The sequence below is a fragment of the Lolium rigidum genome, chromosome 5 (genome assembly GCF_022539505.1).
Source record: "Lolium rigidum isolate FL_2022 chromosome 5, APGP_CSIRO_Lrig_0.1, whole genome shotgun sequence".
NCBI classification, from domain to species: domain Eukaryota; kingdom Viridiplantae; phylum Streptophyta; class Magnoliopsida; order Poales; family Poaceae; genus Lolium; species Lolium rigidum.
Genome location: NC_061512.1, coordinates 174662195 through 174734283, shown reverse-complemented (window position 1 = coordinate 174734283; position 72089 = coordinate 174662195). Strand labels below are relative to the sequence as shown.

Below are 72089 nucleotides of genomic sequence, written 5' to 3'. Positions count from 1 at the left end.
CCTCTTCCTCCTAAAGAAGGGAACGAGGAGAAGGAAGAGAAGAAGAAGAAGAAGAAGAAGAAGAAGAAGAAGAAGGGAACGAAGAAGAAGAAGAAGAAGAAGAAGAAGAAGAAGGAAAATAAAAAGAAAGAGGTAACGGCGTATCCCCGCGTGAATGAGATAACGCTAGGTAACCGTAAGTATGTTGCTCCTAATAATTATTGTGATAATGAATCTGAATACGATGATCTTCCTATGCCCTCTACATACATTAGTGATCATGATTTGAATGAGCACACTACTTTTGATATTTCAAATCTCTGGGAAACTAATTCTGAAAATGATGATGATAATAATTGCCATAGTGTCAGTGCTATTCATGCTTCCTCCCATAATGATATAGAAAGCTCTAAGCTTGGGGAAGAGGTGTTTGAAAATCCTTTTGCTACTGGTCATTATGTTCTTGATACATCTCCTTCTAATAACAATGATGGTATGGTCATAGATAAACCGACTGTGAAAGATAACTATTCTATTTCTTATGATGACATTGTGCCTCCGATCTTTGATGATTATTATAAAGAATGCTATGATATAGGTTATAACTACCCTTATGAAACTTGTCATAGTCATGATTGGATTACCAAAAACAATTCTTTTAATATACAACTTGTTTACCATGTTCAAATTCTTGATAATAATCTTGCTCCAATTACTATTAATGAGAATAACTCTTCTTATGCCAAAATTAATGATACTTCTATGCATATGAACCATGATAAGAATGTTTTAAGTGATGGGTATATTGTGGATTTCATCAATGATGCTACTGAAAGTTATTATGAGAGAGGGAAATATGGTTATATGCATCTTAATAATATTAAGTTTCCCCTCTTTATGTTGAGAATCTTGAAGTTACTCGTGTTTAATCCTCTTATGCTTGTCACTTTGTTCTTCATGAATTCATTTGTGTACAAGATTCCTCTGCATAGGAAGCATGTTAGGCTTAAATGTGTTTTGAATTTGCCTCTTGAAACTCTCTTTTGCTTCAAATACTATTTCTTGCGAGTGCATCATCAAAACTGCTGAGCCCATCTCACTAGTGGAAAACGGGGCAATAGGCCCGGTCCATTTGGGCCTTTAGACCCGGTTCCCGAACCGGGACCAACTAGGCGGGACTAAAGGGGGTACCCTTTAGTCCCGGTTCAAAGATAAACCGGGCCTAAAGGCCTCGACACGTGGTGCGGCCAGGGAGCTCGCGGTGGAAGGGCTTTGGTCCCGGTTCGTGGTACGAACCGGGCCTATGTTTCTCGCCGCGGCAGAGAATTGCTATTTCTCCGCCGCGGCACAGATTTAGGCTGTACCAGCGTTGCTCGCCGCGGCGAGAGAACAGGCGTTTCTCCGCCGCGGCAGAGTTTCAGCAATGCATATATATATCATTCAAGAAACCACAAAAAATCGTCATGAATATATATAGACATCGTCAACAGTACACGACATAGTCAACACGAGTACACGTAATGCATGCATATTTACAATACAACATCTCCCGAACGAATATCCTCCGCCGTCACGATCTTCCGATAGTGCTCTCCACCCGGGGTAAGGACCTCGGTAATAAAGAATCCCGCGATTTCCTCTTGAATTGCTTTTATTTGATCCGCTGTTATGAGAGTGTCCCGTAGGCGTGTCATCTATATTTAAAAAAGGAGATCAATATATGAATGGAACTCAATACAATAGATGGTACTAATTAAGATTAATTGTGAAAATTTGTTATCGTACACGAGTGTGGTGTATTTGGGCATCCCCACCCTTGGGACAGGACATGTCACGCATGAAGGTGCGTACGTAGTATCCACATAAGTTATTCCCTTGTTCCCGCCTCATACACTTTACGAAAAAATAGTTCGATCAAACTAATAATCAAGCATCGTATTGAAAGTAAATATCATATATAAAGTTTCACGGACATAGCTATATATATAGTACTACTTACAGGGTAATCTCTAAATGTAAGCTCCGGTTTCCATTCACCCTGAACAGTATTGATGAACCGTTTCCAAGCCCTGCCCGGCAAAAAATAATGAGTAAATGAGTAATTGATTAGTTGATGATATCTTCGAATTAGAGCAGATGAAGATGCCAATACGAAATTGATTGAAACTACCTCCGGAGGATGGCAGCCATGTCCGCCCATTCCGCATATTCTTTACGTTTCGAGTCCATGACGTTTACGACTCCAAGGTGAAGATCAATGATTAGGAGAATAAAGTGGAAACCGCACAAGCATATCTCGGTGATTACGAGAATAAAGTGGAAGGTGCACAAGCATAATGTATGTTATATATAACACTCACTTGAAGTTGTAGGGAAAGAATATATCCTCTTTGTCCGCTTGCTTCTCTAAAAACATTACGATGTTGTCCTCTCGTGTCCTTGGGGTACCGTCGAACCGTAACTTCATGAACTGTGTTTGGGTCTATGAACCCCAGCGGTAGGAGCTTGCCTCTTTTGTATTCCAGCTTCTTCATTCTGCATAATTAAATGTATAGCGTACACAAAGAATATAATGAGGATAATTGTTAGTGCAAATAAATCAGCTACAAACTTAATTACACAAATAAATCACTTACATGCAGTAGCAACTGATGACAGCTTTGTCGAGGGCGTCTTGATTGAATAACTAAAACCGTTCTTCTAACTCAAGGTTTATCTCGTCTTCCCCCCGGAAGTAATGCTCATCTCTAAGATACACCGTGATGTAGCTTTCACATCTTCGACAGGCTTTCAGGTACCAGTCATGCAACCTTCGCATCTGAGTCCCTAGACGCGCGAGCTCGCCAGGTTTGACGAGATCAGATCCGTATCTATACTTGTTTACCACTTGAGCCGTTGGATAGTAATCTTCGTACTCAACTGATGCTCCCTGAGCTCTAGCCGCCCGTTCGATCATCGATGCCGTCTCCGGATCATGATATGGCTCCACGATGAAGTGGGGTGCGGCCCGAATGTCCCGCTGTCCAAGCCGGGCGACTTTTTTTTGCTTCTTTGCTCGCTCTAGAGGACTCGTCCAAGAGAGCGGTCATAATCAGCTCTCAGCTCAGGTCTCTTCATTCTCGTCTCGGCAAAGTGCTTCACCGTCCGCGGTGGAATAAACATCTTCTTCGGCGCAAGAAACGCCTTTTGCTCTTCAGTCTGCTCATGTGGTAACAACTCTGGAGTCTGTGCCCTCATTGGAGTTGATGATCTCTTCAGAGCTGTAGGAGGTGCCGCGGACCGCTTCCTCTTTTGCTTAGGTGGAAGCGGCGGAGTCTCCTGACGAGGAGGAGGAGACGGCGGAGTATTTTCACGCGGAGGAGACTGGTCATGGCCGATAGGGGAATCATCATCGCGCAGAGGAGAATCATCACGCGGAGGAGACTGAACAGGTGGCGGAGGAGGCGGAGGTGGCCTGCTTGTTGGCTTCTCACCTGGAAACACAATGTTCTCCTTCCGCCATTGCACGGTGGTTCTACGGGCTTCTCCCAGCTTCTTTGATTTCCCCATCTTCACCTGCAGGGTGCTCAAGCACCAACCCCTCATACTCTCTCAACACTTCATCCACCATCACAACAACAAAGTCGTCTTGGACCGGACGGCAATGGTAAGACCTTGTAGGTAAGAGGATGCCGACCGCCGCCTTGAAGGATAGGTTGAAAACTTTAACATGTAGCTCACAAGGACGGCTCTCAGTGAGATCATCCACGGGGGGTAGCGAGGAGGCTCGACCACCTGGTCATCATCATCATCATTATCCACCTGCTGAGAGGAAGCCACGCTGCTTTTCCGGTGTGGTTGAGATTGCAGCGGGGCGAGGGCGTTGAGCAGTGCAGGATCTACAGCCTGCCCCCAAGCCATCTGAGATGTAAGTACTTGGGTTACCATGGTTAATTGGGCTTGCATGGTGCTCATACCCTCCTCTAAGTTAGCCGGCGGTCCGTTTCCCTTGCCTTCCTCCTCTCATGGCTTTTATCGTGAAATCTCTTCCTTTCCGCAGAAAGCCATATTTCCACTGAACGGAGCCTCGCTGTGCCTCGTGTTCGTCCGCCGTGTTCTTTGTTCCCAAGGGCGCGTGTCAGCTCATCGTTCTCTCTTTCGGGCTGGAACAACCCCGCCTCCACGTCCCTATGTGCTTTTTCCAGGGCATCAATGGGAACCTTCGGATGAGCTTTCTTATAGATGCACTTCCCCGTTTCCGGATCCAACGTTCCCCCAATCCCGTAGAACCACTCCTTGCACCGTTCGATCCAACCGTGTGTCCCTAATCTGATCCCTTTATCGGTCGGTTCCGCCTCGCCTGCCTCGCCACTTAGGACGGTTAGCCCTGTATCCACCTGGACCCAGAATTTGGTGATATAGCTTCAACGCAGCATTTGCCTTATTTATTTCCGACCTTCTCAAAAATTCTTCTGACTCCGTGCTGTACTTCACGAATTCGTCCCAGTGATTTTTTACCTTCTCACTGTCCGGAGTCTTCTTTAACTTGATAAGACGGCGCAATCTTTTCTTGTGGCTCTTGAATAGTTCGTCCATCTTCTTCTTGCCAAACTCGTGGAGGGCCTGCTCCATCTTGGCCTTTTCAGCGTCACCCCCCTCTTCGGGTACTATGTTGAAATGTGACATGAGCTTGTTCATAATGCTGTTTTTGGCTACATCATCGATATAAAGACCTTGAGCTTCTTCCTCTCGTAGACAGCACTAGTCCCTTCGGCTTGTGCCATTCTCGAACGGTGATCGGGACGTGGTCCCTAACAAGCACTCCGCATTGAGCTATAAATGACTTTGCACCTTTCTCTGGAGCAATCGGTTTACCATCCTTCTCGATGTGGGTGATGTCGTGCCTAACACCGTCATCCAACTTTTTGGCCGGGCCTCGCTTCCTCGACTTTACAGAAGAAGTGCTCGATCCGGAGGGCTAAAAAAGAAATAGTTCATAGTCAGTACAATTTCATTAGTTAATGCATCTAGTCGATCAACAGCGGCTTAATTAATTTATATACCTCGGTGATAACTACAGTTCGGGAGCCATTATGATGATCTTGTTCCTCACCGGTGCCACTAGGATCTTCTTCCTCAATATCCTCCGCTCCCTCACCGGAGTCATTCAAATAAGTTGTGGTGACATCGTCACCGCCATCATCTGGAATAACATCGTCGTCGCGATCATCCAGAGTACCGTTTGCTATGAGTTCCTCCATGAAATTTTCTTGAATTTCATCTCTGTCCATGCTTTCTACAACGACCCGCAAGCTATACATAGGAACCATCATATGATCAAATTAAGGATAATGCAGAAAACTGAAAATGGAGTTACATATGTGTAGTTCTTAACTAAGGATCGATAATATAGTGCTGAAAGCAGATACTGCAGTTACATGCATACATAGATCGGGTTCATGTTTATTTAACCCTAATACATATCAATCACTACTACAACCACTCAACCGCGCAGACCGGGTCCTAGAGGGCGCCGACCGGGTCCTGAGCCGCGCTGGGTGTGCCCCCAAAGCCACGGAACAACAACGGGAGCATAGCTAACATGAGATCCCCGCATAACGCTCCATCCGGTCCTATACATGTTGTCTAACGCGTACATGTAACGGCGAACGTGCTGGTCCTCCGCTTCAATGCGCTGAGCTACCTCCTCCGGCGGGGCCGGCTCCCTCTAAAACGACCGTGGCCCATAAGACCTCCACCAAAGAATATCCGGGTCGACAACGGGACCCGGATTCCGCACCAAGGTGCGCGACCCGGAAGCTAAGACCTCCCAGTGCCACCCCGGCGGAGCCCAGTCCCGGACCTCCCCCATCTGCTCCATCTCCTCTAGAAGAGTCAGACCACGGCGCGGCGGCTGTCGCGGCATCGTAGCTACAAAAACAAATCATATATATATGTACCAACGTTAACATAAATTAAAAAATAACTTCACTATATGTTAGTCGGCGCCGGCACTACCATTTGGGGGCGCCGGCACTACATACTCTATTCTGGGGGCGCCGGCAGGGGCGCCGGCACTACCGCGTAAGGGGGCACCGGCACAACATCTTCTATCTGGGGGCGCCGGCAAGAGCGTCAGCCCACCACGTAAGGGGGCGCCGGCACAACATCCTCTATTTGGGGGGCGCCGGCACTACCGCGTAAGGGGGCGCCGGCGTACATCCTCTATTTGGGGGGCGCCGGCACTACCGCGTAGGGGGCGCCGGCGTACATCTCTATTTGGGGGCGCCGGCACTACCGCGTAAGGGGGCACCGCGCGGCGTACATCTCTATTTGGGGGCGCCGGCGTACATCTCTATTTGGGGGCGCCGGCGTTTTTGCGCGCTAACTATTTTACACTAACACACTAACTATTGTTTTAACTAAAGTTCTAACTATTTTTCACTAACACACTAACTAAATATTTTACTAACTAATTTTACTAATTAATTTTGGGGGGCGCCGGCAAGAGCGCCGGCACTACCGCGTAAGGGGGCGCCGGCGTACATCCTCTATTTGGGGGCGCGACAAGAGCGCCGGCACTACCGCGTAAGGGGGCGCCGACACTATTTTACACTAACACACTAACTAATTTTCTAACTATTGTTTTAACTAAAGTTCTAAATTTTCACTAACACACTAACTAAATATTTTACTAATTAATTTTCTAACTATTGTTTTAACTATTTTTTCTAACTTAACAAACTAATCTAATTTTTCTAACTTAACAAACTAATCTAATTTTTCTAACTTAACAAACTATATAATCTAAAAAAAAGACTAAAAAAGAAAACAAAAAAAAGGAGAAGGGGGCCGGCCGTGGGGCGGCGGCTCTTACCGGCCGAGGAGGAGGCGGCCGACGCGCGGGCGAGCGGCGACGGCGACGATGGTGGAGGAGGAGGCGCAGGCGCGGCGGTGGAGGAGGAGGCGCGCGCGGGCGCGCGACAGAGAGACGGCGGCCGGCGCGGGCGCGGGCGCGTGGAGGAGGAGGCGGAGGGCGGCGGCGCACGGCGATGCGGAGACGGCGGGCGCGGGAGCGGTGGCGACGGCGACGGCGGGCGCGGTGGCGCGCGGGAGGGCGGCGGCGATGGCGCGCGGTGGCGGCGGCGATGGCGCGCGGCGGTTCGGCAGCCTGGCGGCGTCCTAATGCTTCGTCTCCGCGGGATTGATCTCCGCGGAGACGAAGTGTTGGCTTTTATAGTGCCCCCCCCTTTGGCCCCCCTTTGGACCCGGTTTGTAATACAAACCGGGACCAAAGGCCACTTTTGCTGCGTTTTCGCTGCGCGCGCAAAAGGCCTTTAGTCCCGGTTTGTAATACAAACCGGGTCCAAAGGCCACTTTTTTTTAAAAATTTCATTCCCGCCTTATTTCAAATGAAAAAAAGCCACCGCACTGCCACACGTGTCCACCGCCGCCACCGCCGTGTAGTGGCCACCGCCGCCACCGCCACCGCCCGGCCACCACCTTCACCGCCATGTACGGGCCACCGCCGTGTACCGCCCACCACCGCCACCACCATGTACTGGCCACCACCGCCACCGCCACACGTGTCCCTTCCCCGTGCCACGTGTCGCCGCCGCTTCCACGTGCCTCGCCCCGCCGTCACCGCCATGTACGGGCCACCGCCGTGTACTGCCCACCACCGCCACCGCCATGTACTGGCCACCACCGCCACCGCCACACGTGTCCCTTCCCCGTGCCACGTGTCGCCGCCGCTTCCACGTGCCTCGCCCCGCCGTCACCGCCATGTACGGGCCACCGCCGTGTACTGCCCACCACCGCCACCGCCATGTACTGGCCACCACCACCACCACCACACGTGTCCCTTCCCCGTGCCACGTGTCGCCGCCGCTTCCACGTGCCTCGCCCCGCCGTCACCGCCATGTACGGGCCACCGCCGTGTACTGCCCACCACCGCCACCGCCGTGTACTGGCCACCGTCGGCACCGCCGTGTACTGCCCACCACCGCCACCGTGCCATGTGTCGCCGCCGCTTCCACGTGCCTCGCCCCGCCGCCACCGCCGTGCGACGTGTAGATCCCGCTTCCACGTGCCACGCCCCGCCGCTTCCCCGCGCCACCCGTCGCCGCCGCTTCCACGTGCCACGCCCCGCCGCTTCCCCGCGCCACCTGTCGCCAAACTTGCCGCGTCGCTGTGCTATGAAGCGCCGCGTGCGCGCGGAACCACACGTCGCCGTCGCCTCCGTTCATTTGTCGCCGGGATGCCGCCGCGCCGCCGCGGCTCGTCCGGCTTCCGTGGCGTCCGAGCGCGGCCGAACGGTAGGTTCTACGCCGAGATGCGTGCCGGTGGCTTCCGGCTCACCCTCGGCACGTACAACACCCCGGAGCTGGCGGCGCGCGTTACGACGCGGCCGCATGGCGATTTCGGCGGCCACGGTGCGACATGAACTTCCCAGACGTCGAATCGCTAGAGGAGGCGGAGTTCCTCGCGCCGACGCCGTGCCTCGTCGATGACGAGGACCGTCGCCGCCACCGCCAGGTGCAGCGCCGGATCGCAATCGCCGAGCACGACGAGGAGTTGATGCGCCAGTGGAGGGCGCAGTTCCCAACGACGTCGACAACACCGCCGCGTTCTTCGCTGACCTCCGGGCACAACGCAGGTCCAACATGCGCCATCGTCGGGCCGTCGCCGTGTTCGAGCTCGATAACCCGAATACAACTTGGGCCGACAACGACCCTCGGTGGGACGACATTTGGACCGAGACAACCTTCGACGACAAGTAGATCGACTAGACTAGTTGTTTATCTATTTTATTGTATTTTCAATAAAGTCGTTGTGGCGTACGCCGATGATGAGAAAAGTTTCCCGCCGGATTACATGTGGAATTAAAGTACGTAACTCAACTGAAAATTAATTAAGATACATGGCCGGATAGTACTCGTGCCTAGCCCTATAGTACTCGTGCCTAGCTCAACTGAAAATTAATTAAGATACATGGCCAGATTCGACTCGTTCGAGTCATTCAGCCATACTCGTGCCTAGCCCTATAGTACTCGCCACCGTAGTCGTCGTAGTCGCCGTCATCATCGTCGCCGGCATCGGGGTCGCGGTAGTCAAACCTCGGCGGGAGAGCACGCGTGGGCTGGGACCGAGGGTAGCGCAGGCGGGGGCCACGGTGGGCCATGACGCCCGGGAGAGTTCGGTCGCGCCACCACAGCCCGACGGCCGGCCTCGTTGAAGTTCGAAGGAGGCGGGCCGCCCTCCTCGTGCTCGGCGAGCGCCCTCTCACGCCGATTGATGAAGAAGCTCTCCCAAGTCGGGCTGTAGTCGGGATGCCACCGGGGATTCCTCCGCCGCTCCGGCGTGAGCTCGAAGTAGTAGTGGTTCGTGATGGCCATCTCGCGCGCCACACCTAGAGGGACAGGAGGGACCGGTACCCCTCCGACGCTCGGCAACCAGCCGGTAGGGACGCGGTAGCCCGGCGGGCGGGGGTAGTTCGACGCGCAAAGCGCCTCCGCCTCCCGGAGGGTTAGAGATACGATGGAAGCCATGTGACCTGGTGATGAGGTTTGCGGATATGAGTCTAGATGTGATATGTAAATGGAGGCCAAGCCAACATATATATAGTGAAAAAATGGCGGGAGGACGGAGGCGGGAAGCAAGTGGAAAGCGCGGGAAGAAAAATAGGCGGGAACGCAGTGGGCGCCAAATACCGTCGGTGGGATAAGGACGTGTGGGTAACCTTTAGTCCCGGCTGGTGGGTACAACCGGGACTAAAGATCCTTTTTTGTGTCATCTAACAAAACCGTCGGTGGGATAAGGACGTGTGGGTAACCTTTAGTCCCGGCTGGTGGGTACAACCGGGACTAAAGATGTCGGCAGGATAAGAACGCATGGGTGGACGCACTGCTCGATGAGATAAAGCATGTAGCGCACGACGCCCTGTCGAAGGAACAAGACAAAGTAGAAGAGGTGCCGTGCCTATAAAAGGAGCATCGATACGCCTTGCCAAGCCCCTGAAATCTCCCGTGGCGCATCTCCACTTTTAATATCTTACATACAGTTACATGATTACACAAAAATAAATGGGAAATTGATTGCCATGTTGAGATACTCATTTGTGCCATGAACATTCTTCAATTAACTTGATGATGGAGCATCTTCATCATTTAATTAATCTTCTTCGGCCGTAACCATGGAGCATCTTCATCATTTAACTTGATGCTTGGATCAATGTTCACTCTGAAGGGTGGAATTTCATCAAACTGATTATAATCTTCTGACATGTCTGTCTTGTCCTCCACTCCCACGATGTTTCTTTTTCCAGAAAGAACTATGTGGCGCTTTGGCTCATCGTCGTTTGATGTATTTGTTTCCTTATGTTTCCTTTTTCTTGGTTTGGTAGACATATCCTTCACATAGAAAACCTGGGCCACATCCTTGGCTAGGACGAATGGTTCGTCTCTATACCCAAGATTGTTGAGATCCACTCGTTGTCATTCCATACAACTTGTCTACCTGAACCCCGCCTCCTATTTTGTTGACCCATTTGCACCTAAACAAAGGGACCTTAAAAGAAGGTCCATAGTCAAGTTCCCATATATCCTCTATGTAACCATAATATGTGTCATTTGGGCCTTCATTCATTATTGCATCAAACCGGACACCACTGTTTTGGTTGGTGCTCTTTTTATCTTGGGCGATCGTGTAAAATGTATTCCCATTTATCTCGTACCCTTGGAAAGTCACTACAGTCGAAGATGGTGTCTGGGCCAACAAGTACAACTGATCTTCAATATGTTTGTTATTCAGGAGATGTTTTTGCAACCAACCGCCGAAAGTCGACATGTGTTCACGTCTAATCCAATCGTTCGACCGCCCCGGGTTCCGGGAGCGTAGAAAGTTCTTGTGGTCACCGATATACGGAGCCACCAAGGTGGAACTTTGTAGGACCGTGTAGTGTGCTTGAGTCAAAGAAATCCCGTCCCTACATATCATTGATTTCCTTCCTAGCGTGCCTTTTCCACTTAGTCTCCCTTCATGCCGCGATTCAGGAACACCAATCGGCTTAAGGTCGGGAATAAAGTCAACACAGAATTCAATGACCTCCTCTCGTTCCATAGCCCTTGGAGATGCTTCCTTCCGGCCTAGCACGGTTATGAACATATTTCTTCAAGACTCCCATGAACCTCTCGAAGGGGAACATATTGTGTAGAAACACAGGACCGAGAATGGAAATCTCATCGACCAGTGTGAACGAGGAGATGTGTCATAATATTGAAGAAGGATGGTGGGAACACCAGCTCAAAACTAACGAGACATTGGACCACATCATTCCGCAACCTCGGTAGAATTTCTGGATTTATTACCTTCGGAGAAATTGCATTGAGGAATGCACATAGCTTCACAATGGGCAGTCGAACATTTTCCGGTAGAAGCCCCCTCAATGCAATCGGAAGCAACTGTGTCATTATCACGTGACAGTCATGAGACTTCAAGTTCTGGAATGTTTTCTTCTCCATATTTATTATTCCCTTTATATTGGAGGAGAAGCCAGACGGGACCTTGATACTCGCTAAGACATTCAAAAAATATTTCCTTCTCTGCTTTTGTAAGAGCGTAGCTGGATAAATGACGTCCTTTAACTCTCTCATGCAGCTTTTTGGGGTCTTTCCAACGTTGCCGGTCCTCCCGTGCTTCGGTGTATCTTTTGTCTTCCCGTACACACCCGTAAAGCCTAGCGAGTTCACGCAAAGATTCTTCGTCACGTGCATCACATCGATTGAAGAGCGGACCTCTAAGACTTCCCAATAGGGTAGATCCCAAAATATAGATTTCTTCTTCCACATGGGCGCGTGTCCGGCATCGTCATTCGGAACGGACCGTCCGCCGGGACCCTTTCCAAATATTACATCTAGATCCTTGACCATACCAAATATATCAACACCATCACGATGGGGAGGCTTCCTCCGGTGATCAGCCTCACCGTTGTAATGCTTGCCTTTCTTTCTTACGGGATGGGTAAGCCTAAGAAATCGACGATGCCCCGTGTACACGACCTCCCGACCTTTTTCCAAATAATCACCTTCGAGCTCATGTAAACAGTGTGTGCATGCATTGTATCCCTTGTTTGACTGTCCTGAAATGTTACCAAGAGCAGGCCAGTCATTGATGGTTACGAAAAGCATCGCTCTTAGGTCAAATTCCTCATGCTTGTGCTCGTCCCACACACGTACACCTGCTAGGGACCACAGCTGTAGAAGTTCTTCGACTAATGGCTTCGGTACACATCAATGTCGTTCCCGGGTTGCTTCGGGCCTTGTATGAGCACTCGGCATCATAATGAACTTCCGCTTCATGCACAACCAAGGAGGAAGGTTATATATACAAAGAGTCACAGAGCCGGGTGCTATGGCTGCAGCTCTGCTCTCCAAAAGGATTCATGCCATCCGTACCGAGACCAAACCGTAAGTTCCTTGCATCCTGTGCAAAGTTTGGGAACTCTCTATCGATTTTTCTCCATTGGGAGCCATCAGCCAGGGTGCCTCAACATCACGTCTTTCTTACGGTCTTCTTTGTGCCATCGCAACAACCTAGCATGCTCTTTATTTCCGAACAAGCGTTTCAGCCGTGGTATTATAGGAGCATACCACATAACCTTGGCAGGAACCCTCTTCCCGGGGCGCTCGCCCTCAACATCACCGGGGTCATCTCGTCCGATCTTATACCGCAATGCAGTGCATACCGGACATGCATCCAAATTCTCGTACTCATCGCGGTAGAGGATGCAGTCATTAATGCATGCATGTATCTTTTGCACATCTAATCCTAGAGGGCAGACAATCTTCTTAGCTTCGTACGTACTGGCGGGCAATTCGTTACCCCTTGGAAGCTTCCTCTTAATTATTGTCAGCAACTTTCCAAATCCTGAGTCAGTGACACCGTTCTCTGCCTTCCATTGCAATAATTCCAGTGTGCTGCCTAGCTTTTTATGGCCATCTTCGCAAGTTGGGTATAACAATTTGTTGTGATCTTCTATCATCTTGTCGAAGGCCAACCTTTCCTTTTCAGTTTCACATTCTCTCCTTGCATCAGCAATGGCCCGGCCAAGATCATCATCGACGAGGCTCATCCGGTGCCTCTTGATCTTCTACTTCATTGTCTTCATTGCCTTCTGCAGTATCATCGTATTCGGGGAAATTGGGATAACCGTCATCATCCTCTTCCTCTTCGTCATTGTCTTCCATCATAACCCCTCTTTCTCCGTGCTTGGTCCAACAATAGTAACTCGGGCATGAAACCGGATCGCAGAAGGTGGCTGTGAATGAGACTCGAGTGAGCGTAATTTACGATATTCTTGCAGTCCACACATGGACAATACATGAAGCCACCATGTTTGTTTGCCTCCGCCACGGCCATAAAATTATCCAGGCCCGCAAGTGAACTCGTCAAACCGTCGGTCAATGTACATCCATTGCCGATTCATCCGCATGATATAATTAAGCTGATCAAAACCATTACGGAACATCACGATGTATATATACACATGCATTTTATCAATTGCAGATGAAAAGGATAAAGTTGTTAACCTCGATGAAGAAGAAAAAAGCAAGTTAAGTGTGGCTTGATTTGTGTAAACTCAAGTGGCAAATCCTCTTAAGCATTTCATCGAACACCTCTTGTGCATGTGAAGAAGAGAGGAAAGCAATACACCCCTCTTGTGAAGATAGTGAAAAAATGGCTAAGTGTGGCTCACACTTGGGCAGGGGCAAGGTTATATAGCCAGAGGGGGGCCTTTGGACCCGGTTTGTCATACAAACCGGGACTAAAGGGTTCCCCAGATTGACACGGCCTGCCGCGCCCTGCGGTGGACCCTTTAGTCCCGGTTTGTATGACAAACCGGGTCCAAAGACCGCTACAGGACAGGCGCCAGCGGGTGGGGTCGTCCTGGGCAGAAACGAACCGGGTCCAATGGGGGCATTGGACCCGGTTTGGTTCAGCAGTGGGACATTTGCTTGGGACCAAAGGCCTCTTCTCCACTAGTGTCTTAATGGCTATAAAGAAAAAACTTCTTAGGAGATAACCCATGTGCTTATTTTGCTACAGTACTTTGTTTTTATTTTGTGTCTTGGAAGTTGTTTACTACTGTAGCAACCTCTCCTTATCTTAGTTTAGTGTTTTGTTGTGCCAAGTAAAGTCGTTGATAGTAAAGTCCATACTAGATTTGGATTACTGCGCAGAAACAGATTTCTTTGCTGTCACGAATCTGGGCAAAATTCTCTGTAGGTAACTCAGAAAATTATGCCAATTTACGTGAGTGATCCTCAGATATGTACGCAACTTTCATTCAATTTGAGCATTTTCATTTGAGCAAGTCTGTGCCTCAATAAAATTCGTCTTTACAGACTGTTCTGTTTTTGACAGATTCTGCCTTTTATTTCGCATTGCCTCTTTTGCTATGTTGAATGGATTTATTTGTTCCAATGACTTCCAGTAGCTTTGGGAAATGTCCAGAAGTGTTAAGAATGATTGTGTCAGCTCTGAACATGTGAATTTTTTGATTATGCACTAACCCTCTAATGAGTTTGTTTCGAGTTTGGTGTGGAGGAAGTTTTCAAGGGTCAAGAGAGGAGGATGATATACTATGATCAAGAAGAGTGAAAGCTCTAAGCTTGGGGATGCCCCGGTGGTTCACCCCTGCATATTTCAAGAAGACTCAAGCATCTAAGCTTGGGGATGCCCAAGGCATCCCCTTCTTCATCGACAAATTATCAGGTTCCTTCTCTTGAAACTATATTTTTATTCGGCCACATCTTATGTACTTTACTTGGAGCGTCTGTTTGCTTTCGTTTTTGTTTTTGTTTGAATAAATGCTTGTGTGGGAGAGAGACACGCTCCGCTGGTTCATATGAACACATGTGTTCTTAGCTTTTAATTTTCATGGTGAAGGTTGAAACTGCTTCGTTAATTATTGTATGGTTGGAAACGGAAAATGCTACATGTAGTAATTGGTATGATGTCTTGAATAATTTGATACTTGGCAATTGTTGTGCTCATGTTTAAGCTCTTGCATCATATACTTTGCACCTATTAATGAAGAAATACATAGAGCTTGCTAAATTTTGGTTTGCATAATTGGTCTCTCTAAGGTCTAGATAATTTCTAGTATTGAGTTTGAACAACAAGGAAGACGGTGTAGAGTCTTATAATGTTTACAATATGTCTTTTATGTGAGTTTTGCTGCGCCGGTTCATCCTTGTGTTTGTTTCAAATAACCTTGCTAGCCTAAACCTTGTATCGAGAGGGAATACTTCTCATGCATCCAAAATCCTTGAGCCAACCACTATGCCATTTGTGTCCACCATACCTACCTACTACATGGTATTTCTCCGCCATTCCAAAGTAAATTGCTTGAGTGCTACCTTTAAATTTCTATCCTTCACCTTTACAATATATAGCTCATGGGACAAATAGCCTAAAAACTATTGTGGTATTGAATATGTACTTATGCATTTTATTTCTTATTAAGTTGCTTGTTGTGCGATAACCATGTTCCTGGGGACGCCATCAACTACTCTTTGTTGAATATCATGTGAGTTGCTATGCATGTCCGTCTTGTCTGAAGTAAGGGAGATTTACCACTTATTTAATGGTTAGAGCATGCATATTGTTAGAGAAGAACATTGGGCCGCTAACTAAAGCCATGAATCATGGTGGAAGTTTCAGTTTTGGACATATATCCTCAATTTCATGGTGGAAGTTTCAGTTCTGAAGTAAGCATATTGTTGTTGAATGCTTAAGCATTAAAGAGGAGTCCATTATCTGTTGTCTATGTTGTCCCGGTATGGATGTCTAAGTTGAGAATAATCAATAGCGAGAAATCCAATGGGAGCTTTCTCCTTAGACCTTTGTACATGCGGCATAGAGGTACCCCTTTGTGACACTTGGTTAAAACATGTGCATTGCGATAATCCCGGTAATCCAAGCTAATTAGGACAAGGTGCGGGCACTATTAGTATACTATGCATGAGGCTTGCAACTTGTAAGATATAATTTACATAGCACATATGCTTTATTACTACCGTTGACAAAATTGTTTCTTGTTTTCAAAACCAAAGCTCTAGCACAAATATAGCAATCAATGCTTCCCTCTGCGAAGGGCCATTCTTCTACTTTTATGTTGAGTCAGTTTACCCATTTCTCTCTATCTTAGAAGCAAACACTTGTGTGAACTGTGCATCGATTCCTACATACTTGCATATTGCACTTGTTATATTACTTTGCATTGATAATATCCATGAGATATACATGTTACAAGTTGAAAGCAACCGCTGAAACTTAATCTTCCTTTGTATTGCTTCAATACCTTTACTTCGAATTTATTGCTTTATGAGTTAACTCTTATGCAAGACTTATTGATGCTTGTCTTGAAAGTACTATTCATGAAAAGTCTTTGCTATATGATTCAATTGTTTACTCATTGCATTAACATTGCTTCGAATCGCTGCATTCATCTCATATGCTTTACAATAGTATGATCAAGATTATGTTGGTAGCATGTCACTTCAGAAATTATCTTTTATCGTTTACCTACTCGAGGACGAGTAGGAACTAAGCTTGGGGATGCTGATACGTTTCCAACGTATCTATAATTTCTGATATTCCATGCTTGTTTTATGATAATACCTACATGTTTTGCTTGCACTTTATATCATATTATGTTATTTATTGGACTAACCTATTAACAAGATGCCACAGTGCCAGTTTCTGTTTATTATGTCTGTTTATTGCAGAAAAGGCCCAAAAATCAAAGTGCTCGGAAAAATCCAGAAAAATTACAGAAATTCTATTTCGCCGGAAGACTCACGGAGCCAGAAGGGCAAGCCGGGGGAGGCCCGGGGCCTCCTCCCCATAGGCCGGCGCGGCACGGAGGGTGGTCACCCCACCCTATGGGGTGGGCCCCTCGGGACTCTTCCGACTCCGACTCTTCGCCTATTTAAGCCGTCGTGACCTAAAACTTCGACACCGATTGACGAAACTCCAGAAAGACTCCAGAGGCGCCGCCACATCGCGAAACTCCAATTCGGGGGACAGAAGTCTCTGTTCCGGCACCCTGCCGGGAAGGGGAATTGCCCCGGAGTCATCTCCACCGCCGTCTCCACCGTCATCTTCACCGCCATCGCTGTCTCCATGATGAGGAGGGAGTAATTCACCCCCGGGGCTGAGGGTTCCGCTGTAGCTATGTGGTTCATCTCTCTCTTTATGTGATCTAGTTGAATATCATCTATGTGCTACTCTAGTGATGTTATTAAAGTAGTCTATTCCTCCTCCATGATGTAATGTTGGCAGTGTGTGCATCATGAAGTACTTGGTTTATGCTATGATTGTGATCTCTTGTAGATTATGAAGTTAACTATTACTATGATGGTATTGATGCGATCTATTCCTCCTTTCATAGTGTGATGGCAGAAGTGTGCATGCTATGTTAGTACTTGGTTTGGTTGTGTTGATCTATCTTGCACTCTAAGGTTATTTAAATATGAACATTGAATATTGTGGAGCTTGTTAACTCCGGCATTGAGGGTTCGTGTAATCCTACACAATGGTGTTCATCATCCAACAAGAGGGTGTAGAGTAGTCCTATTATGTGATCATTGTTGAGAGTGTCCACTAGTGAAAGCAGGATCCCTGGGCCTTGCTTCCAAGCATTGAATCTCCGTTTGTTTACTGTTTTGTTGAATGTTTACTCGCTGCCATATTTTATTCAGATTGTTATTATCACTCATACTCATCCATATTACTTGTATCTCACTATCTCTTCGCCGAACTAGTGCACCTATACATCTGACAAGTGTATTTGGTGTGTTGGGGACACAAGAGACTTCTTGCTTTGTGGTTGCAGGGTTGCTTGAGAGGGATATCTTTGACCTCTTCCTCCCTGAGATCGATAAACCTTGGGTGATCCACTTAAGGGAAACTTGCTGCTGTTCTACAAACCTCTGCTCTTGGAGGCCCAACACTGTCTACAAGAATAGAAGCTCCCGTAGACATCAAGGGGGCATAGCCCTTGCGGGCACGGTTGCACAGACGCTTACACAGGGGTTAGCTGATAGAGGAATAGAGGAACCTTGTAACCAGAAACCTGTACCATGTTGAGATCAATGAAGATCGTGATCTAGAGCAGAGTTCTTCCTTGTGTGTTTCTTCTTGTATCGCTGCCTTTGGCCGAGTTCTTGAGGAAAGCATCCGGAAGTTCATCCCATCTAAGCACAAACCCTCCCCCGAATCCTCTTGCGCCCATTCGGCCCCAACTTAAGCCATCCCATGGCATCTGCTCGTTCGCCACGACGACAGTTGGCGCCCACCGTGGGGCATGGAGTGGCGCTTGCTGGAGTTCACATTCGGGCGGGCATCCTCGACGTCGCCGGCCAGCGTACGGTGTCCGCGCTGGTGCAGCGCATCTACGCCATGGACTTCATCAACGACAACGCGGGCTGCTTCGCCAACAGCGGCATCTTCCCCAAGAACGGCCGCATCATCGAGTTCGGCAGCCACCGTATCTATTTCGGCACCGTTCCTGTGCGCCAGCGCCCCTCGCCGGTGCTGGTGGCGCCGGATCCGCCAAGGTGGCTACATGCTGGCCGCGCACCCGACAGCGTGGAGGTGATGATGGCAGGCGTGGTCGGCGCCGGCAAAGAAGCTGTGTAAGAAGGAGCTGGGCGTGCGGCTTCAACCTGTGTGGCCAAGCCACCGCTCGAGCGCGACGCAGGCGCTGCGGGAGCATCGTCCGCGCTACCGGAGACACCGCTCCAAGCGGCGATGAGCGTCCTCGCCACGCCCATCGTGCAGAACATCGACCCGGCAGCGGCTCAGGCGGAGTTGGAGGCGCAGCGCCAGAAGATGCTCGAGAGCGGCAAGGACGTCGTCAGGGCGCAGCGCGAGCTGAACCTAACCATACGTGAGTATAACGCTGCCCATGGCTTTGCTTCTATTAGCGCTCATGCTGCTAGGATACCGGAGAACCGGCTTAAGGCTCGCAATCTAGATCAGGATCTGCGTAAGGAAATTCATGCCGGCAAAAGCACCTCTGCATCTGTGAGCATTGTAGAGAAGCCTAAGTACAGTAGCCCGGATAAAACTATAAAAGCTGCTAAAGCTGCAGTACAGCTGTGTGAATCGCTTTCCGGGGACGCTCTGGCAAAACAACAAGAGCGTGTCCGGGAGCTACTTGAAACTATCGAGCAGCAGAACGCTGAGCAGCTTGATAAACTGAACAAGGCTGTGGCTTCAAAATCCGCGCGTTCAACAAGGAATGCCGGTAGCAAGTCCCATGGGCAGGCCTCGTCCCCCCATTCGGACAGAAGAAGAGAAAAAGAGATGAATGCGCAGCAGATGACTGTGTATGATCCGGTTCTTGCCGGAAAACAACAAGCCGGGCAACACGATGCCGGTAGAAAAAGCCAAGGGGCAAACAGAGGCTACACCAAAGAAGGCTATGCCGGAAACAATCATGCCGGTAGACACGAAACCGGGCAAAATTATCGAGCTGCAAGGGCAGCGTATGATGAGGAGGAAATGGATCCCCCAAGGTACCGGCAGGCAAGGGCCGCGGTACCGGAATGTTATGATGAGGCTGATTCCACAAGACCGGCAGCATACCGGAACCCATTGGGAGAACGCTTGGGAGAAAGATACCTGCCAGAACGGGATGCGAGGCACCGTCTGGATAGAGTATATTTGTCGGAAATGATCGAGGCAGAAGGTCCTCCGGGCCCAAAGTGTTTTGGTCCAAGGATCATGAAAGAGGGGCCACCGGTTCGCAACTTCCAGTTGCCCTGTGACACAAAAACATATGATGGCACCACGAAGCCGGAAGACTGGCTCGCGGATTACGTGACCGCGGTATACGTCGCTGGTGGCGGAGGAACCGTAGCAGGAGGAGGCAACCGGCGTTGGGCCGTGAGAATCATACCGTCATTCTTCGTGGGACAGGCAAGAATCTGGCTGAACAACTTGCCGGCAGGAAGCATAAACGGTTGGTTGGACTTTGAGGAAGCTTTTGTGAGTAACTTCAGCAGCACCTACCGAAGGCCAAACAGGCCGCAGCAGCTCGCTCTGTGCATACAACGCCCGAATGAAACAGACCGGGACTACCTGGCCCGGTGGAACACCACAAGGAACTCCTGTGAAGGGGTGATAGAGGCGCAAGCCATTGCTTGGTTTAGCAGTGGGTGCAGAAGAGGTTCGCCGTTGTGGCAAAAGCTGCAGCGGAACATGCCGACAACGCTAGCGGAAATGATACGCGTGGCGGATAACTATGCGTTGGGAGACCCAATGCAACCGGCAGTACAACCTGAGCCGGAGCAATCAAACCCGCCACAGCAGCGCCAAGAGCAACACCGGGATAACCGGAATAACAAAAGAAGGGAAGATTTTCCGGATCGAAGGTACGGTCCGCAGCAAGTTGCTGCTGTGCAAGAAAACTCTGAGGCCAGCGGCAGTCAGAGGCAAAGAACTGGATCGCAGCCATGGGCGGGTCCAAAGAAACAGTGGGTCGAAAAGAAACCCTGGGGCCAGAAAAAGAACTGGCAAGAACCCGCGAAGTACACCATGGAAGCTGCCATGGAGCAACCTTGTCGGTGGCACACACCGAATCCGGCTCACCCGTCAAATCATCTGACGAAGGATTGTACCTGGACCAAGTACTTGATGCTAAAGGGAGCAGCAAAAGATGCGCAAGCACAAGGGTGCTCTACCATGCAACCACCACCCCAAGATATGCTACGACAGCAGCAACTACCACCACCACCACCGCTTACCGGGGCAAACGCTTTACCGGTACAGCCAAACCGGCAGCAGTATCAGCAAGTTAACCAGGTGGGAGAAGGCAATGGCCAACCGCCTCCACCGGCACCTTTGGGCCGGAATGTTTACCATGACCCAGATATGTGTTGCGTTGTGTTCGTAACTGAGCCAACCGACAGACAGAGCCTGCATCGCCGTTCTATGGAAGTGAACGCGGTGATGCCGACAGTGCCAAAATACATGTTGTGGTCAGATCAAGAGATCTCTTGGTCGTTGAAGGATCACCCAAAGATAATGCCTAACCCGGGTGGTTATGCTCTTGTCTTGGACCCAATCATGCAAGGGCCAAACACTCGAGTCAAGTTCAGCAAGGTGCTGATAGACAATGGGAGCAGCATAAACATCATGTACCGGCACACCATGAACATGCTGGGCATAACCGAAAACATGCTTCAGCCAACTCGTACAACTTTCCACGGAATCGTTCCGGGCCTATCCTACGCACCGGTTGGGAAAGTCCGGGTGGATGTGTCATTTGGAGGACGTGACAACTGCCGGGTTGAAAACCTTGAGTTCGAGGTGGTGGACTTAGATAGTCCTTATCATGCGTTGCTGGGGAGACCGGCATTGGCTGCTTTCATGGCCTCAACTCACACGGCGTATCTCAAGATGAAGATGCCGGCACCTCGTGGACCCTTAACTATAGTGGGAAACTACAAAGTCTCACTGGAAACAGCTTCCGCCAGATCAAAGCTGGCAGAATCGCTGGTGATCACAGATAAAAAGAGGAGGATGCAGACTGCGGTTGCGCTGGCTCAGTCCTCACAGCTGAGCTTAGCGGCAATGAGTGCAAACTTGGGCACACCGGCATTCAAGCTGACAAAAGAAACAAAGGACATTGTGCTGGACCCGGCTTACCCTGAGCGCACTGTTCGTATCGGTGCCGGTATGAATGAGGCATAGGAAAGCGCGCTCGTCAGCTTCCTCCGTGAGAATTGGAATATTTTTGCCTGGTCTACTGATGAATTGGTAGGTGTTCTGAGGGAGCTGGCTGAGCACTCATTAAATGTCCGGAAAGATGCTAAGCCGGTAAGGCAGCCGCTGCGCCGGTTTGCTGAAGACAGGAGAAAGATCATTGGAGAAGAAGTGACAAAGTTTTTGGTTGCCGGTTTTATCGTGGAAGTACTGCACACTGAGTGGCTAGCCAATCTGGTGCTGGTCAAGAAGAAGAAAGAAGAGAACCTGGAAGCAAAAGCTCCAAAGGTGTGGCGCATGTGCATCGACTACACCAACTTGAACAAAGCTTGCCCGAAAGACCCTTTCCCTTTACCTCGGATCGATCAAGTGATTGATTCTACTGCAGGGTGTGAGCTGTTGTCTTTCTTGGATGCTTATTCCGGTTTCCACCAAATCCCCTTGAAAAAGGAAGATCAAATAAAAACTGCGTTCATTACCCCGCACGGGGCTTATTGCTATGTCACTATGCCTTTCGGTTTGCGCAACGCTGGTGCAACGTACCAGCACTGTATGCAAAAATGCTTGTTTGATCAGATCGGAAAAAACGTGCAAGTCTATGTGGACGATGTTGTGGTAAAAACCAAAGTAAACGAAACCTTAATCGATGACCTCCGGCAAACATTTGATAACTTGAGAAGATTCCGGATGAAACTCAATCCGACAAAATGTACTTTCGGTGTTCCTGCCGGCAAGCTGCTTGGCTTCCTCGTATCAAGCCGGGGCATTGAGGTCAATCCGGTAAAAATCCGGGCAACTGAAAGAATGACTATACCGCGCGATCTCAGGACGTGCAAAAGTTCACCGGTAGCTTGGCATCGCTAAGCCGATTCATAAGCAGGTTGGGAGAAAAAGCTCTGCCACTCTATGCTCTCATGAAAAAATCTGATACGTTCGTCTGGACCCCTCAGGCAGACGCGGCGTTTAAAGAGCTAAAAACAATGTTGGCCACAGCGCCCATACTGGCTTCACCACTAGAAAGAGAACAATGCTATTATACATAGCAGCAACAAACCGGGTTGTGAGTGTAGTGGTTGTGGTTGAAAGAGAAGAGGAAGGAAAAACCGTCCAGAGGCCGGTATACTACCTGAGCGAGGTGCTCTTCCTCTCAAAACAGAACTACCCTCACTTCCAGAAAATGACTTATGGCGTGTTCATGGCCGCCACAAAGCTGAAGCATTACTTTGAGGAGCACCCCATGAAAGTGGTGAGCGAGGCACCCATTTCCGATATCATGTTCAACAAAGATGCTAGCGGAAGGATTGCAAAGTGGGCAATTCAGATATCACCATACGTACCGGTGTACGAAAGGAGAGATGCCATAAAATCACAAGCTTTGGCAGATTTCCTTGTTGATTGGGCGGAGATGCAATACAAGCCGCCGGATCAAAAAATAGAGTACTGGAAGATGCACTTTGACGGATCCAAACTCAAAGAGGGTCTAGGTGCCGGTGTGGTGCTTACCTCACCTAAGGGAGATCATCTTCGGTATGTTTTGCAAGTACATTTCAGGGCATCAAACAATGTTGCTGAGTACGAGGCTCTGATTCATGGGCTTAAAGTCGCAAAAGAAATCGGTGTGCACCGGATCATTTGCTATGGGGATTCAGATCTCGTGGTGCAATAGTGTTTCGGAGATTGGGACGCAAAAGATGCAAACATGGCCTCGTACCGGTTTCACGTGCAAAAGATTGCCGGCTTCTTTGATGGCTGTGAGTTTCACCATGTGCCACGAGCGGAAAATGAGGCCGCGGATGCTTTGTCCAAGTTGGGCTCATCTAGGCAAGAAATTCCTCCCGGAACAGCCTTGGCACACTTGAGAGTACCATCGATCAAACCAAGCCCGGAGTCGGAATCGATTTTCGTACCGGAATCGCACATAGTACCCATGGATATTGATGAAGGGAACCCGAGGACTGCTCCGACAAACTCGGGGACTGCACCGGCAAGCTCGGGGACTGCGGCGGCTATACCGGAAGAAACAATGCTGGTGGATAACATGGAGTTAGACACACCGGTGTTTCTGGTTCGGGAGGCACCATCGTGGGTTAAACCTATTAAGGAATTCCTGATCAACGGCACCTTGCCGGATGACGAAAACGAATCCAGAAGGATCCAGAGGAGGTCCAAAGCATACACCATCATCAATGGCGAGGTGTACAAGAGAAGTGTAACCGGTGTCCTACAAAGGTGTGTGGAACCGGAAGAAGGAAAAGAAATGCTTGACGAGATTCACCAGGGAGAATGTGGGTACCACGCTTCATCAAGGGCGCTGGTAGTGAAAGTGTTCCGGCATGGGTTCTATTGGCCCACTACTTTGGAAAATGCTGAGGATTTGGTAAGAAAATGCAATGGGTGCCAGAGGTACGCCAAGCAAAATCATACCCCAGCATCCGGTTTAAAAACCATACCACTAACTTGGCCGTTTGCTGTTTGGTGCCTTGACATGGTTGGGCCATTCAAAACTGCAAGAGGGAATATGACCCACATCTTGGTTATGGTGGATAAATTCACCAAGTGGCTAGAAGTGAAACCTATCGCAAAATGTGATGGGCGCACAGCGGTGAAGTTTTTAAAAGATGTTATCTTGCTGTATGGATACCCGCATAGCATTATCACTGACAATGGAACCAACTTTGCTCAAGGTGAGTTCAAAAGATTTTGTGAGGATAACAACATCCGGTTGGATTTGTGCTCGGTGGCACACCCACAAGGCAATGGCCAAGTGGAAAGAACGAATGCTTTGGTGCTTTCCGGTATCAAACCGAGACTAATCAAAGCGGTGGAAAATTCACCGGGGTGTTGGCTCGATGAGCTACCATCAGTGTTGTGGAGCATAAGAACAACTCCAAACCGGTCCACCGGATACACCCCATTCTTCATGGTTTACGGAGCAGAAGCAGTCATACCAACCGACATCATCCATGACTCACCTAGAGTACAGCTCTATACCGAGCAAGAGGTAAAAGAGGCCAGAGAAAATGATGTGCACTTGCTAGAAGAAGCAAGAGAGTTGGCATTGGCAAGAACAGCCATTTACCAGCAAAACCTCAGACGCTATCATAGCCGGAAGGTTAACCCGAGAGTATTCCGGGAAGGAGATCTGGTGCTACGCCTAGTGCAGCGCACTGAAGGCCGGCATAAGCTTTCACCTCCATGGGAAGGTCCCTTCATTGTGAGCAAAGCTCTCCACAATGATGCCTATTACTTGATCGATGCACAGGAATGGAAAAAAGGAAAGGCGGACAGGTCCGGAGAGGAGAGCAAGCGTCCATGGAACGTAGCCCTGTTGCGTCCATTCTACTCTTGAAGTTGTGGTGTAAGAAGTTCCTTTTTGTACCTTATATGCTATGAATAAAAGATGTCGGAACCTCGAATGAATCTCGGGGACTACCCCTAAAGTTGCATGCAATATGTTTATTTTTTCAGTTCACCGGTTGCTTAGTGAACATTTTTTCTTTCCGGTTTAGTAGCGTGCTAAACCTACCGGAATCTTCGACTCTACTGCTGTCCGCAACCCGGCTTCATGGCAAGCAAGATAAACCGGTAGCAATTAAGCACGCAAACTGCGAAAAGAGAGAGTGGGAAAGAACAATCCGGAAAAGCTTAACTAACCCCGGTTAAACTGGTTTTTTGTGAAAATTTCGAGTTATTTCTAAGTTCAAGAAAGTGCTTGCTTGGTAAAAGAACTTTGTGCTCATACGCCAAAGAACGCCCAGAGAAGGCAGGCAGAGCCAAAGCAAAAGAGCCAAGTGTGCATCGAATTGGATGCGGAAACAATTCCGAAATCTTTCCAGCGCAAGAAAAAAGCAACATGATAAGCAAATATGCTAAGGCAAACATAAGTTAATTAACTACCGGTATAGCGTACCGGCATAAAATGTTGTAGCACAACCAGAAGAGCGATTAAGTTTATCTTACATCATAGACCCCGGCATACCGGGGTAGAATTTAACAGACATTGTTTCCAAGTTAAACAGGGCAGACAAGCATGCCACAGGCAAACAGGTAACATGCAGTACTTAAGCAGCAGGGGCTTCAGGAGGAGCATCGTCAGCGTCGGGACCTTCCAGAGGCGCATCACTAGCTCCGGTCTCCTCATCGTCTTCACCTTCCTCCTCGTCGCTTAGATAGTCTTTGACGTCTGGAGGAGGGGGATGAAGGTGCGCATCTCGGCGTACTCCGCGATGTGGTACGCTCGATCCTGCCGCTTCGCGGTGAGGACCGGGTCCAGGTCGGTGGGAGCTTGCTCGCGCACGCCGATGAGGGCGTCCAAGTCCAGGTCCGGATACCAGGAGCAGGCAACGCGAAGCGCTGAGTCCGCTCCGGCACGAGCAGCTGAGCACTGCCATTCCCGGATCCTTCGACCGGCACCCTTCAGGCGGTCGCTGATGAGCGAGAAGGTATCTGGCACCTCTTCTCCAGGCCAGAGAGTCCGGTAGAGCTGGGTGGCCACCTGCGGGATGTCGGAAAGGTTCCGGTCCACACAACGCATGTGGGAGACCCGCGCGTTCAGCGCGACCAAATGGTCATAGGGGTCCCAGGGCGCCTCCAGGTTCTCATATGCCTGTGCAACCCGGCGCTCTCCAACCTTCTTCACGGCATACGCCTGGGAGTCCGGGAAGAGCCCTACAAGACAAAGGGAAGAAGCTAAGCAAATGCTACCGGAAGAGATAAGCTTATAAGCAGAAACCGGAAAGGAAAAAAGAGAAACTTACGGAGGGCAAGCGCGTCAGTTTGCGTGACCAGAAGGTCATACTCCTTCTGCTCCGCTTCCAGCCGCACGGCCTTGTCCTCGGCTGCTTTCCGCGCCTTGGCGGCCTCCACCAGCTCAGCCTGCAACACCACATTGGAGTTGCTGGCATCCTCCAGTGTCTCATTCAGCTTGGTCTCCGCAGCGGCTTGGGCGGCCTTCATCTCCTCGTTGTGCTTGAGCCCAAGCTGGATGAGCTGGTCCTTAAGCTCCTTGGAGATGGCTGATGACCCACAAGTATAGGGGATCGCGATAGTCTTCGAGGGAAGTAAAACCCAAATTTATTGATTCGACACAAGGGGAGGTAAAGAATACTTATAAGTCTTAACAACTGAGTTGTCAATTCAGCTGCACCTGGAAAAGCACTAGTAACAGGGGTGATGTGAAAGTAGCAGTGATATGAGAACAATAGTAATAGTAACTCAGCAGTAGTAATAGTAACACAGGAGCAATGGCACTAGAAAATAGTTGATACTACTTCCAATGACATGTAGAACAAGTATATGATGATGAGAGATGGACCGGGGTTCCCAGCGATCTACACTAGTGGTAACTCTCCAATAAGTGACAAGTGTTGGGTGAACAAATTACAGTTGGGCAATTGATAGGAATCAAAGCATTAAGTTAGAACATCAAGATTATTAATTATGTAAGCATGTTTTCCGTATATAGTCGTACGTGCTCGCAATGAGAAACTTGCACAACATCTTTTGTCCTACCAGCCGGTGGCAGCCGGGCCTCAAGGGAAACTACTGGATATTAAGGTACTCCTTTTAATAGAGCACCGGAGCAAAGCATTAACACACCGTGAAAACATGTGATCCTCACATCACTACCATCCCCTCCGGTTGTCCCGATTTCGTCACTTCGGGGCCATTGGTTCCGGACAGGTGACATGTGCATACAACTTGTAGATACAATCTAAGCAACAATATAGAGCTCAAATCTAAGATCATGCCACTCGGGCCCTAGTGACAAGCATTAAGCATAACAAGATTGCAGCAACAATAACTTCACAAACTTTATAGATAGACTAATCATAATGTATCATCCATCGGATCCCAACAAACACAACACCGATTACATCAGATGAATCTCAATCATGTAAGGTAGCTCATGAGACCATTGTATTGAAGTACATGGGGGAGAGTATACCGACATAGCTACTGCTAGAACCCGTAGTCCATGGGGAAACTACTCACGGAGCATGGCGGAGGCGGTGGCGTTGATGGAGATGGCTTCCGGGGGCACTTCCCCGTCCCGGCAGGGTGCCGGAACAGAGAGTTCTGTCCCCCGAATTGGAGTTTCGCGATGGCGGCGGCGCCCCTGGAGTCTTTCTGGAGTTTCGTCAATTGGTACCGTGTTTTTAGGTCGAAAGGGATTTTATAGGCGAAGAGGCGGCGCAGGGGGGTCGACAGGGTGGCCTCACCCTAGGCCGGCGCGGCCAGGGTCTGGCCCGCGCGGCCCTATGGTGTGGGGCCCCCTGGCTCTCCTCCGACTCTTCTTCGGTGTTCTGGAGCCTTCCGGGAAAAATAGGAGGTTTGGCGTTGATTTCGTCCAATTCCGAGAATATTGCCCGAACAGCCTTTCTGGAACCAAAAACAGCAGAAAACAGGAACTGGTACTGTGGCATCTCGTTAATAGGTTAGTTCCGGAAAATGCATGAAATCATCATAAAGTGCAAGCAAAACATGTAAGTATTGTCATAAAACAAGCATGGAACGACAGAAATTATGGATACGTCGGGGACGTATCAGCATCCCCAAGCTTAGTTCCTGCTCGTCCCGAGCAGGTAAACGATAAAAAGAATAATTTCTGTAGTGATATGCTACTTACATAACCTTGATCATACTATTCAAAGCATATGAAATGAATGAAGTGACTCAAGGCAATGATCTAGAGTTGCTAACAAATAGATAACATATAGCAAAACTTTTCATGAAGAGTACTTTCAAGACAAGCATCAAAAGTCTTGCACAAGAGTTAACTCATAAAGCAATAGATTCAAAGTAAAGGCATCGAAGCAACACAAAGGAAGATATAAGTTTCAGCGATTGCTTTCAACTTTCAACATGCATATCTCATGGATGATTGTCAACATAAAGTAATATGATGAATGCAAATATGCAAGTATGCAAGAATCAATGCACAGTTGACACAAGTGTTTGCTTCTAAGATGGAAGGAATTAGGTAAACTGACTCAACATAAAGTAAAAGAATGGCCCTTCGCAGAGGGAAGCATTGATTGCTATATTTGTGCTAGAGCTTTGGTTTTGAAAACATATAGAGAGCATAAAAAGTAAAATTTTGAGAGGTGTTTGTTGTTGTCAACGAATGGTAGTGGGCACTCTAACCCCCTTGCCGGACAAACCTTCAAAGAGCGGCTCCCATGAATTATTTTTATTTTTGGGTGGCACTCCTTCCAACCTTTCTTTCACAAACCATGGCTAACCGAATCCTCGGGTGCCTGCCAACAATCTCATACCATGAAGGAGTGCCTTTTTATTTGGGACTGGGAATCCCATTGCCAGCTCTTTTTGCAAAATTATTGGATAAGCGGATGAAGCCACTAGTCCATTGGTGAAAGTTGCCCAACAAGATTGAAAGATAAACACCACATACTTCCTCATGAGCTATAAAACATTGACACAAATCAGAGGTGCATTTCAAATTGTTTAAAGGTAGCACTCAAGCAATTTACTTTGGAATGGCAGGAAATACCACATAGTAGGTAGGTATGGTGGACACAAATGGCATAGTGGTTGGCTCAAGTATTTTGGATGCATGAGAAGTATTCCCTCTCGATACAAGGTTTAGGCTAGCAAGGTTGTTTGAAGCAAACACAAGTATGAACCGGTACAACAAAACTTACATAAAAACATATTGCAAGCATTATAATACTCTACACTGTCTTCCTTGTTGCTCAAACACTTTTACCAGAAAATATCTAGACCTTAAGAGAGATCAATTATGCAAACCAATTTCAACAAGCTCTACAGTAGTTCTCCACTAATAGGTTTAAACTACATGAAAAAAACTTAATCATACTTGAGAGCTCAAAACAATTGCCAAGTGTCAAATTATCCAAGACATATGAGGCATTTTCCTTTTCCAACCAAATAAAGATAAGTATTGTAGCTTCCAACTTTTATCATTGAACATTAAAAGTAAAACAAAGAACAAGTGTTCATATGAAAAAGCGGAGCGTGTCTCTCTCCCAAACAAGGATTGTTAGGATCCAATCTTATTCAAACAAAACAAAAATAAAATAAACACACAGACGCTCCAAGTAAAGCACATATGGTGTGACCGAATAAAAATATAGTTTCAGGGGAGGAACCTGATAAGTTGATGAAGAAGGGGATGCATTGGGCATCCCCAAGCTTAGACGCTTGAGTCTTCTTGAAATATGCAGGGATGAACCACGGTGGCATCCCCAAGCTTAGACTTTTCACTCTTCTTGATCATATATCATCCTCCTCTCTTGACTCTTGAAAACTTCCTTCACACCAAACTTCTCATAAACTTCATTAGAGGGTTAGTACTCAAAAAATTTGAATCCACCTTGGTCCTGTAGTGACACATTGCAAGAACTCAATAAAACATTAGCTACAGCCCTCTACGTCTAGAAAACCTCGCTTAAAGTCCACAAGAGACAATGCAAAAACAGAGACAGAATCTGCCAAAACAGAACAGCCAGTAAAGACGAATTTTAAATAAATACTTCCGTTGCTCAAATCAGAAAACTCAAAACTAATGAAAGTTGCGTACATATCTGAGGAACACGCACGTAAATTGGCATATTTTTCTGATTTTTCTACAGAGAAAACAGCCCAGATTCGTGACAGATAGAAATCTGTTTCTGCGCAGAAATCCAAATCTAGTATCAACCTTCGATTAGAGGCTTCACTTGGCACAACAAAACACAAAACTAAGATAAGGAGAGGTTGCTACAGTAGTAAACAACTTCCAAGACACAAATATAAAACAAAGTACTGTAGCCAAATAACACATGGGTTATCTCCCAAGAAGTTCTTTCTTTTTAGCCATTAAGATGGGCTCAGCAGTTTTAATGATGCACTCGCAAGAAATAGTATTTGAAACAAAAGAGAGCATCAAGAGGCAAATACATAACACATTTAAGTCTAACCCACTTCCTATGCATAGGAATCTTGTACACAAATAAATTCATGAAGAACAAAGTAGCAAGCATAAGAAGATAAAACAAGAGTAACTTCAAAATTTTAAGCATATAGAGAGGTGTTTTAGTACCATGCAAATTTCTACAACCATATTTTCCTCTCTCATAATAATTTTCAGTAGCTTCATGAATAAACTCAACAATATAACTATCACATGCAGCATAATTTCCATGATCCATAAGCACATAATTTTTATCAAGTTCAAGAATAGCGGAATTAAAACTTTCAAACTTACTTTTATTAATAATATAACAAGGTAGTTGATCATTCTCAATAGATATGGGACTCATAGAATAAGTCAAGAACTCTCCAATCCCATTTTCATTAGTAGTACAATTAATATTATCAAGTAACATAGGACCATCATCTAGAGCTTTATCATAAACATTTGCCAAACAAAATTCTTTAGTACCATGCATTTCGACATCGGGCACAAACAAAGCATTATCATAAGATTTATCAAAGTAGCATGGATTATCATAAATAACAGTAGCATAATTATTTTCACAAGTTTTACTCATAGGGGATATTTCAAGAGAATCCACAGGAACATAACATTCAACCTCTTCCGGTAAGCATGGAGGACAATCAAATAGTGTAATAGATAAAGAGTTACTCTCATTAGAAGGTTGGCATGGGTAGCTAATCCATTCTTCCTCCTTTTGTTTGTCGCTCTCCTCTTCTTCTTCATCCAATGAGCTTTTAGGTTCATCAATTTCCTCCTCTTTTTCATCCAATGCGCTTTCAGGTTCATCAATTTCTTCTTCCACCGGTTCCTGCAAATCGTGAGTGCATTCTTGTGCATTAATGTGTCTCTCTTTATAATCAAGGATATAAGGATTCCTACTGTAGCATTCTATGCAAGAATTAAGGATAGTAGAGACATAATCTTTAAGGTCCTTACAAATAGCACAAGTTTCATAATTCTCAACCATGAAGGATTCTATCTCGGAGGCTCCCTTAAATAAGACAAATTGTTCTACCTCTTCGAATCCATAATGAATATAGCAATTCCGATTATAGTTCATAATTAAAAATTCCTCACTAAAGCCACATTGAAATTTGAGATGTTTAGTGTCCTCTTTAGAGCAACAGTTTATATCATGGCGTCTAAGCAAGATTCTAGCCATTGTATTCAATTTTTCTATCATAGCACTCATTATTTTACCAGTTCTTGATTCTCTATAATTATTATAACATTCTATAAGCTCCAAGTAGGTTGTAGGTTCTCCCATAATAGCAGTTTTTAATTTTTCGGTTTTTCAAATTTTTATGGATTTTGGGGTATATGAGAAAAGTAAAACAAGACAAAAAGAAACTAGACAAAAGTAAACTAAGCAAAGTAATACTAGGCAGAAATAAACTAGGCACAAATAAACTAAACAAAAGTAAACTAGGCAAAACAAAATAAAACAAAATAAAAACAGAGAGAGAGGTAGAGTGTACTCCCCAGGTGAACTTATGAGTAGAGCTATGCCTCCCCGGCAACGGCGCCAGAAAACAGTCTTGATGACCCACAAGTATAGGGGATCGCGATAGTCTTCGAGGGAAGTAAAACCCAAATTTATTGATTCGACACAAGGGGAGGTAAAGAATACTTATAAGTCTTAACAACTGAGTTGTCATTTCAGCTGCACCTGGAAAAGCACTAGTAACATGGGTGATGTGAAAGTAGCAGTGATATGAGAGCAATAGTAATAGTAACTCAGCAGCAGTAATAGTAACACAGGAGCAATGGCACCGGAAAATAGTTGATACTACTTCCAATGACATGTAGAACAAGTATATGATGATGAGAGATGGACCGGGGTTCCCAGCGATCTACACTAGTGGTAACTCTCCAATAAGTGACAAGTGTTGGGTGAACAAATTACAGTTGGGCAATTGATAGGAATCAAAGCATTAAGTTAGAACATCAAGATTATTAATTATGTAGGCATGTTTTCCGTATATAGTCGTACGTGCTCGCAATGAGAAACTTGCACAACATCTTTTGTCCTACCAGCCGGTGGTAGCCGGGCCTCAAGGGAAACTACTGGATATTAAGGTACTCATTTTAATAGAGCACCGGAGCAAAGCATTAACACATTGTGAAAACATGTGATCCTCACATCACTACCATCCCCTCCGGTTGTCCCGATTTCTGTCACTTCGGGGCCATTGGTTCCGGACAGTGACATGTGCATACAACTTGTAGATACAATCTAAGCAACAATATAGAGCTCAAATCTAAGATCATGCCACTCGGGCCCTAGTGACAAGCATTAAGCATAACAAGATTGCAGCAACAATAACTTCACAAACTTTATAGATAGACTAATCATAATGTATCATCCATCGGATCCCAACAAACACAACACCGATTACATCGATGAATCTCAATCATGTAAGGTAGCTCATGAGACCATTGTATTGAAGTACATGGGGGAGAGTATACCGACATAGCTACCGCTAGAACCCGTAGTCCATGGGGAAACTACTCACGGAGCATGGCGGAGGCGGTGGCGTTGATGGAGATGGCTTCCGGGGGCACTTCCCCGTCCCGGCAGGGTGCCGGAACAGAGAGTTCTGTCCCCTGAATTGGAGTTTCGCGATGGCGGCGGCGCCCCTGGAGTCTTTCTGGAGTTTCGTCAATTGGTACTGTGTTTTTAGGTCGAAAGGGATTTTATAGGCGAAGAGGCGGCGCAGGGGGGTCGACAGGGTGGCCTCACCCTAGGCCGGCGTGGCCAGGGTCTGGCCCGCGCGGCCCTATGGTGTGGGCCCCCTGGCTCTCCTCCGACTCTTCTTCGGTGTTCTGGAGCCTTCCAGGAAAAATAGGAGGTTCGGCGTTGATTTCGTCCAATTCCGAGAATATTGCCCGAACAGCCTTTCTGGAACCAAAAACAGCAGAAAACAGGAACCGGCACTGTGGCATCTCGTTAATAGGTTAGTTCCGGAAAATGCATGAAATCATCATAAAGTGCAAGCAAAACATGTAAGTATTGTCATAAAACAAGCATGGAACGACAGAAATTATGGATACGTCGGGGACGTATCAATGGCCTTCTGGGCGCTCAGGTCCTCCTGATGCTGCCGGATGAGCTGGTCCTTCTCCTCTGGAACCCGGAAAGAAGATGTTAGCAAAAGTTGAACTGATAAAATGAAGAGGGAGCAAGCCAACCGGAAAACAGGAAGCAGTACCTTGGGCGGCGGCAAGCTGAGTCCGGAGGGCCTCAATAGAAGCTTCCGGGATAGCTGTTCAAGCAGAAAATCATAAGTACTAATAGAAAGAAAACCTTCCGGTAAGAGGATGCCGGAGGCACATAAGTTTACCTTGGCACTTGCTGTGTGCCTCAGCGAGATCCCGGTGCTCCCAAAGAAGCTCCTCAAAGAGGATCTTCCGAGCGTCAGCCGTGGTCTGTTCAAGGAAAAAGTGTTAGCTAAGTTTCGCGCTAAGAGCAAAGATCTTAACCCGAAACTCGGGGACTGGCTATGCCGGTTTCGCGCGTTTCTAGCTAAGTTTCGCGCTAAGAGCAAAGATCTTAACCCGAAACTCGGGGACTGGCTATGCCGGTTTCGCGCGTTTCTAGCTAAGTTTCGCGCTAAGAGCAAAGATCTTAACCCGAAACTCGGGGACTGGCTATGCCGGTTTCGCGTGTTTCTACCTAAGTTTCGCGCTAAGAGCTACGCTCTCAACACGAAACTCGGGGACTGGGAAGATAGACAAGATTCAGCAAAAAGAAAACCGGCAAAAGTTTAAAAGATGAAGAAAAGATAGACAAGATCCGGAAGAAAAGAGACCGGTGTGAATTGAAAAATGGAAAGGGTTTGGTGAGACTTACCATCATATTGTTCGTGGCATCGAACCACGCGCTGTCCAGCTCCTTGACGGCCCGGCGCAGCCGCATGAAATGCTCCTCTGAGCACCGAGGGCTAGCAGGGTCAGGCGCCGGTAGCCGGTCCTTGCCCAGGCCGCGGGTCGACTCGGACACGTCCGCGGCATTCCACTTCTCAGCGTAGGGAAGCAAGTGCCCCAGCTCCCGGCCTTCGCCCTGGAACTCTATAATCCGGCCAAGCAGGCCGGGGGCCTTTTCGCCGGCAGCGATAGCAGCGCGGGCGGCGTGCAGCACCAAGGGCTGCTGGCCGCCAGAAGAGGTACCGCAAGCCGTCGCCTTCCCCTTGACGATCTTCAAGGTTTTGGGCGGTGGCGGCGTGGGCGTGGCCCCGGCTGGCTCGGCGCGAGGAGTTTCCGGTGGTGGCGTTGGCGTGGTCCTGGGAGAAGGGGGAGTGTAAGGCGCATCACCCGGGTTGGAGCTAGCCGGCGCGGAAGTATCCGGCGCGGCTCTCGAGGGGGAAGACTCCTTGGTCTTCTTATTCTTTCTTTTCTGGACGGGAGGAACCAAAGGTTCCGCCCGCCCGACAGCTTCTTCTTCGGCGCCGATGTTGCTGGCGCCGGTGTCTTCTTTCTCTGGAGGGGAGATAAGTTCCTCCACTGCGCGGTGATCTGGCGGTGTAGGGGCCGCGCGCCCCGCATTTGTGGTGCCTCCCAGAGGGGAGGCAGAAGCGTTGCCGGCACCAGATGGTGCCGGGCTTGTATGAGGAGGAGGGGTTGAGGTCCTTGCGGATCCACCAGAGCCCTCAGGCCTTGGGCCGAGCTTGAGCGCAGGGCTGAACGAGAGAAAAAGAAAGGGTTGGAAAAAGCAACCGGAAAAGAACTTGGTAAAAACAAAACAAGCAGAGAAACGGGGGCTTACCCAGAAGAGGTCGACATCTGTTTGCTCTTGTAGCGCCTCACGCCTGCGACCTTCCCCGCAAAGGGTTCCGTCCGGAAGTGCTTGGAAGGAGGGGCCTGGCTCGAACTGGCGTCAGACGCCGGAGCTTTGTTCTTCTGGCCTTGGGCCATGAGCTTCTCCACAAACTCTTGGCCTGCCTCGGCCCGCAGGGGAGGAACGTGCTCGTGGACCTGCGGGTTGGTGTTGGCTGAGGGAACATCTACAGAGGAACAATAACTGAAGAATATAAGAGATCAAAAAGAAGAGCTACCTCAAGCAAGGTCAGGTCGTCGAATGAACCGGATGCTTCGGGTCGAGATTTACCGAGGCGCGAGGCTGGCGTCCGGCCCATCTTCAGGTCTTGCCAATGAATGTAGGGGTCCGGGTCTACCGCGTCCAGAGCGCGCTTCCGGCAAGGGCCTCGCCGATCCAAATCGATGCGAGGGAAGCGGTCCTTGGCCTGAAACAAATGAAAAGAAGGTTAACTACAACGTAAAGGTTACCGGTAAACCGACCCGAGTTGCGTAATTTCTTACTTCTTGGATCGGAGGGTTAGTGGAACTGAGAGGCCGGAAGCCCCATTCCCAATCATCCGGCATGGCACTCTGGCAGATCTGCCTAGCCTTGAGGACAATGTCATTCTTGCTGAGAGGAAGGCCGGTGATCTTAGTAGGATCACCGGGACCGTACATCTCGCTCATCTTGTGAGCCCGGCGCTTAAGAGGAAGCACCCGGCGCGAGATGAAGGCGCGGATGATATCATCGGAGCAGATGTTGGTCTCCTTCATCAGCTGCTCCATGAAGCGTACCACCCGGTTTGTTTCGACATGATTTGTCTTCGGGTTGAAGCCCCAGTTGACTTTTCTGGGCGGCGCCGGATTGAAAGGTGGCAGATTGATGAGATCTGCGGCGCCGTCGTTCTTCACGTAGAAGATGGTCCCTTGCCACAACCGGCACGACTCGAGACCGGAAAACTTGAAGAAAGGGCTCCCTTGGCGGGAGCCGATGATGCAAGACCCGCATTGCACGGGGGTTTGGGTTTAGGAATTTCCTTGCCCTGAACGGAATTGATCCGAAGAGCAAAGAAACGGGCAAACGTCTCGCGAGTGGGACGAATGCCGATATAAGCCTCCATAAAGGTGGCATAACAAGAGAGGTAGAAAACGGCGTTGCCGGGAAGATGGTGAGGTTGGAGTTGGTAAAAATCAAGGAAACTCCGGAAGAAATCGGAGGCGGGGAGGCCGAAGCCGCGCTCGAAGTGAGCGAGAAAAACGACGTGTTCACCGGGCCGAGGCACCGGTTCGATCTCGTCGCCAGGAAGCCGGCAGGATACTCCCTCCGGAATCCTTCTGGACCGGTAAAGCCAGTCAATCTCGTACTGGCTAACGTTAGAGCCCATCCAGGCTCTGCGTGTGATACCGGCAAGATCTACGCCGGAAGCTTGGCTAGAGCTGCCGGCCTCTTGGTCGCTACCGGCATCGACGTCCATCTGGACAAGATCGGCGGTTAAACCGTCGGAAGATTGGCTGTGGTGGCTACTAGAAGATGAAGCGGAGGAGGACTCTTCGCTAGACATGAGAATAGACGCGGAAAAACACAATCCCCAAGATTTACCCCCGCGCGAAGATCTACGAGTAAGAGAAAAAGCAAAAGAAAAGAGGAGGTAAATATACTACCGACCCAAGATCTAGAAAGCAAGCAAAAGAGGGGCAAAAGCAGATTGAGCCTAACCTGAGGCAGCGGCGTCGATGAGGAGGAAGTTCGCCGGTGGAGCGGCGAACTAGCGGTTGACGAGGAGGTCCGCCGACGGCGAGGTGGAGAAGAGCTTGAGGAAGCACTAATGCCGCGGCCGCGAGAGGAGCACCACGAAGATTCTCCGCGCGGTGAAGTTCGGCGAGGGCCGGCGGAGCAGCGGCGGAGGTTCGCCGGGCGGCAAAGTGCGAGCGACGAACGGGAGCGACGGAGGCGCAGAGGGCAAAGAGCTCTGTGCGCGAGCAAGTGGGGAATGCGAAGAAGGAAGAAGAAGGGGCGGTTTTCCCCTTATAAAGGAAGAGGAAGAAGTGGGCCAAAAACCGCTGGGCCGCGACGGTTCGCACCGCGGGCCGCCACGTGGCGCAGCGATACACGCGTAGAAAAGAGAAAGCCACAGGAAGGCCACACGGATCTGGAACGGCAGCTAGGATCCGCTGTGCAGCAGTTAATGCGGGCGCAGAAGCCGAAGGGAAGTGACCCCTGACACTGGCGCGTCAGTTACAGTGCGCATGTCACTGACAGGCGCGGGACCCGAGAAATTCTCGACTTTGCCGAGGAGATGTTTAATGACTAAGATACCGGAGAATAAGATACCGGAAAAGGCCTTGCAAAGAGAGAAAACGTGAGTCCGGGCAAAGATGCCGGATCCAAGCTAACCGCCGGAAAGATTAAACCGGTATCCTAGGATGTGAGAACCTGGCATGGTCTGTTGGATAGAATCCACCAGACTATACCAGCTTCGGGGACTAATGTTGGGGGGATGACCCCCGGTATGCCAAAGGCATGCCAAACCGGATGGTTTGGGCCATCAAGATACCGGTTTAACGTTTATACCGGAGCACAAAGATAAGAGTTTGGTTAAGTAAAGCCAGGCCGGTATCCCCAAGAGGGGTATACCGGAACCGGATGAAGAAGACACCAGGCTACCGGTAAGACGAGCATGTCGGCAAGACTGGTCAAAGATTCTCTTCAGAGCTAGAGGACAAGGATGAGCTAAGCAAAGTGACTTTAAACGAAGCCCTGGCGCCAAAGAGAGGGATGACGCTGAAAGAAGCCGGAGGACGTCACCCTTCATGATTAAAGAAGACCCCGACGTCATATATGATTAAAGTAGCTTTGTAAAGTAGTTTGTCCAGTCAAAGATGCCATTAGGGTTTCTTGCCCTGTAAGCCACCCTCTCCCCTATATAAGGAGAGGGGGCATAGCCCTTGCAGGCACGGTTGCACAGACGCTTACACAGGGGTTAGCTGATAGAGGAATAGAGGAACCTTGTAACCAGAAACCTGTACCATGTTGAGATCAATGAAGATCGTGATCTAGAGTAGAGTTCTTCCTTGTGTGTTTCTTCTTGTATCGCTGCCTTTGGCCGAGTTCTTGAGGAAAGCATCCGGAAGTTCATCCCATCTAATCACAAACCCTCCCCCGAATCCTCTTGCGCCCATTCGGCCCCAACTTAAGCCATCCCATGGCATCTGCTCGTTCGCCACGACGACAAGATAGTTGTTGAAAGCGGCCAAGTCGTGAGGCACAATCTCCACAGGGCCAGCATTCCGTATCGCTTCCAAACAGTGTTGGAATGCTGTGACGTGGCCGCTATGATGGATAGGTCAATTTGTGATATTCCTCTGCCGCTGCCTATCAAGCCTGGAAGAATCAAGAAGTTAGATTCTACCTCTTCAATCAAGAATCTTCCATCGCATGATTCCAGAAGTTTACCTATGAAGCGCCTGGTCCGTGTCTTGCCACTGAGGTGGGCACTCCGATACAGCCCAAACCTGTCTCATCACTCGTGCGGCCGGTGGTATTCAACAAGCCACATGCATATGAGTGGGCAGCGCATATGCCAGAACCGCGCCTCCTCCGTGCACTTGTGGTTGAGGTCAGGCATCCCCGCGCCAATACAGTAGTAGGTACCATATGGCTCCCAATCCACCTGCACCATACAAATATGATCTTCTCCGTCATATGAAAAGCCCGGTGATGCCTGTCATACTCTTGATGTAGGAGCCACACCATCCTACATGTTTACACAAATACACCATATTATGAGCCATTCCTAACAAATATGAGCAACGCATACATGAGAATATATCCAAATAAGGCATCACACATACATCACATACATACATATACATACATATCTAGGGATAAAAAACCATATTATGAGCCATTCCTTTAGGAAATATGAGTTATTCCATCACAAATAATAGGTATATGTAACACATTTGAATGCATTTGCATAAGAATATGGACACATACATATCTAGGGTTCGTACACATACACATTCATGAAATTTGATGTCTAGGATTTCCACAAATCTAGGGTTTCAACACATACATACATACATACATGTAAAATTTAACATCCATGGTTCCAACAAGTCTATGGTTCAAACACATGCATATAATGAGGCTATCAATTTCAACACATACACATCAATATAGATTCAACAACCAACATTTCCAATCTAGGTTCCATGTCTAAATCGAATTAAATCGGAGCAAATGTTGGATGAATCGAAGGGAAACGAAGGGGAATACCTTGAGGATTGTATGGGGATGGATCTGGCCGGCCAGATCTGTCCAATCCGTGGAGGATTTGGTGGGGGGGGGGGGGGAGGAGAGGCGGCAGTTGGAGGAGAAGCAGAGAGGAGAGAAAGAAAGAAGAAGGTTGGGTCGGGCTGGGGGCGGGCGCCACACTTAAGTGGATGTGTTGCGCCCGTGGCATCGGCGCCACACATAGAGCCTCGCCAAAACGGCTAAGTCCCAGGCAATTTGTCTTACAGTATATTTTGGGCAATTACAAGTGCATGTGTGGCAGCGATGGGAGCGGCGCCACACATCCTGCCACATCGGAACGACGCACCAGCTCAGCGTGACAGCGTCGAGGGCGCCACGTCGGCTAGGAGAGTGGCGCCGAAGGCACGGGCGCCACTCAGGCATGTGTGGCGCCCATGAGAGAGGCACCACACAAAAGGGTTAGATGGATGAAATAGTTTGCCCGGAGGGCCAGTCTGTGCTATAGTTGCAACAAAGGGTTATTTTTGTGTAAATCACCCTCCGCAAAGGCCCTCTTTGCCTAGTGTTCTTAGGTGGCACTCAACAAAGACCCTCTTTTCCTAGTGCCAAATTTGGACACTAGGCAAATGCATGATTTCTCGGAGGGCTCTCCGAGGAACCAGTTTGAAAATGGACAAAGTTGACATCATATTTGTGATAAACAACGGGTTGTGGATCTAAAAATGATTTTATAAAAAAAATTAAACAAGTAAAAGTTGATGCTTAGTCAAATGAAGGGTTCCGCAACAGAAAACAAAAAATTCCTACAAGAGAGAACAATATATATAGCCAAGATCTATGCTATGAAGATGTAAGGTAACAAAGGGATTCAGAGTTCATACCCTTGAACACCAATACATTCCAATGAACGTTGTTGATGTATTCGTACGTCGACGCCAATCTCAAGGTTGTGCAGATATACAAGGGATGGAGTGCTACAACTGGTAGCACCTCCGCAGTTTTACATACGTCTGGTACAAACAATGTCCCCTGGGCTCTGGTCCTGCGAAGTAGCGGAAGAAGAAAGATCCGGACCGAGAACCCAACAACATGATTGTGTGCGTATGGTGGAGATATTAAACCCCCTATGCACGTTCCAATATTTCAGAACATCGAGAGAGGCAAAACCCAAGGCTATGGATGAGGGGAGGGGCATAGAAACCTCTAGTTAGATTTTCTCATTTTGCAATATTTTAAATTTGTCACAAATGTAATATGTTATCTATCAATAAAAACTTCAAAAATAGTGAAATCCGTCCTGCCGTTGGGGGCACACCCCCAGACTCAAACGGACAGCCGTGGTCTGAAGATAATTTTCATGTCCGCGTATCGATGCAAACGGACGCACGTGGTCACAATTGACGTCTGAAATGCGTCGGGTTGCTAGAGATGGCATTTAGTCAACTTGCTACCGCATAAATAAAATCACGAACTGCTTGGTGGACAACAATGATGCCGCGTAACACATAAAACCCCAGAAGTGAACAAAAGAGTCACACTGATCGAACGATACAAAGGCAGATGGAAATTCAATGGTAGCTTCCTGGTAGCATTTCTGTACTTATCTCCCAAGCAAAACACAAGCCAGTCACTGCTTGACTTGACGAACAACAGAACACACCGCGCATGCTAGGAAGTGTGATGCGTGGACTGAACCTGCTCGGTCGTTCTCGTGCCAGGGGCCGGATTAGTCGTGGACGCAATCGTCCTCGTTGGCCTCCTTGTTTCGCCAGTGGCAAAAGAACGGCTCTCCGCCGACCGGTCACTCGTCGACGAGCGTCCGCCGGTGCCGGAGCTCCCTGTCGACGATGTATAGCTAGATCTATACCCTCGGCGCGGAGGCGCGTACATCGCCATCGGCATCTCCGGCGGGAGGACCGGAAGCGGTGCCTCGAGCTGGAGCACGCTCATGGCTTGCCGGATGGACGGCCGGAAGCCGTAGTCCGGGTGCACGCACCAGAGTCCCACGACAAGTGCGCGCTCCATCTCTTGTGCGTCGAAGTTACCATCAAGCCGCGAGTCCGCAGCGTCGAGGAGGGTGCCCCTCCCGTACAGGTCCCGGACCCAATCGACCAGCACAACCCTGCTCTCGTCCTCCAATTCCGGAACGACGGGCCTCCGACCGCACGCCACCTCGAGGAGGACGACGCCGAAGCTGTACACGTCGGTCTCAGCGCTGGCCCGGCTGGTCACCGCGCACTCCGGGTCCATGTATCCCTTGGTGCCGGCCAGCATCGTCGTGTACCCGCCGCAGCTGTGGTCGACGAGGCGCGCCAGCCCGAAGTCTCCCAGCTTGGCGTTGAATGACGAGTCGAGCATCACGTTGCTCGGCTTGATGTCCCTGTGCACCACGCACTGCTCACATTCCTGGTGCAGGTAGAGCACCGCTGACCCCATCCCAAGAATGATCTTGTACCTGGCTGACCACGTTAGCATTTTTTTGGAATTGTAGAGATGGGCGTCGAGGCTGCCTTTCTCCATGAGCTCGTACACGAGCAGGAGCTCGTCGGCGTTGTGGCACCATCCGACGAGCTGGACAAGGTTGCGATGCCGCAGCCGGCCGATGATGGTCACCTCCGCGATGTACTCCCTCCTCCCCTGGCTCGACGTCTTGGAGACCCGCTTTATGGCCACATGTAGCCCCTGCTCGTGTAAGAAACCTCGGTAGACTGCCCCGAAGCCTCCCTCGCCGAGCTTCTCCTCGTCGGAGAACCCTCTTGTCGCCCGGGAAAGCTCGCTGTAACTGAATCGCCGAGGTCCTGCCCCCTTCTCGAACTGGTTGTCCATGTCGTGGTCGAGAGGGATCTCTGCATCAGGTGCCTGCTTGGTGTGCATGCCCTTTCTTTTTAGAACGAGACATGCGGCCACGGCCACGAATATGCAGATACCAGCGGATACCAGCCCGGCTATTAGACCTATGTTTTTTCTCTTTTGATCTGTCACATCTGTCAATAAGCATAATGAGTTAGTAATTTTCTAGTGATGCATTGTGAACTTCCAGTAGCAGAAGGCTTGGTTTAACAGACCTGTGTTGTTCCTCTGCGAGGTTATGTCATCATCTGTAAAATAAGCACATGCACGGAGTTAGTCAATTTTATGTGCTACTAACACCGTGAACTTGCTACATACTGGATACAAGTTTAAGCATCGGGAACAATGCAACCAAACAAGCCCCCAATTACGTAGTTCGAACGCAGAAGTGAAAGAAGTTCGACGAAGGACACATAGGCGAAGCCACTTACCGATCAGAGTGGACTCGAACGACCAAGAAAGAATCTGGTGCTCCTCCACGAAATCCCCTATGGCGGCAGAGAACCCGACCGCCGCATCCTGGGCCAGACCGGCGGCCTTTAGGTCGACGTTCGCGCTGACGGTGTAAGCACTGAGCTCCGGCATGCTGTCTGAGCGCAGCATGGCCGAGAGCGTGGACGTGCCGGCGTCGTACCTGACCGACGCCGACAGGGCGCCATTGAAGATCCCGTCAGGCAGCTGCGCGTACGCCTTGGACCTGATGTTGTTGACATTGACGCCCATGTGGTTGACGGTGTCGTCGGGGTCCCATTCGACATTCCTGAACGTGTCGAACTCCACGCCGACGGTCGGCGGGAAGTAGGTGTTGGCCGGGTTGCCGCGGTTGTTGAACAGCGCAAGGAAGCCGCCGGTCGCGTCCGCCGGCATGCTCGCCGGGTAAAGTCCCAGGAAGAACGCCATGCCATCACCCTGCATGCGATAGGATTCTTAAATAGTAACTCACAGCTGGGAGAAGATCTCAGAAAAATATCTAGAACTTGCCTGGCTTCTGGACACATTGAGGGACTTGACCGCGAAGGTGAAGTTGGTGGTGAAGCTGGCGACCTTGCCGGTCCTGTCGTCCCAGAGGTGCAAGGCCTGCCCGTGGGCGACGCGGCCGGAGCTCCAGCTGCTGGAGAGGTTCGTGAGGTCGATCCGGTCGAGGCTGGGGATGGAGTCGTTCAAGTACTTGAGGTCAGCGCCGGCGATGACGCCGGGCGTGGAGAAGTTGTAATTGAAGCTAAGCGAGGTGGCATGCGGAAGGCAGTTACATATGACTAGGAGGCTTAGGAGCATGTACGGAAAGCTGCGGACGAGGCGGAACTTGGCTCCCGCCATGGCCATGAAATTAACGGTGTATGCAAGAGCTCTTGCTGATCAGGAAAGAACGCATACGCTATTTATATGCAACTTACAGGAACCAGCTGCGCTAGTCGTCCTGCTCGTCGTCGACGTACTTCAGCCTTCAGGTTAGCCAAAAGTAGGGGCATGTCGGATGTGTACGAGTAATAGCTGGTTCTACGAAGTTTCCATAGGGGTGCAGCTTGGACTCACTTTTCTCCCTTGACAGCCGCGCTCATGCTGAACGCGGTGTTCTACTGTGAAAGGGTTGCCTTGGGGAGAGTTAATGGCACCCGCGGTCACACAACTTGTCTCACATGTGCACTTAAGTCACACATGTTGCAAAACAAACTAACCGGTCGCACAACTTGCGAAACGTGTGCACCCCCGGTCACAAAACGGTTTGATGTCTGGTTTTTGCCAAAAAACCGTCACACGCGGGCCACGTGAGGTAGACGGGGCATTCAAAATTTACACAAACCCCCCTATTTTTTTCCTCCTTTCAACGTAGTCCAGTTTGGCCATGTTTGGCAGCAAAAGGAGAGTCATTTTACAGCTGGAATAATTGTGTTTCGAATAAACATGTTTTGAAATAGCGTTTGACCGGTTCTGTGCAAAATTTGACTGAACCACGCACCTTGCGTGGCCCGCGCGTGACCGGTTTTTTCCAAAACCCGGACATCAAACCGTTTTGTGACCTGGGATGCACACGTTTCGCAAGTTGTGTGACCGGTTAGTTTGTTTTGCAACATGTGTGACTTAAGTGCACATGTAAGACAAGTTTTGTAACTGTGGGTGCCATTAACTCCCTTGGGGAGTAACTGTCCGTGCGTGCTCATCCTTTTTTGCGGGGACGTGCGTGCACCTATTTGACGCCCCGCCCGATCGGTGTGGCATTTCCGACATAAACCTCGTGGCTTTGGCTACACTTACCTAAATGTCATCTTAACGAGGGGAATTAAACGGATAGAAACGGTTTTCCTTGGTTGCAACCACTTTTAATTGAGAAAAACTCAGTTGAAACCCATTTACTCCCTCGATATCTTTTACTTGGCTCAAATTTAGTACTCCCTCCATCCGACGGTCTATGTCTCTGGCGTGGCTTGCTTAATTTTTTTTTGTTTGAAACGAGGCAAAAGAACTTGCCATTTTCATTAACAAAGCAGAAGTACAGAGATTGGCCAGTTTATTACTGGAAACCCGGCAAAAAACCGAAACAAGTGTCCCGGTGACCGTCATGGAGCACGACCGCCGCGGGGCACACGGAGCCACCATGGCAACCCACACAAGATACACAGACCACCGAAGCGAGAAGTCGTCGCGGTTGACCGTCAACGTCATCGTCATCACTCTTCAGCGACTCCGACTTCACCGAAGAACCAACCACCAAGACCTCACCGAAGCGGCACCGTGGAACTCAAGCTGGCCTATGCCAAACAAGCGACTCCTCGTGTCGGAGCAGCCGAACCTCCGCACTCCCACGTTGTCGGACGGAGATGAGGGAGACCCACAATACCGCCAGCCTGCGAACCCACTGGCCCAAGCACCTCCCGCGCGGCGCTGACGCCACACCACGCAAGACCACCAACCTCACCGCCGGTAGGAGCCGACGGGCCAGATAGTAAAGTTTGACTTTTGACCAAAGTTAGTAAAGTTTAACTTTTAACCAGTCCTTAGACGCCTTACATTTTTGGGACGGAGGGAGTACCAACTAGCTCACGGTGTAAACTCTGAACTCAATTTTCATAGGTGAATAACTACTTATACTAGTATTTGGGAACAAACATCTTTTTTGTAAGAATTTTGGGCCTGTTTTATGAGTTTATGGCGTGCTGACACGTGTGCTTCTGTGTGGTTGAATCTCATTGTTACTTTTCCGTGTGCACCTTTGGTGACATCTTAAAATTTACATATGGTTGATTATTTCCTTGTTGGTTTCACAGCGATTCTGGCCTGGGTGAGTGTTTCTACTTTTGGGGTCCATCGGCACATGCTGGAGTGATACGAGTGCGACACTCGGTGCCTTTCTCGAATTTTCCTCGCTGCATCTCCATCGGCGCGACGCAAGCGGACGCTCGCCGTGATCGGAAATACGTCTGGTACCACCTCCAGCGGGGTGACGCAAAGTGACCGGGCCATCCGCGGAGACGCAAACCTGGCCCAAATATGCGCCAGGTCTGCGTCTCTACGGATGCTGCGCGGACGCGCAAAGTGTCCGCTCGGTCCTCGCACGGTCCCGCCTGGTAGCGGCACAACTGCTTCGTCTTCCACGGCATTACTTCCGGGCGGCGCGCTGCAGCCTTTGCAGGGCCGCGTTTATGGCTTTCCTCGGCTTCCGCGAGCATGCGCAACTAGTAGGCGTTGCACTGGCAGGCCATTGAAGGCGAGATGGCGTCGGAGCCTCTTAAAGGGACGCTGCCGGCGCCCATTTCCCCGACCAAAACCATTGCCAAATCCCACAGTATCCACCACACCGACGCCATGGGGAAGAAATGCTGGTCATTCCGGAAGACGAAGAACGACCAGGAGGCTAGCGGCTCCCGTTCCGGCAAGAAGGCACGCGTCGGCCGGTACGTCCGCGTTGACCTCGCGCGTCAGCTATGGGAGGAAAACCGGCTGGTACCATGGCCGGACGTGAACTTGCCGGGAGGGGGCTGGTACCTGAACTCGCGGCGCGTGCCGGTCCCCCCCCCACGTGCCGCGCGAGCGCCGAGAGCGGCGGGATGAGGTGCGCCGCCGTCGAGCGATCTTGCCGCCGGATATGAGGGAGTATCTGGCGTACGCGCTAAACTCCGAAAACTGGATTTCCTTCGGGACATGGGAGTTCGACGCGCGGCGCCACGCTGCCTACCTCGCCGACGTAGACTACTTCGAACGCGAGATCGCCGCCGAAGAAGAAGAGAACGACCAGGAGAACGCGGACGAGGACGGCGACGAGGACGAGGACGTGACCATGGCGCAGTACGACCACGACGACGGCGGGCCGGCGTGGGATCCGGAGACCCAGCCGCCGGACATTTCCGAGGAGGAGGCCATTGCCATGGCACTGGCCAACAGCGAGCAGGACGAGCTCAACGAGCTCGCTTTGTGGGACGAGCTCGCAATCCAGCTCCGCGAGTCAGCACTCGCGCAGGGGAGGCCGGCGCCTCCTCCGGCCACGCCGACGCGTTCCAACGTCCGCGCTCCGCCTGCTGCTCCAGCGTGGGATCCCTGGCCACAGCCTCCTGCCCGTGCGGCGGTACCACCTCCACCGCCGGCGTACGAGCTTCCATGGCCAACGCCGCAGCTGATTGACCTCGTCAGCGACGACGACCAGTAGACAACACGTATTAGCACGCCTTTCTGGCATTTTTATGTTTTTTTTCATGTAAATTATGGCCTATGAATGAAAAAAATGCGTCGTGCCGCTGGAGCCACCCGACGCAAACGGACGCCCGGACGATTTCGACCATTTGGCCCGACGCAAACGGACGCGTCCGTTTGGACGTCCGAAATGCGTCGCGCCGCTGGAGATGCCCTCACATCCCAAATCCCTCAGCGTCCGGCGGCGAGAACACAAAGGAGGGCGCAAGCGGCAGCGGTGCGTGACGCATCCCCGGCTTGGCGGCGTCCGGCGCATCCCGTTCCACGCCGGCCACGCGATTACTTCACCGTGCTAGACCATATGCCGCTTCTGTGGGAGATCCACGTCTTCCATTCCCTCCCGAGGTAGCTGGCAGCGCAGAGAAGGTCATCGGCGCACTCCTCTACCTCTCGGGGCTCACCCCGCGGCCGGTCTGTAGTCTCTGCATGCTCAGTCGGCCGTCCTTGGGCGATGCCTGATACGTCTCAAACGTATCTATAATTTCTTATGTTCCATGCTAGTTTTATGATAATACCTACATGTTTTGTTCACACTTTATATCGTTTTGATGCGTTTTCCGAAACTAACCTATTGACGAGATGCCGAAGTGCCAGTTCCTGTTTTCTGCTGTTTTTGGTTTCAGAAATCCTAGTAAGGAAATATTCTCGGAATTGGACGAAATCAACGCCCAGCATCTTATAATTGCACGAAGCTTCCAGAACACCGGAGAGGGGCCAGAGGAGAGCCACAGGCCCACCACACAAGGTGGCGGCGCGGCCCAGGGGGGGCGCGCCCCCCTACTGTGTGGGTCCCCCGTAGCCCTTCCGACTCCGACTCTTCGCCTATAAGAAGCTCCCTGACCTAAATCTTTGATACGAAGAAGCCACGGTACGAGAAACCTTCCAGAGCCGCCGCCATCGCGAAGCCAAGATTCGGGGGACAGGAATCTCTGTTCTGGCACGCCGCCGGGATGGGGAAGTGCCCCCGGAAGGCTTCTCCATCGACACCACCGCCATCTTCATCAACGTTGCTGTCTCCCATGAGGAGGGAGTAGTTCTCCCTCGAGGCTAAGGGCTGTACCGGTAGCTATGTGGTTAATCTCTCTCCTATGTACTTCAATACAATGATCTCATGAGCTGCCTTACATGATTGAGATTCATATGAGTTTTGTATCACTATTCATCTATGTGTTACTCTAGTGATGTTATTAAAGTACTCTATTCCTCCTTCATGATGTAATGGTGACAAGGTGTGCATCATGTAGTACTTGGCGTAGGTTATGATTGTAATCTCTTGTAGATTATGGAGTTAACTATTACTATGATAGTATTGATGTGATCTATTCCTCCTTTCATAGTGTGATGGTGACGGTGTGCATGCTATGTTAGTACTTGGTATAATTGCAATGATCTATCATGCACTCTAAGGTTATTTAAATATGAACATCGAATGTTGTAACAACCCAAAAATTTCAAAACAAACAAAATGAATTTCCCTAGTTCCAAATTTTGGAACCAACAAAAACTTTTATCAAATTAAGTTTGATGCTTAGTGATCTTGTTGAAATCTTGTGTTTTGCCATGATGAGTGTTATTATGCTTATGTGCTAAACCCTAAAACCCTAAAGTGATCAAGTGAAGATCACCAACCCAATAAAATAAAAGAGAAAGAAATCAAATAAGAAAAACCTCAAACCCAAATCTTCTCCAATAATCATTTGGATCTGTTTTGAGAAACCAAAATAAAGTAGAAGACATATAGGGGCATATAACCCTAATAGATAAATCTTGAACCCTACCTTTGTTATTTATACTAAATGGTGGTGAACCATTGTGAACCCCACTAAACCCTAAACCTCACCCCTCTCTTCACCACCCTAGTGAAATTATAATAAAAGGAAAATAAATAAGAGAAAGGCATATGTGCCTATGGCTATTTTTATAAAACTTTACCCTAAGACTTTCTACTTTGCTTAGAGGTTTGGAAAACCTTCATCCACCTTATCTAGTACTTCTCAAACCATTTCCAAGTTGAAACCAAAGAAAATAAAAAGAAACTAAAAATGCCATAGAGGCATATGTGAGTAAAATGCAAAATTGTGACTTTGAGGATCTTGACCCTAGGACTTGTTGTGAATGGTTGGATCACTCCTATATACCATTTCAACACTTAACAACATCATTTTGGGCCAAGAACACTCAACTCAAAAATCAAATGCCACATATGTGCATATGACCGAAAATACAAATTTGAGTAAAAGACCACCTAACTTGTTTCCTTTGCTTGGTTTGTTTTCTTATAGCATATTAAACCTCAACTACATCAATGGGATCAAGGAAAACCAAATCAAATTGGAAATAAGAAGATTTTCCAAATACACATATGTGGCTATGGCCATTTTTCCAAATCTTGAACCTAGACCATTATGGTTTGCACCATTGGTTTTGTTTGGTTACCAAACACCTATAAACACCCTTGGAATCAAAGAAACTCAAATCAAATCAAATTTGAGTGAAATAGGAGCTCACATGCACTAATGGTCGTTTTGACAAAAGTTAACTCGATGCCCTCTTTGAGCCCTGTTATTTCAAAATTTCTAAACTAAACTTTGTCAAACTTTTGCACCTCATCCAAGTCAGCATAAAAGTGAACAACTTTGCTCAAGCAACCCCATACAAATTCCTTCTAGATTCAAATATATCATCAAGCAAAGTTGGAACCAGATTTGAAAATGAAGATCATGTGCATTTTGGATTCTTGCAAACCTTCACCAAAATGAGCACCACCACCACCTTTATACTCCAAATAATATATGTTGACAACCCACCAAAAAGAATCGCAAAATTCAAAACTTTATTTCTTGCGGCCATTACAACAAACACCTTGCGAGGCATGGTATCTATATGAGCCCATGCTGGGTTTTGGAGAGGACCAAGTCCAACCCTCGCACTCCCTCCGCATCCCCGTACCCTCTGCATCACTGCCAAGCCCTGCCAGCCCTTGCTTTGGACCAACTTGACCAAAACCTGACCATGCCGGCCACCCTAGTCACCCCCATGTCACCCCTCTCTCCCTTCACCTCAGCTCTGCCCAGCCATGTCCTGGAGAACCCTCACCTCACCCTGCTTCTGCTGGCTCAAGCCCTGGCCCAGGAGAAGACTACACTCGCCGGGCCATGACGTGCTCACCGCGTCCAGACGCGCCAGCGCGCGCACGACCACAGTCACGGGCGCGCCAGTACGCCTGCTCGCCCCGTCGCCTCACACTTCCTCTCGCGCTCTCCTCTCACCCACTTGCTCACCTTGACCCCGGCTAGCCCCTGGACATCGCCATTGGCTCGCCAGAGCACTGTCGCCGTCGTCACGGACGACGACCGTCCGCCCCGGTCCGCCGACACACGGTGACGTTGCCGCCCGCTCCCGTCCACCCCCGACCTCGCCAGGATGCGCGTCGTGATCACCATGACCTCAGGAACTGAGCCACGCCCTCGCCAACGTCACTGCGACGCTGTAGCCTCGTCGTCGACGTCGACCTGGCCGCTCCCCCACGGTCCATCTCGCCCCTATAAATACCGGCTCCCCCTGGACGAGTTCAGCACCTCAATAGCTTCCCCTCCTTCTCCTCCATCTCATAGACCCCTTCTCCACCTCGATTAAGCTCACCGCCGCCCCAATTTTACCACCGGAGGCCGCCGGAGACGTGGAAGATCGAGCCCTCCAATTTGTCCACCTCGAGAGCCGCCGCGACCCTCCTCGACTTCTCCGACGTCGCCTCGGTCGCTTGCCCGCCTCGCCGACCCCGCCGGACGCCGGTAAGCCCTCGCCGCGACCCCTCTGCCGCCGGCTAGGGTTAGAGCTCGTCGGAGCTCGTCCCCGACGAGGATGACTCTGGACCGTCGATCCTCCTTTTAATCCGACGGCCTCAAACCTTGCGTACCGCTTCGGTGAATTGGGCTCACTGACGGGTGGCCCCTCACCTGTCAGCTGGCCCGTAGAGAAGCTGGGCCGGCCCATCTCTCCTTCTCGCTGTGCAGCCCACCAGTCTTCCCGCCAGCCCAACAGTTTAAATTCAAAAATCCAGACTAGGGAAAAATTGCAAACTGATGCTGTGTTCAAAATTGAATAACTCCAAATCTACTTGGCCAAATTTTACAAATTTTATATAATTGGAAAGCTTAGAGTTTTCTCTACACCATGCCACTGGATTCAAACCCATATAGGTTGTAGAATTAAAGTAGAAAAATAAACAAGACAGGGACTTTTCTGACTTAGAATAATTATTAAAAATCAACCAAAAATGCTTTTCAGTTAATTCCACCTCCAATAATTCACATTTCACTTATACTAATTGTTTCTACAAAAATATGCCATGCTTACTTTGAATGATCATGGCCTAGTAAATTAAATGACCCTATGGCTATTTATAGTCAAAGATATTGTTCAAAACTATTAGGAAAATATATGAAAGCTTCCCTCTCATTTAAATCTTGTCTCAACTATTTCCACATGAGGTAGATACCATGGTTAGCTAAATCTCATATTGAATTAGTTGATAATATTAAATCTTTATTAGGTGTTATTAAAATGCATGAGGTGCACCATCTCATTTAAAATATGTTCACCATTAGGGGTCAAATCTATGAGGTGTAGCACCCTATTTAAATCTTTCTCACAAATGTTATGAAGTAATGTGTTGACCCTTAAATGCTTAGGTTCATGCTTGCTCCCTTGTAGATTTTAAATCACATGAGAGGATGAATCTCAACTAAATCACTTTGCTCAAATAATAAATGGGAAGTGTTGACCTTGGTCAACATGGTATCATTCCTGTTATTTGAGAATATTAAATCAACTCAATAGTAGTTTCTATTAAATTAGTTACAACTATGTGTTAAATCATATGAGAGGAAATTATTTCTCTTAGTAATTAAAAGAAACACCTTATTTAGTATGAGAGGAAATTATTTTTCCTAAATAAGAAAACAACACATTTACCCACTTAACAATAATGTGTGATGCTAATTTAACTTGTGTAAATTATATGAGGTGTTTCACTTCATTTAAATCTTGTCCCAAGTATTTTCATATGAAGTTTGAACCCCTGGTCCAATACTCTCACATGAAATACTTGGAGAATTTAAATCATAATAGGCATTATTAAATGGTATGAGGTATCTCTACCTCATTTAAATCATTTTCTCAAATGATGATGATGAATGGTTGACTTAGGTCAACAGTAAATTCATGTGTGATGGTTTGAGAAATTAAATCTTAAGAAGATTCAATGAGAGGAAATTATTCCTCAAGAACAAAAAGGAAACTATCATTTACATATATAATGAGAGGAAATTATTTCTTCTTAAGAATAAAACCATATCAACCCACATGATGACAAGGTGATAATGCTAGAATAGTTGGTGTGATTTATGTGTGTACTTTTTATAGCTCTTGAACTTGTGTGGTGATTGTATACCTCGTATTCGTATTTATAGACGCTAGTTCCGAAGGCTACGAAGGAGACGACGAGAACATCTACTGGAGAAGAAGGAGGAACATTTTGATCAATACACCAACCAAGGCAAGCTAGTATTCTTGCGAGCTATTACCAATGCAAGCAATTATTCTTGCTAAGTGCAAAGCTCTACCAGAGCAAGGCACTACCACAATTTACTCTATGCCTCATGATCCCATCCCAAGTTTTATTCTTACAAGCTTTTATTTTGATGATTATAGCTTATTTTTATAGTTAACTTTGGTCTAGAGATAGAATACTACAAGAGTATCAAACTTAGCCTAGGATGCTATAAGCTAAGTTAGCACCCCTCATGACTAGTGCTAGTGCTAACGGATAAAATTGACTACTCTAGATGGGAACTTGTGAAATGAAATGACTTTGAAAACCTTGGAATGATTATTTCATTTTATTGAAAGATTTTGAAGGTGAATATGACTTGTGAAGGACTTGGTGAATTTTACGAAAACTGATGGTTGGGTTCGGATGCGATACCATTCCAATTTACAAGTACCCCCACAATACCTGATTATGGGTAGGGCTTAACTGGAAGTTTATGTGTCTTAGTATGGGTTCCCTCTAAACAAGCGTCATCGGGGTTATGCCGAAAGCTGCCTCCACCACAAAAGAAACGACGCTAAAGATGAGGTGAATGTCCGGCCCAAGCCCTGTGCAGTTCCCAGGTTGACGGTTGGTCTTCACTCGGGAGGCCAAGCTCATGGGGAGAGGTACCTATACTAGGAAATGTAAGTGAAAGGTTTTGGTTGATGATCCGCGTATCGAGTTACGATTATTCAGGGTTACCCACGACGAGATGTAATCAAAAGTTGTGGCACAAGCGTACAACCTCTGCAGAGTGTAAACCTATTCGAATAGCCGCGTCCACGGTTAAGGACGGTTGGAAAGGCCATACTGTTCCGTCATCAGACCATTTTTCAAAAAGGTGACATATGACTGGTGAATTTTGTTTTTGAAAGGTGGATGGTGAATTTGACTTGTATTACAACAAATGTTGTGGGAATGACACTAATGTTCCCACTTGAGTTAGTTAGCATATGAAAGGTCTTGACTTCAAATGCTTGTGAACTAAAATTGGCTTTATGCAAAAGAAACTAGAGCTTAGCACCCCCTTACCAGAAATGTTCATACTTACATTAGTATTAGTTTGCGAGTACTTTAAAGTACTCATGGCTTTGTCCCTGGCTATTCAAATGGCCAGACTATGAAGAGGAGCAGCAGTATGAAGAGGATGGACAGCAGGACGTCTACGACAACTAGGACTACTCCGACGTCAAGCGTTGGCTCGTGGACTATAGAGTCCCCTACTATCTACGCTTCCGCTATGTATTTGTGATGTGTGTTGAAACAATAGTTCAACTATTATTGTAATATTGGATCATGTGATCCATTTGTAAGACGATTATGGTATGTAATGAATGATGACTTATGATATTCAACTGTTATGTCTCGCAACAACAATATTCCTGGGATTGCGATGTATGGCATAACAGGCACCTGGACTTAAAAATCCGGGTGTTGACAAGTTGGTATCAGAGCCATTGTTTGACCTTAGGAGACCCTAGTTAGAATGGACGTTCTGAAAAACTTAGTTTCATAAAACCAATGAAGTAAATATTTGTGAAAACTAGTTCTTACTCTTATCCTTGAGATCTTTTGCAAAAATGAGAAATCTATACTTTACTTCCTTTACAAGCCTACCTAAAATGTTGCACACTTGACTACCTCTTTAACTTACTTATCCTAATTGCTCACAGATGAAGTACCAATGGGAGTCCTATCAGCTTGGTTCCGGAGGCGACCTAAAGTTCGAAAAGGAGTTGAAGCAACTAGTGGACTATCTAGGACACCCGTATCCCGAGTTCTTCGGAATACCCCTCAAGGCTCAGTTAGGAGAACCACCTCAGTGGGACGTCTCTACTGATCTACGAAGCAAGCTTGATGCCCCGGTATGGGAAACCATATGGTTTTCTGTAACGGGAAACACTTGGAAGGAAGGACTAGACAAAGCTATGCAAGAAGCAATTTCCCGTCACGTGTGGACAAAATGAGGACAAAATCAAGAACACTCGCTTCATCTACTACCCAAGACATGACTCCATGGGAAGACCGATGACCATGCCCCCACCACAACCAAAGATGAAACCCTATGAAGCACCTCAGGACTTCAGGCTGTACAAAACCCGCAGGGATTTGGACAACACCCTCGCCTCTCGCCAAGCACATCACCCGTGAAGACCAAGAATCCACCCTGAAGAGTAGTATCACCCCAGCACTTAAGTAGGTGTGAGTTGTATCAGGACCCCCCCCCCTTGAATCGTAGAATGATGAATGGTTCTTCAAACCAACGGTGTGTTAGATTTGTAATGTGTGATGCTTGGTATGAATGAAAAAGTGTTGTTGGTTGTACCCCCTCAACACTACTCAAGTTTGGAACTTTTCAAATTTTTATCTCAACCAAACCATAGAAATTCCCCCTTTATCTTATGATCTACCTCATTGTTCAGATGGCCCCTCCTACCCGCAACAACCCCCGTGCCCAAGCCAACCAGATGCACATTAAGCACGCCAAGATGATCGACACCATCAACATCCTTGCAATGGAGCGCAAGGCACTTCGTCATCAGCACGCCAAGAAGGACTACCTCATTGCTCGCCTCCGCGTGAGGATAGCATCACTGGAGCAACTCATCCCATTACCCGACCATGCCCCCAGAGACAAGTCCACTGTGATTTGCTATGCATGTGGTGTTACTGGTCACTACTCTAAAAAGTGCCCGATGAAAGCCGCCAACAATGCCCCAAGGACTGGAAGCAATGCTGTACCCATTGCCCAAACGGACAAGTCAACGGTAACCTGCTATGAATGTGGAGTTGTGGGTCACTTCTCCAATGAGTGCCCCAAAAAGCTGGCCAGGATTGCCGCCAATACCGCTGCAACTGCCCAGCAGCAGCGCTGTGCCCCAACTGGAAGGAAGTTTGCCCCAAACTACCCAAACAACCGCAACGGTCGTTACTACCGCTTGAATGCCACCGAAGCACAGGAAGCACCCCAGACCCTGCCAAGTATGTCTTCCTGTTAATAAACTGCTCAATCTTTCTTAGGAACCTAACTTTTCTTAAAATCTCGGGACGAGATTTGTTTAAGGGGGAAGGGTTTGTAACAACCCAAAAATTTCAAAACAAACAAAATGAATTTCCCTAGTTCCAAATTTTGGAACCAACAAAAACTTTTATCAAATTAAGTTTGATGCTTAGTGATCTTGTTTAAATCTTGTGTTTTGCCATGATGAGTGTTATTATGCTTATGTGCTAAACCCTAAAACCCTAAAGTGATCAAGTGAAGATCACCAACCCAATAAAATAAAAGAGAAAGAAATCAAATAAGAAAAACCTCAAACCCAAATCTTCTCCAATAATCATTTGGATCTGTTTTGAGAAACCAAAATAAAGTAGAAGACATATAGGGGCATATAACCCTAATAGATAAATCTTGAACCCTACCTTTGTTATTTATACTAAATGGTGGTGAACCATTGTGAACCCCACTAAACCCTAAACCTCACCCCTCTCTTCACCACCCTAGTGAAATTATAATAAAAGGAAAATAAATAAGAGAAAGGCATATGTGCCTATGGCTATTTTTATAAAACTTTACCCTAAGACTTTCTACTTTGCTTAGAGGTTTGGAAAACCTTCATCCACCTTATCTAGTACTTCTCAAACCATTTCCAAGTTGAAACCAAAGAAAATAAAAAGAAACTAAAAATGCCATAGAGGCATATGTGAGTAAAATGCAAAATTGTGACTTTGAGGATCTTGACCCTAGGACTTGTTGTGAATGGTTGGATCACTCCTATATACCATTTCAACACTTAACAACATCATTTTGGGCCAAGAACACTCAACTCAAAAATCAAATGCCACATATGTGCATATGACCGAAAATACAAATTTGAGTAAAAGACCACCTAACTTGTTTCCTTTGCTTGGTTTGTTTTCTTATAGCATATTAAACCTCAACTACATCAATGGGATCAAGGAAAACCAAATCAAATTGGAAATAAGAAGATTTTCCAAATACACATATGTGGCTATGGCCATTTTTCCAAATCTTGAACCTAGACCATTATGGTTTGCACCATTGGTTTTGTTTGGTTACCAAACACCTATAAACACCCTTGGAATCAAAGAAACTCAAATCAAATCAAATTTGAGTGAAATAGGAGCTCACATGCACTAATGGTCGTTTTGACAAAAGTTAACCTGATGCCCTCTTTGAGCCCTGTTATTTCAAAATTTCTAAACTAAACTTTGTCAAACTTTTGCACCTCATCCAAGTCAGCATAAAAGTGAACAACTTTGCTCAAGCAACCCCATACAAATTCCTTCTAGATTCAAATATATCATCAAGCAAAGTTGGAACCAGATTTGAAAATGAAGATCATGTGCATTTTGGATTCTTGCAAACCTTCACCAAAATGAGCACCACCCCCCACCTTTATACTCCAAATAATATATGTTGACAACCCACCAAAAAGAATTGCAAAATTCAAAACTTTATTTCTTGCGGCCATTACAACAAACACCTTGCAGGCATGGTATCTATATGAGCCCATGCTGGGTTTTGGAGAGGACCAAGTCCAACCCTGCACTCCCTCTGCATCCCTGTACCCCTCTGCATCACTGCCAAGCCCTGCCAGCCCTTGCTTTGGACCAACTTGACCAAAACCTGACCATGCCGGCCACCCTAGTCACCCCCATGTCACCCCTCTCTCCCTTCACCTCAGCTCTGCCCAGCCATGTCCTGGAGAACCCTCACCTCACCACCGCCTGCTGGCTCAAGCCACGGCCCGGAGAAGACTACACTCGCCGGGCCATGACGTGCTCACCGCGTCCGGACGCCGCGCCGGCGCGCGCACGACCACGATCACGGGCGCGCCGGCACGCCTGCTCGCCCGTCGCCTCACACTTCCTCTCGCGCTCTCCTCTCACCCACTTGCTCACCTTGACCCCGGCTAGCCCCTGGACATCGCCATTGGCTCGCCAGAGCACTGTCGCCGTCGTCACGGACGACGACCGTCCGCCCCAGTCCGCCAGCACACGGTGACGTTGCCGCCCGCTCCCGTCCACCCCTGACCTCGCCAGGATGCGCGTCGTGATCACCATGACCTCAGGAACTGAGCCACGCCCTCGCCAACGTCACTGCGACGCTGTAGCCTCGTCGTCGACGTCGACCTGGCCGCTCCCCCACGGTCCATCTCGCCCCTATAAATACCGGCTCCCCCTGGACGAGTTCAGCACCTCAATAGCTTCCCCTCCTTCTCCTCCATCTCATAGACCCCTTCTCCACCTCGATTAAGCTCACCGCCGCCCCAATTTTACCACCGGAGGCCGCCGGAGACGTGGAAGATCGAGCCCTCCAATTTGTCCACCTCAGGAGCCGCCGCGACCCTCCCTCGACTCTCCGACGTCGCCTCGGTCGTTTGCCCGCCTCGCCGACCCCGCCGGACGCCGGTAAGCCCCTCGCCGCGACCCCTCTGCCGCCGGCTAGGGTTAGAGCTCGTCGGAGCTCGTCCCCGACGAGGATGACTCTGGACCGTCGATCCTCCTTTTAATCCGACGGCCTCAAACCTTGCGTACCGCTTCGGTGAATTGGGCTCACTGACGGGTGGCCCCTCACCTGTCAGCTGGCCCGTAGAGAAGCTGGGCCGGCCCATCTCTCCTTCTCGCTGTGCAGCCCACCGATCTTCCCGCCGACCCAACAGTTTAAATTCAAAAATCCAGACTAGGGAAAAATTGCAAACTGATGCTGTGTTCAAAATTGAATAACTCCAAATCTACTTGGCCAAATTTTACAAATTTTATATAATTGGAAAGCTTAGAGTTTTCTCTACACCATGCCACTGGATTCAAACCCATATAGGTTGTAGAATTAAAGTAGAAAAATAAACAAGACAGGGACTTTTCCGACTTAGAATAATTATTAAAAATCAACCAAAAATGCTTTTCAGTTAATTCCACCTCCAATAATTCACATTTCACTTATACTAATTGTTTCTACAAAAATATGCCATGCTTACTTTGAATGATCATGGCCTAGTAAATTAAATGACCCTATGGCTATTTATAGTCAAAGATATTGTTCAAAACTATTAGGAAAATATATGAAAGCTTCCCTCTCATTTAAATCTTGTCTCAACTATTTCCACATGAGGTAGATACCATGGTTAGCTAAATCTCATATTGAATTAGTTGATAATATTAAATCTTTATTAGGTGTTATTAAAATGCATGAGGTGCACCATCTCATTTAAAATATGTTCACCATTAGGGGTCAAATCTATGAGGTGTAGCACCCTATTTAAATCTTTCTCACAAATGTTATGAAGTAATGTGTTGACCCTTAAATGCTTAGGTTCATGCTTGCTCCCTTGTAGATTTTAAATCACATGAGAGGATGAATCTCAACTAAATCACTTTGCTCAAATAATAAATGGGAAGTGTTGACCTTGGTCAACATGGTATCATTCTTGTTATTTGAGAATATTAAATCAACTCAATAGTAGTTTCTATTAAATTAGTTACAACTATGTGTTAAATCATATGAGAGGAAATTATTTCTCTTAGTAATTAAAAGAAACACCTTATTTAGTATGAGAGGAAATTATTTTTCCTAAATAAGAAAACAACACATTTACCCACTTAACAATAATGTGTGATGCTAATTTAACTTGTGTAAATTATATGAGGTGTTTCACTTCATTTAAATCTTGTCCCAAGTATTTTCATATGAAGTTTGAACCCCTGGTCCAATACTCTCACATGAAATACTTGGAGAATTTAAATCATAATAGGCATTATTAAATGGTATGAGGTATCTCTACCTCATTTAAATCATTTTCTCAAATGATGATGATGAATGGTTGACTTAGGTCAACAGAAATTCATGTGTGATGGTTTGAGAAATTAAATCTTAAGAAGATTCAATGAGAGGAAATTATTCCTCAAGAACAAAAAGGAAACTATCATTTACATATATAATGAGAGGAAATTATTTCTTCTTAAGAATAAAACCATATCAACCCACATGATGACAAGGTGATAATGCTAGAATAGTTGGTGTGATTTATGTGTGTACTTTTTATAGCTCTTGAACTTGTGTGGTGATTGTATACCTCGTATTCGTATTTATAGACGCTAGTTCCGAAGGCTACGAAGGAGACGACGAGAACATCTACGGAGAAGAAGGAGGAACATTTTGATCAATACACCAACCAAGGCAAGCTAGTATTCTTGCGAGCTATTACCAATGCAAGCAATTATTCTTGCTAAGTGCAAAGCTCTACCAGAGCAAGGCACTACCACAATTTACTCTATGCCTCATGATCCCATCCCAAGTTTTATTCTTACAAGCTTTTATTTTGATGATTATAGCTTATTTTTATAGTTAACTTTGGTCTAGAGATAGAATACTACAAGAGTATCAAACTTAGCCTAGGATGCTATAAGCTAAGTTAGCACCCCTCATGACTAGTGCTAGTGCTAACAGATAAAATTGACTACTCTAGATGGGAACTTGTGAAATGAAATGACTTTGAAAACCTTGGAATGATTATTTCATTTTATTGAAAGATTTTGAAGGTGAATATGACTTGTGAAGGACTTGGTGAATTTTACGAAAACTGATGGTTGGGTTCGGATGCGATACCATTCCAATTTACAAGTACCCCCACAATACCTGATTATGGGTAGGGCTTAAGCTGGAAGTTTATGTGTCTTAGTATGGGTTCCCTCTAAACAAGCGTCATCGGGGTTATGCCGAAAGCTGCCTCCACCACAAAAGAAACGACGCTAAAGATGAGGTGAATGTCCGGCCCAAGCCCTGTGCAGTTCCCAGGTTGACAGTTGGTCTTCACTGGGAGGCCAAGCTCATGGGGAGAGGTACCTATACTAGGAAATGTAAGTGAAAGGTTTTGGTTGATGATCCGCGTACTGAGTTACGATTATTCGGGGTTACCCACGACGGATGTAATCAAAAGTTGTGGCACAAGCGTACAACCTCTGCGAGTGTAAACCTATTCGAATAGCCGCGTCCACGGTTAAGGACGGTTGGAAAGGCCATACTTGTTCCGTCATCGGACCATTTTTCAAAAAGGTGACATATGATTGGTGAATTTTGTTTTTGAAAGGTGGATGGTGAATTTGACTTGTATTACAACAAATGTTGTGGGAATGACACTAATGTTCCCACTTGAGTTAGTTAGCATATGAAAGGTCTTGACTTCAAATGCTTGTGAACTAAAATTGGCTTTATGCAAAAGAAACTAGAGCTTAGCACCCCCTTACCGAAATGTTCATACTTACATTAGTATTAGTTTGCGAGTACTTTAAAGTACTCATGGCTTTGTCCACTGGCTATTCAAATGGCCGGACTATGAAGAGGAGCAGCGAGTATGAAGAGGATGGACGGCGGGACGTCTACGACAACTAGGACTACTCCTGACGTCAAGCGTTGGCCTGTGGACTATAGAGTCCCCTACTATCTACGCTTCCGCTATGTATTTGTGATGTGTGTTGAAACAATAGTTCAACTATTATTGTAATATTGGATCATGTGATCCATTTGTAAGACGATTATGGTATGTAATGAATGATGACTTATGATATTCAACTGTTATGTCTCGCAACAACAATATTCCTGGGATTGCGATGTATGGCATAACAGGCACCTGGACTTAAAAATCCGGGTGTTGACAAATGTTGTGGAGCTTGTTAACTCCGGCATTGAGGTGCTCTTGTAGCCCTACACAATTAATGGTGTTTGTCATCCAACAAGAGAGTGTAGAGTAGTTTTATTATGTGATCAATGTTGAGAGTGTCCACTAGTGAAAGTATGATCCCTAGGCCTTGTTTCTAAACATCGAATCTCCGTTTATTTACTTGTTACGTTGCATGTTTACTCGCTGCCATATTTTATTCAGATTGCTATTACCACTCATATACATCCATACTACTTGTATTTCACTATCTCTTCGCCGAACTAGTGCACCTATACATCTGACAAGTGTATTAGGTGTGTTGGTGACACAAGAGACTTCTTGTATCGTGATTGCAGGGTTGCTTGAGAGGGATATCTTTGACCTCTTCCTCCCTGAGTTCGATAAAGCTTGGGTGATTCACTTAACGGAAACTTGCTGCTGTTCTACAAACCTCTGCTTTTGGAGGCCCAACACTGTCTACAGGAATAGAAGCGTGCGTAGACATGAAGCACTTTTCTGGCGCCGTTGCCTGGGAGGTAAGGTAAAAGGCACTCATACTCCGGTCCCAGGTAACTAAGTTATTTTCTGGTGCCGTTGTGAGTGCTCGAAGCTATTTCCTTTAGATCCTGCAATTGCATCTTTTGGTTTCTTGTTTTACACTAGTAAGGCATAATGGAAAATAACAATGAGCTTCTTATTCTATTTCCTGAGTTAAGACATGGATGGTTTGATGTGAAAATTTAAAAATCTATGGAATCTTATTTGCATGCTAGTAGCAATGATATTAGTATGAACGCTTTGAACACCATTGTTGATAATGATATGGAAAATTCTAAGCTTGGGGAAGCTGGTTTTGATGAGCATGACATTTTTAGTCCCCCAAGCATTGAGGAGAAAATTTTCTTTGACGATACTTTGCCTCCTATTTATGATGATTATAATGATAGTGGTCTTTTGGTGCCGCCTACTATGGAGAGTAAATTTTATTATGATTATACTATGCCTCCTACACTTGATGAGAATAATAATGATAGCTACTTTGTTGAATTTTCTCCCACTACAACTAATAAAATTGATTATGCTTATGTGGAGAGTAATAATTTTATGCATATAGCTCATGATAAGAATGTCTCATGTGATAGTTATATTGTTGAGTTTGTTCATGATGGTACTGAAAATATTTATGAGAGAGGAAAATATGGTTGTAGAAATTTTTGTGTTACTAAAACACCTCTCTTTTTGCTGAAAATCTTGAAGTTACACTTGTTTTATCTTTCTATGCTTGTTGCATTATGCTTCATGAATTTGTTTATTTACAAGATTCCTTTTCATAGGAAGTGGGTTAGGCTTAAATTTGTTACATACTTGCTTTTTGATGCTCTCTTTTTGCTTCAACTCTCATCCTTATGTGAGCATCATTAAAATTGTTGAGCCCATCTTAATGGCTATAAAGAAAGCACTTCTTGGGAGATAACCCATGTCTTTATTTTGCTACTGTTTTATTGTGTCTTGGAAGTTGTTACTACTGTAGCAACCTCTTCTTATCTTATTTTATTGCATTGTTGTGCCAAGTAAAGTCTTTGATAGCAAGGTTCATACTAGATTTGGATTACTTGCGCGAAAGCAGTTTCATACATCACGAATTTGGGCGAGGGTTCTCTGTAGGTAACTCAGAAAAATCTGTCAATTTACGTGCGTGATCCTCGGATATGTACGCAACTTTCATTCAATTTGAGCATTTTCATCCGAGCAAGTCCGAGTGCCTCTAAAAAATTCGTCTTTACGGACTGTTCTGTTTTGACATATTCTGCCTTTTATTTCGCATTGCCTCTTTTGTCTGTGTTGGATGGATTTCTTTGTTCCATTGACTTCCAGTAGCTTTGGGCAATGTCCAGAAGTGTTAAGAATGATTGTGTCACCTCTGAACATGTGAAATTTTGATTATGCACTAACCCTCTAATAAGTTTGTTTTAAGTTTGGTGTGGAGGAAGTTTTCAAGGGTCAAGAGAGGAGGATGATATACTATGATCAAGAAGAGTGAAAAGTCTAAGCTTGGGGATGCCCCCGTGGTCCATCCCTGCATATTTCAAGAAGACTCAGGCATCTAAGCTTGGGGATGCCCAAGGCATCCCCTTCTTCATCGAAAACTTATCAGGTCACCTCTAGTGAAACTATATTTTTATTCAGTCACATCTTATGTACTTTACTTGGAGCGTCTGTTTGTTTTTGTTTTGTTTGAATAAATTCATGCTTTTGTGGGAGAGAGACACGCTCCGCTGTTGTGTATGAACACATGTGTTCTTAGCTTTACTCTTAATGTTCATGGCGAAGGTTGAAACTGCTTCGTTCATTGTTATATGGTTGGAAACAGAAAATGCTTCATGTGGTAATTGGTATAATGTCTTGAATAATTTGATACTTGGCAATTGTTGTGATCATATAGATCATGTTTAAGCTCTTGCATCATGTACTTTGCACCTATTAATGAAGAACTACATAGAGCTTGTTAAAATTTGGTTTGCATGATTGGTCTCTAGAGTCTAGATATTTTCTGGTTAAGGTGTTTGAACAACAAGGAGACGATGTAAAGTCTTATAATGCTTACAATATGTTCATATGTGAGTCTTGCTGCACCGTTTTATACTTGAGTTTGCTTCAAACAACCTTGCTAGCCTAGCCTTGTATTGAGAGGAATTCTTCTCGTGCATCCAAATCCTTGAGCCAAAAACTATGCCATTTGTGTCCACCATACCTACCTACTACTTGGTATTTCTCTGCTATTCGAAAGTAAATTACTTGAGTGCTACCTTTAAAATTGTATCATTTGTCTTTGCAATATATAGCTCATGGGAAAATAGCCTTAAAAACTATTGTGGTGAAGAATATGTAGCTATGTATCTTATTTCTTATAAGTTGCTTGTTGAGCGGTAACCATGTTTACAGGGACGCCATCAACTGTTACACCTTTGTTGAATATCATGTGAGTTGCTATGCATGTTCGTCTTGTACGAAGTAAGGGCGATTTTCATGATCAAATGGTTTGAGTATGCATATTATTAGAGAAGAACATTGGGCCGCTAACTAAAGCCATGAATCATGGTGGAAGTTTCAGTTTGGACATTAATCCTCAATCTATTATGAGAATATTATCTGTTGTTGAATGCTTATGCATTAAAAGAGGAGTCCATTATCTATTTTCTATGTTGTCCCGGTATGGATGTCCTTAGTTGAGATCTATCAAAAACGAGAAATCAAATGCGATCTATCTCCTTGGACCTTTGTACAGGCGGCATAGAGGTACCCCTTTGTGACACTTGGTTGAAACATATGCTATGCAATGATAATCCATGTAAATCAAGCTAATTAGGACAAGGTGCGGGCACTATTGGTAATCTATGCATGAGGCTTGCAACTTATAGGATATCTTATACATAACGCATATGCTTTATTACTACCGTTGACAAAATTGCTTCTATGTTTTCAAAATGAAAAGCTCTAGCACAAAAATAGTAATCCATGCTTCCCTCTGCGAAGGGCCATTCTTCTACTTTATTGTTGAGTCAGTTTACCTATTCTTTCTATCTTAGAAGCAAACACTTGTGTCAACTGTGTGCATTGATTCTTACATGATTACTTATTGCACTTGTTATATTGCTTTATGCTGACAACTATCCACGAGATATATATGTTACAAGTTGAAAGCAATTGCTGAAACTTAATCATCCTTTGTGTTGCTTCAATGCCTTTTACGAAGAATTTATTGCTTTATGAGTTAACTCTTATGCAAGACTTATTGATGCTTGTCTTGAAAGTACTATTCATGAAAAGTCTTTGCTATATGATTCAGTTGTTTAGTCATTGATACGTCCATTTTGCATCACTATTTTATATCATAATTTACTATTATTCATTGATATATTTCATATTTACAGATAATACTTATATTATTTCATCGATTTTGCATGTTTTATGATTATTGGAGGATCGCGCACCGGAGTCAGGATTCTGCTGGAAAAAGCGCCGTCAGAATGCAGTATTTCGGAAGATCAACAATTGACGGAAATTATACGAAAAATCCTATTTTTCCAGAAGACGAAGGGAGCCAGAAAGGGGAGCTGAGGAGGGCCACCATGGGCCCACCTCATAGGCCGGCGCGGGCCCTGCCCTGGCCGCGCCGCCTTGTGAGGAGGGGGCCCATGACCCACTCTGGCCTCCTCTCCTTCGCGTACTTCTTCGCCCCGAAAACCTAAGCTCCGGAGGATAGTCGCGAATAGTCACAGCCGCCTCTGCGGGGCGGAAAACACCAGACATAAAAGAGCTCTCCGGCGGGCAGGAATCCGCTGGGGAAATTCCCTCCCGGAGGGGGAAATCGACGCCATCGTCACCGTCATCGAGCTGGACATCATATCCATCACCATCGTCATCATCTCCATCATCATCACCGCCATCTCCACCGCTGCACCTCGTCACCGCTGTAACGATTTGGGTTGGATCTTGATTGTTTGATAGGGGAAACTCTCCCGGTGTTGATTTCTACTTATTATTGATGCTATTGAGTGAAACCATTGAACCAAGGTTTATGTTCAGATTGTTATTCATCATCATATCACCTCTGATCATGTTCCATATGATGTCTCGTGAGTAGTTCGTTTAGTTCTTGAGGACATGGGTGAAGTCTAAATGTTAGTAGTGAATTATGGTTGAGTAATATTCAATGTTATGATATTTAAGTTGTGGTGTTATTCTTCTAGTGGTGTCATGTGAACGTCGACTACATGATACTTCACCTTTATGGGCCTAGGGGAATACATCTTGTACTCGTTTGCCAATTCCGGGGTTGCCGGAGTGACGAAACCTAAACCCCCGTTGGTATATCGATGCGGGAGGGATAGCGGGATCTCGAGTTTAAGGTCTGTGGTTAGATTTATCTTAATTACTTTCTTGTATTTGCGGATGCTTGCAAGGGGTATAATCACAAGTATGTATTAGTCCTAGGAAGGGCGGTGCATTAGCATAGGTTCACCCACACAACACTTATCAAAACAATGAAGATTAATTAGCTGTATGAAGCAAAAGCACTAGACTAAATTCCCGTGTGTCCTCAAGAACGTTTGGTCATTATAAGTAAACAAACCGGCTTGTCCTTTGCTAAAAAGGATTGGGCCACTCGCTGCAATTATTTCTCTCGCATTTTACTTACTCGTACTTTATTCATCTGCTATATCAAAACCCCTTGAATACTTGTCTGTGAGCATTTACAGTGAATCCTTCATCGAAACTACTTGTCAACACCTTCTGCTCCTTGTTGGGTTCGACACTCTTATTTATCAAAAGTACTACGATACACCCCCTATACTTTTGGGTCATCAAGACTATTTTCTGGCGCCGTTGCCGGGGAGTGAAGCGCTATTGGTAAGTGGAATTGGTAAGGAAAACCTTTACTGTTTGTGCTGATTTTATTTACTACTTGCCTGCTATAATTCATTATGGAGAGATCTTCTCTTGAATTCCTGTTTGGAAAATCTACTACTACTGCAAAGGTAGTGGATGAGGCGCCAGGTGAGAAAGAAGTCCCATACAAAATACCTATGAAAATTATTGAACGTGTTATGGATAACCGCTATGAAGGGGATGGAACTGTCCATCCTGGTGATCATTACTTGTTTTTACATGAATTATGCGGGTTATTCAAATGTGCAGGTATTGCTATGGATGAAGTTAGAAAGAAACTATTCTCTATATCGTTGTACGGTAAGCGGCGCATTGGTATAAATTCGTTGAAGAATGGTGATTCTCTTGATTGGGAGGACATTGTGCCCTTATTTTATTCTAAATTCTATCCTCCAAGTGAAATTCACAAAGATCGGAACCGCATATATAATTTCTGGCCTCATGATGGAGAGAGTATTGCCCAAGCATGGGGGAGATTGAAGTCTTTAATGCTCAAATGCCCCATTCATGAGCTTCCTGGTAATATTATTATTGATAATTTCTATGCAAGACTATCTTTTCAAGACAAGACCTTGCTGGATACTTCTTGTTCTGGATCATATACACGCAACAAAGAAGAGTTTAAAAGGGACCTTCTTAATTGGATTCAGGAGAATCTCGAAGGATGGGAGAACGACAAAGATAGAGAGTCAGGTATAAATTATGATTATAAATGCATTGAAGCTTTTATGGATACTGATAAATTTTGTAATATGAGTGCTACTTACGGTCTTGATTCTCAAGTTGTTGCAAATCTTTATAGAGCTTTTGCCTCTCATTATGAATTGCCTAAGAAGAATTTTGATAAGTATCATGAACCGTATAAAGATAAAATTGATTCATCTATAAACAAATGTGTTGTAATTGAAGCTGTTGATCATGTTATTCCCGAAGCTTATATTGAAAAAACTCCTTTCCCTGCTAAAATGAAGGAGTACTCTGTTATAAATAGTGCGGTTAATAAAAGTGAAAAGAAACCTATAGAACACTGAAGAGCAAATAAAAGTTGAACCTTGCTATTGCAATAGTTAAAGATCTTGTGACTCGAAAATGTGGAAGATGGTCATATTATTTTACGTGAAGATGCTTCTAATATTGTTTCGCATCCTAATAAGTCTAGAAAAACTAGTGTTCCTATGCTATACTGTTAGAATTGGTGATCATTGTTATTATGGTTTATGTGATATTGGTGCAAGTATTAGTGCTATTCCTTATGAGCTTTACAAGGAGATTATGCACGAAATTGGTTCTTGTGAACTTGAAGATATTGATGTGGTTATTCGGCTAGCTAATAGAGAAACTATCTCTCCAATTGGTATTGTTCGAGATGTGGAAGTTCTATGTGGTAAGATTAAATATCCTGCTGACTTTTTGGTTCTTGGTTCTGCTGCTAGTAAGTATTGTCCTATCATTTTTGGTAGACCTTTTCTAAATACTTGTGAAGCTGTTATAGATTGCAAGAAGGAGAATTTTTTTACTAAATTTGCTGGTGAATCTTATGAGTTTAATTTCTCTAAATTTGCCAAAACCCCTTATAAAGCTGATTCGCCTAATAATGATTTTAGAGTTGAACAGTGTGCGTCTATTGCTCTTGCTCCTAATAATCCTTTGCAGCAACATTTGGAGGATAGTGAGAGTGAAGTCTTTAGGGAAGAAAGAAATGAGCTTGATGAAATTTTCCTTCATCAACCTATTCTTAAGCATGATTTACCGGTAGAAGATCTAGGTACAACACTGCCACCAAAAGAAGATCCTGTTTTTGATTTAAAACCATTGCCTGATAATCTTAAATATGCTCATATTGATGATAAGAAAATATATCCTGTTATTATTAGTTCTAAGCTTTCAGAGATTGAGGAAGAAAGGTTATTGGAAATATTGAAGAAACACCGAGGAGCTATTGGCTACACTCTTGATGATTTGAAGGGGATTTCTCCCTCTATTTGCCAACATGCTATCAATATGGAAGATGATGCAAAGCCTATTGTTGAACATTAACGTCGTCTAATTCCTAAGATGAAGCATGTGGTAAGGAATGAGGTATTAAAACTTCTTGAAGCAGGTATTATATATCCTATTGCTGATAGTAGATGGGTTAGTCCTGTGCATTGCGTTCCTAAGAAAGGAGGAATGACTGTTGTGCCTAATGATAATGATGAGCTCATCCCTCAAAGAGTAGTTGTAGGGTATAGAATGTGCATTGATTATCGAAAAGTTAATGAAGTTACTAAGAAAGATCATTACCCTTTACCCTTTATTGATCAAATGTTAGAGAGGTTGTCTAAGAATACTCATTTTTGCTTTCTTGATGGTTATTCTGGGTTTTCACAAATTGCTGTTAAAACTAAAGATCAAGAGAAAACCACTTTCACTTGTCCCTATGGAACTTATGCTTATAGACGTATGCCTTTTGGTTTATGTAATGCTCCTGCTACTTTTCAAAGATGCATGTCTGCTATTTTTCATGGCTTTTGCGAGAGTATTGTAGAGGTATTCATGGATGATTTTTCTCTCTATGGGAATTCTTTTGATAATTGCTTGCGAAACCTCGATAAAGTTTTGCAGAGATGTGAAGAAACTAACCTTGTTCTTAATTGGGAGAAATGCCACTTTATGGTTAATGAAGGAATTGTATTGGGACATAAAATTCCGAGAGAGGTATTGAAGTTGATAGAGCTAAAGTTGAAGCAATTGAGAAGATGCCCTATCCGAGGGATGTTAAAGGTATTCGTAGTGTTCTTGGTCATGCTGGGTTTTATAGGAGATTTATCAAAGATTTCTCCAAGATTTCAAAGCCTCCTACTAATCTTCTTCAAAAAGATGTACCTTTTGTTTTTGATGATGATTGTAAGAAAGCTTTTGAAACTCTAAAGAAAGCCTTAACAACTGCTCCTGTAGTTGAACCTCCTGATTGGAATTTACCTTTTGAAATTATGTGTGATGCTAGTGATTTTGCTGTAGGCGCTGTTCTTGGACAGCGGGTAGATAAAAAATTAAATGTTATTCATTATGCTAGTTGTTGGAGATATGCCCAAGAGGCAATAATAAAAGTGGTTATTATATATCTTTATGTTTATGATAAAAGTTTATATAGCATGCTATAATTGTATTAACCGAAACATTGATACATGTGTGTTATGTAAACAACAATGAGTCCCTAGTAAGCCTCTTAACTAGCTTGTTGATTAATAGATGATTAGTTTCATAATCATGAACATTGGATGTTATTAATAACAAGGTTATATCATTATATGAATGATGTAATGGACACACTGATGTCTACGGGTGCTTCTATTCTTGTAGACAGTGTTGGGCCTCCAAGAGCAGAGGTTTGTAGAACAGCAGCAAGTTTCCCTTAAGTGGATCACCCAAGGTTTATCGAACTCAGGGAGGAAGAGGTCAAAGATATCCCTCTCATGCAACCACTGCAACCACAAAGCAAGAAGTCTCTTGTGTCCCCAACACACCTAATAGGTGCACTAGTTCGGCGAAGAGATAGTGAAATATAAGTGGTATGAATGAATATGAGCAGTAGTAACGGCGCCAGAAAAGTGCTTGCTGGCGTGCAGTTGATGGTAGTAATATTGCAGGAAGTAAACATGCAGCAGAACGGTAAACAAGCGAGCGATAGCGATATTTAGGAACAAGGCCTAGGGATCATACTTTCACTAGTGGACACTCTCAACATTGATCACATAACAGAATAAATAGATAGATGCTAGACTCTACACCCTCTTGTTGGATGATGAACACCACTAAACTGTGTAGGATTACACGAACCCTCAATGCCGGAGTTAACAAGCTCCACAATATTCAATGTTCATATTTAAATAACCTTAGAGTGCATAACAGATCAACATAACCAAACCAAGTACTAACATAGCATGCGCACTGTCACCTTCACACTACGAGAGGAGGCATAGATCACATCAATACCATCATAGAAATAGTTAACTTCATAATCTACAAGAGATCACAATCATAGCCTACGCCAAGTACTACACGATGCACACACTGTCACCATTACACCGTGCGGGAGGAATAAACTACTTTAATAACATCACTAGAGTAGCACACGGATAAATTGTGATACAAAACACATTGCAATCATAAAGAGATATAAATAAGCACTTCACTATGCCATTCATAACGAGCGAATAAGTATTACGTGAAATATTGCCTAAGTGACCCACACGGTGCACACACTCGTCACCTTTACACACGTGGGACAAGGAGTCTCCGGAGATCACATAAGTAAAATCCACTTGACTAGCATAATGACATCTAGATTACAAGCATCATCATATGAATCTCAATCATGTAAGGCAGCTCATGAGATTATTGTATTGAAGCACATAGGAGAGAGATTAACCACATAGCTACCGGTACAGCCCTTAGCCTCGATGGAGAACTACTCCCTCCTCATGGGAGACAGCGAGCGTTGATGAAGATGGCGGTGGTGTCGATGGAGAAGCCTTCCGGGGCACTTCCCCATCCCGGCGGCGTGCGGGAACAGAGACTCCTGTCCCCGGATCTTGGCTTCGCGATGGCGGCGGCTCCGGAAGGTTTTCTCTCGGTTACGTCAAACATGGTAGGGTTTTCGCGACGGAGACTTTAAGTAGGCGGAAGGGCAAGGTCGGTGGAGTCCTGGTGGGGCCACACACTAGGCCGGCGCGGCCAGGGCTTGGGCCGCGCCGCCCTACTGTGTCCCCACCTCGTGGCCCCACTTCGTTACCCCTTCGGACTTCTGGAAGCTTCGTGGAAAAATAGGACCCTGGGCGTTGATTTTGTCCGATTCCAAGAATATTTCCTTACTAGGATTTCTGAAACCAAAAAACAGCAGAAAACAGCAACTGGCCCTTCGGCATCTCGTCAATATGTTAGTTCCGGAAAACGCATAATAATGACATAAAGTATGCATAAAACATGTAGATATCATCAATAATGTGGCATGGAACATAAGAAATTATCGATACGTCGGAGAGGTATCAGCATCCCCAAGCTTAGTTCCTGCTCGTCCCGAGCAGGTAAACGATAACA

At 46.6% G+C, this 72089-nt stretch overlaps 1 protein-coding gene across 1 annotated transcript; it reads right to left on the bottom strand.

The window, feature by feature from the left end:
• Positions 1 to 33785: 33785 nt before the first annotated feature.
• On the bottom strand, positions 33786 to 43922 carry LOC124656728 (L-type lectin-domain containing receptor kinase IX.1-like). Its single transcript, XM_047195421.1, has 7 exons — positions 43587 to 43922; positions 43019 to 43514; positions 41540 to 42739; positions 35466 to 35703; positions 34554 to 34983; positions 33913 to 33966; positions 33786 to 33827 (listed from the first exon to the last, which is right to left on the bottom strand). The coding sequence occupies exons 1-7, from the start codon at positions 43920 to 43922 to the stop codon at positions 33786 to 33788; spliced, it is 2796 nt and encodes a 931-aa protein (XP_047051377.1).
• Between the last annotated feature and the right edge of the window lie 28167 nt (positions 43923 to 72089).

Coding starts and splice junctions, on each gene's coding strand:
- LOC124656728 (XM_047195421.1), bottom strand. CDS start 43,922: ATGGCGGGAGCCAAGTTCCGCCTCGTCCGCAGCTTTCCGTACATGCTC. Junction 42,740..43,018: donor CGGTAAGTGGCTTCGCCTAT/GTGTCCTTCGTC, acceptor GCTTATTGACAG/ATGTGACAGATCAAAAGAGA. Junction 35,704..41,539: donor TGACCGGTCGGCGGAGAGCC/GTTCTTTTGCCA, acceptor GTTCCTCTGTAG/ATGTTCCCTCAGCCAACACC.